At 37.1% G+C, this 72,089-nt stretch overlaps 4 protein-coding genes across 6 annotated transcripts in view; all 4 read left to right on the plus strand.

The window, feature by feature from the left end:
* The first annotated feature begins 24,820 nt into the window (after positions 1-24,820).
* Positions 24,821-26,848, plus strand: LOC117635053. Of its 3 annotated transcripts, none has more exons than XR_004586850.1 (3): positions 24,821-25,507; positions 25,670-25,788; positions 26,113-26,848. XR_004586850.1 is itself a non-coding variant. In XM_034369380.1 (3 exons), exons 1-3 carry the CDS (start codon positions 25,140-25,142, stop codon positions 26,287-26,289), a joined length of 612 nt encoding a protein of 203 aa, XP_034225271.1. In that variant the 5' UTR covers positions 24,821-25,139; the 3' UTR covers positions 26,290-26,848. The 3 variants fall into 3 exon arrangements, 2 of the variants coding, with proteins under 2 accessions (XP_034225271.1, XP_034225272.1); XM_034369380.1 differs by having other exon boundaries at positions 25,670-25,736; XM_034369381.1 differs by having other exon boundaries at positions 25,670-25,736; positions 26,511-26,848.
* Positions 26,849-29,765: 2,917 nt separating this feature from the next.
* Positions 29,766-37,122, plus strand: LOC117634565. The gene is made up of 10 exons (XM_034368722.1): positions 29,766-29,993; positions 30,663-30,873; positions 31,080-31,237; positions 31,330-31,475; positions 32,663-32,725; positions 32,828-32,920; positions 34,421-34,582; positions 35,297-35,376; positions 35,785-35,945; positions 36,487-37,122. The coding sequence occupies exons 1-10, from the start codon at positions 29,897-29,899 to the stop codon at positions 36,783-36,785; spliced, it is 1,470 nt and encodes a 489-aa protein (XP_034224613.1). The 5' UTR covers positions 29,766-29,896; the 3' UTR covers positions 36,786-37,122.
* Positions 37,123-37,269: 147 nt separating this feature from the next.
* On the plus strand, positions 37,270-39,700 carry LOC117634566 (disease resistance protein RPV1-like). Its single transcript, XM_034368723.1, has 2 exons — positions 37,270-37,954; positions 38,813-39,700. Exons 1-2 carry the CDS (start codon positions 37,500-37,502, stop codon positions 39,594-39,596), a joined length of 1,239 nt encoding a protein of 412 aa, XP_034224614.1. The 5' UTR covers positions 37,270-37,499; the 3' UTR covers positions 39,597-39,700.
* Positions 39,701-67,468: 27,768 nt separating this feature from the next.
* The window catches only part of LOC117634213 (BTB/POZ and MATH domain-containing protein 4), a 10,948-nt gene continuing 6,327 nt past the window's right edge, over positions 67,469-72,089 (plus strand). The window contains exon 1 of the mRNA XM_034368187.1: positions 67,469-68,106. Within this exon, the coding sequence (XP_034224078.1) occupies positions 67,718-68,106 (389 nt within the window). The 5' untranslated portion in view covers positions 67,469-67,717. The remainder of the gene's footprint in view (positions 68,107-72,089) is intronic.

Genomic DNA, 72,089 nt, shown 5'->3' on the forward strand with positions numbered 1-72,089 from the left:
CAAGAATATCCTTTGCAGTAGTTGCCAACACAAGGTACTTAGGACCATTGAGCTTCCACCACAACAAGGTGTCAAAAAAGACCTCTTTGGATGTTAATTCCAAAGGATCATGCAAGTAGGTATCCACTTCATGTGCAACCACAGCCTCTTCACTCTCTTCCACCACCTTTATCCAATCATCCATTATATCATCAACATCTTGTGAATTTGCATTCACTGTCTGTGGAGTAGAATTCACATTTCCACTTCTCATGTGAATTCCACTATCCAATCTAGGTGCATACTCTAAACATCAACACCTACTTTATCTCTGTGGGTTTTTTTTTTTTTTTTTAACACTTCTGCATCATCAAACTTCTCCTTCTTAAACAGATGTGTCACATGCTTAAGCTTGAATCTAGGGTCCAAAACAATAGCAACAACCAACAGCACATTCATATCTTCAAATTTGACAAAGTACTTATTGTATTTTTCTCTCATTTTGCTTGCCATATCAACCAACACTTTTTCTGCTTCTGAACCAGTGGCCATCTCAGGTGACACAAACAATTTATCAATCTATTTTTCTATTGCTAAAATAGAATGAAAAGCTTTGTTGACAGTGGGGTGCAAAGATGCACTTACCTTCAGTGTGACCTCATAAAAGAACCCTTAAGAACTTCACAAAAACAGTAGCATTCTCCCAATCATCTTCACTTGGAGGTCCAACCCTAATATGCTTAGTACTGCTCACAACCACACCATCCTTATCAACTTCATGTTCTGGTTCCTTGAAGTAAGCCAAGAAAGGGTTGTCTTCATCCTCCCTCATTCTTACAAAAGCCTTTTTATATTTTTAGGTTGCATCCAACATTATAAATGTCGAATTCTATCTTGTGGGGACATCCATGTAAACCATACCTTTGATGGACAATCCCTCTGCTTTCACACAAGTTTTAAAAAACTCCAACATTTGAGGAGAAGACCTAACATACCTAATTGCATTTATAATGGCCAAAATAGGCTTAGAAAGTCTTTTCAAACCACTAACTACAATTAGGTTTGTGATGTGAGCAAGACATCTCACATGTAGGTACTTCCCTTAGAAAAAAGGTTCTGCTTTCGCCTTTCTAATCAACTTTGACATAACCCAATTTATAGCAACTTTATTAGCAGATGCATTATCCACAGTTATAGCCAAAACCTTTTCTATCCCCCACTCAAGTAAACAATTTTCAATAAGCTTCCCTATTGTTGGCCCTTGGTGATTTGAAATCACACAAACGTTTAAAACCCTCTTGTGCATTTTCCACTCACAATCAATGAAATGGGTCATTAACACTATATAGTTGCAGTTTTGGACACTTGTTCAAGTATCAGTAGTGAGGCAAACCATAGTTTCCCTAAAATCTTTCTTCAACTTCAACTTATGCTCATCATACATTTTCAGAAATTGTCTTACAATTGTTCTCCTGCTAGGAATATAAAATAAAGGGCAAGCAACACTGCAAAATTTCCTAAAGCCCTTCTTCTCTACAAAACTGAATGGAAGCTCATCTATAATAATAATCTCAGCACAAGCTTCCAAAACATCAGTCTGCACAAACCCCTTAGCTACAAGCTTGTTACCTTGACTCTTATCACCACTAATCATCTTCTGATTTTTGTCAACATTTGTAGGGTAATATTTGCAATACTTTCTAATATGGTTAAGCATTCCACTTGTCTCATTTTTCCCACTATCCACAGCATAATCTCCTAAAGGACCTTTAGGACAATAGACATATTTTGCTCTCTTATGAACAACTTCAACTTCTATAATCTTCCCTATTGCATCTTTATTTTTTCCTTTTTCTTGTCCTCATATGTAATAAAATGATCCCAAACCCAACTACTTTTCACACCTCTAGGTTTGGTTTCTGAGTTGATTTCACTTACTGAGTCATCATCATCATCTTCAATTTGAGGTGGCACTAGCACTATTGCTCCTTATGCAGATTGGGTTGGATATGGTGCAGATTGTGTTGGTGGTGGTGTCATCTCAGGTAATGGTGAGGTTCCTGTTGAAGAAGCAATATATCTAAACTGCATGCACAGAACAAGAGTAGCATATGGATATTATTAATAGATGCCTAGTCACAAGCTTAGCAAAAGCAGTAATAATAGTAAAAACAAGTTTCGGGCCCTCTTAGCATTCCAAATTCCCAATTGGGGCTTCAGGCTAGGTTGGAGCTGCAAATTCAAGAATAAAATACTTGCAAAGCTGCTTCAAATAGCAGTTTCAGATTCATATAAACACAAAACTAGAATAATTTCTCAATTTTGAAAACACAAAACCAAAACAAGCAGTTTGATGCAAAACTAAACAAACTATAAACCTCTAGATTGATTGCTCTAATTCTCAGAATATACAGAATGAATTACAATAGCAAGACAGCTTTTATATGCTATTAAAAATAAAACTAAACATACTATAAATTGGCAACATTAGCATTCAAACAAATAACTATTAACTAAATCAGATGAGGAACATGGAATGACCTGAAATGCCACAATATTACAACCCATTTAATAGAAGTTTTGCTAGGAAACATCCAAGGAAGAAGATGATACTAGTATACTACAAAGAATTAACAGCAAAATATTACAACCCATTAAAAGCAAAATAATACTAGTATACTACAAAGAATTAACATGAGAGTTGATTTCTCAATGCTCACCGAGATATTAACTACAAAATAGATCGGTTCTCGTACAAACCAAAATATGAAGCTGATGCTTATTGTACTCCTATTTCTAACCCCACTTATCCTTCATTGAGCCAACCAATGTACCAGCACTTATGTCAGTAAACCTCATTCCATACTTGTGCTTAAGTTAGACAGCATATTAAGTATACTCATCCATGCTTCACATTTCCAACATGCAAATGCTTTAATACGCTACTACCATTTAGAGTAACAAATTATCAACAGTAACACAAAACACCATCCACTAACCTTAAAGAGATAATGATATAGCCTAAAAGATCCTTTTATAAATGGCAGTTGTAGTATTCGCATGAACAATACAAGCAATTTTTTGCAAAAAAACAATTTCTCAATTTTTGTTATTAACTTATTATTGTTTCGGATGAATAACCTAAAGGCAAATTATTGCAAACAAACAATTTCTCAATTTGATACAGTCACACAAGAACAATACAAGCAAATCAATGATGTGGGGACCAAAATCAAAACAATTTCTCAAATTTGAAAACAAATGATTGCAAACCAAATGAATACCTGAGAATCTAAGATCAGACTGAAATTGGTAGCAGAGGGAAATGGGTTTGAAGAAGATCCGATTCTGGAGCCGCCTCCCAAAGCTTCACTCTACCACCAACAATAAGATCTTCAAAAACCCTATATTTTTCTACACAAAAACTCAGAGAGACTTTGGGTTGAGGCTTTCCTTTTTCACTGGTTTGGAGAAGAACATAGAGAGAGAGAGAGAGAGAGAGAGAGAGAGAGAGGAGGAGGAGGAGGAGAAGAATCGATTGATGGTGGAGGATTTGGGAATTACGGCTTCAAATCATGATTGAGAAAGGAGAAGAGAAGAATAGTCAAAGAAAGGGAAAGGAAAGGACGCAAAGAAACAAAGAGGAGTCGAAGAAATGTTTGTGGAGAATATGGGTGGAATTGAAATTAAATTAGGATTAATAAAACCAATGTACTGTTCAATATAGTATGACACCAAATGGGATCACAAATGTGGAACCAATGTTATGCCAAACGGTAATGGGATGACACAGTATCATCCCATTCACACTTCAACACCAAACGGGACGGCACAAGATTGGCACGGTTTGGCATAGTTTCGAGATAGTTTCGGTATTCCTGTTTTGATGCCCACCCTTAGGCGTCATTATAATCAGCCGGATGGAAACTTATTGGAGCAGGTCATCACATGGGTTTTCTAGCCTCAAACAACGAAGTCGAATGTGAGGCGCAGCTAGCTGGCTTGCGGGCGGAAAAGGAGTTGTCGATCAAGAGGCTAGCCATCTACTCAGATTCCCAACTGATAACCAATCAAGTGTCAGGGGAGTACATGGCGAAACACCCAATCGTGATCCAATACCTAGACAAAGTCCAAGAGCTTTTGAATGTATTCTTTACCTTCATCATCCAACAAGTTCCCTGTGCAAATAACACACAAGCAGATGCGTTGGCAAGCCTAGGATCAAGGCTGGACACCCAATTCTAACATTCAATTCTAGTTGAGCATATTGATCAACCACACATCGAAGAAGAAGAGCAGCCGAACATGATGCACATCGATGTTGGCAAGACCTTACCATCGACTTCTTGGTAATAAAAAAACTTCAAAGGGAGAAGTTTGAGGCCATAAAAATCAAGCAGAAAGCTGCAAATACAACATGAAAGACAACAAGCTTGTTCGAATGTCATATTTCGATCCTCATCTCACCTGCATCAAGTACCTGCAAATTCTCGAAGTGCTCTGTAAAATCCACGAAGGTGAATGTGGAAATCATGCTGGGGGTAGGTCACTCGTTTAGAAGGCTCTCAACATAGGCTACTTCTGGTCTACCATGCACACGACTCTACGGAGTATGTCAAAAGATGTGATCGGTAACAATTCTACAAGATGGAAACATATGCTACCACCAAAACATCTTAAGGGAGATGTAAGCCACAACTAAAACGTCCTAAGGGAGACGTAGGAAACTGCCAAAACTTCCTAAGGGAGATGTCGGCTAACTGCCAAAATGTCCTAAACGTCTCCCAAAACGTCCTAAGAAAGATGTGGTTAGTTGCCAAAACATCCTAAGGGAGACGTAGGCCAACTACCAAAACGTCCTAAGGGAAACGTAGACCAACATCTAAAACATCATAAGGGAGAAGAAAGACAATATCCAAAGCATCTTAAGGGAGATACAGAGAAGCACCCTTTAAGTAAGCTGTGGATAAATATTCTTGCATCCTAAGGGAGATGCCCAACTAAGAGGCCAACAGGTCCACTCAAGAGACAACTCACGCAGTTGCCAAACCAAGAGTGCCAACATGCGACGAAAAACGGTCAACATACCTAAAAAGAACAAGAATCAATAGATCTAAAAGCTCAGGTATATTAGTGAGCAGCCGACAGGCCAAAGTTCAGCAGATCAGATGAAGTGGTCAACCGAGACCAATACTTAAAGCCACAAAGCTACAAAGAAGAAAAGTCTTCATCTACATTGAAACTTCATCAGCTGCAACCACCTGCTCATCAACCTCAGCTACCTGCTCATCAGCTATAGCGATCTTCTCATCAGCCTCGTCTACCTGCTCATTGGCCGCAGCCTGCTTATCAGCTGCAACCACCTACTTGTTAGCTTTGGCTATTTTCTCCACAACATCATCCTTAGTTTCATCAGCTGCGCCCTCCTTTGTTTTATCCTCCTCAACTGCAGGCCTATCAGCCATCGTCTCACCAACCACCCACTTCTCGGGCGTCTCTATATCCGAGATGGTATCCTGCTCACCTTAAGCGGAAGATCGAGCTCATCATCCAAGCTGAGACCATCATGTTTCCATCTCTCAACATCACCGGCTAGAGGCAAACTACCTTCCTGTTTTCATGGCTTGACAAACTTTGGCCATGTACGGCTTAAGATCAAGCCCTTTACTGATCTCGTCAACTGCAAGTAAAAGACAAAAGTCGGTTGGTCACAGGAACTCACATATAACAAAAAAAATTGGATATGTGAGTAAAGCAGATCAACAGTTCGATACATATCATAGCAAGACATTGCACTAGCCAGCCAACATAGCTCAAGGCATGGCCCAAATCACATGGCAAGCCGCTGCCCAAGTGGCACAAGGCAACAGGTCACAATCTTAACAGGCCCAAGGCTGCAAGAGCAGCCCAAGTTCATAGCAGCTCAATAGAGAAGGAAAAAAAAAAAGGGCAGTAACCAGCAAGTGACGACCACAGTCAACAGCAACCGCTGGTCCTCACTGCGAAGAAAAAATTGAAGAAAAATAAAAACCCAAGTGTAACTTACCTTGGTGTGCACTGCAACTCCTCTCCTCAACAAGTAGTACGATCCTCTAAGATCTCTCTCACAAGTTAGAAAGTAGAGAAAAGCAAGTTCGTGATATGAAGAAAAGCAAAGAGAAGTGTTGCATTTATAGCAGTTGGGTATACTTGACCAACAAGAAGTCACAAGCCTATTCCCACTAGGAATCCAACTCATAATTGGAAGCCCAAACATAGTTGCAAAGCCTGAAGAGTATTTCACATCTCCTCCAACAAATGCGCCATGTAGAAGCTAGGAGGCATTTGTGGGAGCATATATTTCAGCAATCAATGAGCAGGTGACACATGGAAAAGGGAAATTCCTTAGGTCAATTAGTATTTAATTAGGAAAATTATAATTGATTTAAGATGAGAATATATCCCTAAATTAAGGATGAGATTTCCATTGAATCTCCTTGATTAATTCCAATCTCTTATTTTTTGGTAAGAATTATCCTAATTAAATAAGGATTATTCTTCAAACCCTAGTATATAAGGAGCCTATAAATACATGGCTACATAAGGCATTCAAGATAATTCTAAATTCCTCTGTAATTCCAAAAACCCTAAAGAAATCACTCTTTTCTATCTTTCTTTCTCCACCCCTTTTATCTCTCTCTCCTCACATAGAAAAGTGTCACCACACAGGGTCGAGGCCACTTGGCTTTCCTTGTGAGAGAAAACTCCACGCTTTAGCTATTGTCGTATCTTTATCAAGATCAAAACGAACTAACTTAGGCATTGGAGTGTCTTTAGCCAACACCCCCAGTTGTGGTATATTTACTCCAATTTATTTTGTAGGGATCGAAGAAGAGAGAGAAGGAAGATCGAAGATCGAGGAATCAACCTGTGAATATTCTCTATGCAAAATTTTTGTTCAAATAGATAAACAGTCACTACTCTTTGGAACAGATAAATACTATCCAACAGAAATTAGCTATTACAGTCTGACGAACCAAACAAGCCTTTCTGCCCTAAAAAAGAACATAAAAAGGAAATAATAACTACTCAAACTACGAACGAGCATTCGCTTGCAGATGAGTGGTCTCATGTTTGAATCTCCATCTTGGTAGCGTGCGTGAGGTCTCATGTCAAAAGTTTGAACCCCTATGACATCTTGGTAGTGTGTAAGTGTGTGAGAAAACCAAGTCTCCTCCTCAATATTACGGGTGGGTATACGAACTGCAAACAAGAGAACTGAATATAATCGAACTGAAAAAAATCGTTTGACCAAAAAAGCAAACAACGACTCAAGAATCGGACTAAACTAATTTTTTCTGGTCTGGTTCACGATTTTAGAATATGAAAATGGTTGATTCACTGAACCAAATCAGCCACAATATGGTTAAATGGCACTAAAATTCAAAGACTGGAGCCATAGGGAGTCAAAACCTTGACTTGCAACCTCAGAATTCCGTACCAAACCATTACACCAATAAGGGCTTACAAATCTAGAACAATAAAAAAATATTAAAATGTTAGGTAATATTGAGTTAACCCTAGCCGCACCAAACCACTTTTGCACAATTGCAATAAGCAAAGAGCATCCACAATGGTAGTGTGTAAAGGTGGATGTATGCTAAATATACACTTGTTACCACTGGACGTTGCTGTAGTGGGAGGCTGTAAAGGCTTGTAAATTTACATTGGCCACCAGATGTGTATAAAAAAATGCTAAGTTACATCCATTTTTACACCCATTTAGCGGACCTCACAAGCAAGAAATGAGGAGAAAGGAGAGAGAAGAGTAGCTGAAAAGGTGATTCCACTCTCCATATACACGCAAGTAGAAGGATACTCTCCAGAAAAAGGAAAGTGGCGGGCCACATGGAAGACAAAGTGCAAATAGGCTGAGTAGAGTCTCCAACGGTCAACAAATGAATGGCCCAAATTATTTCTTTTTGAAAATCAATGACCCATATTTAATTGCATTTGATTAACACCAAAAAAAAAAAAATTTCAAATATACATCTTCTCCATTGGAACAAAAATCACATTTACATCCCTTAGAGATGTAAAGGGGATGTAAAAGTGGCTTTACACCCCCAAATTTACACATCACCATTGTGGATGCTCTAAGAGCTCATTTGGGAGTGATTCTGAATAGGTCAATAATCACTTCTCCATATAATCACTGTAAGTGGTAATAAGTGATTTTATGGGAACGCACATAGGATGTGCTTCTCCCCAAAAGTGATTCTGGTCTATCTAGAATCCCTTAAAATCATTAAAAGTGATTATATAAAGAAGCACATGGTAGATGCTTCTCCCCAAAAGTGATTCTCGTCTATCTAGAATCACTCCCAAATGAGCCATAACCATGTGACCCACATGCCAATTAAAAATAAAAAATAAAAACAACAATTAATGCATTATGTTGTTAATGTATTGCAATAGGCTAACCATGGGACCCACATCTCTATTGAATTGCATTATAACTTTCATTGACTATAATTTTGAAAAAAAAAATCAAAATATACAAGTTCGGCATAAAAATAAATAAATATTTTTTCAAATATATTCAAAATTTTCTATTTTTAAAGCTCTCTTTGGAGAATATTTAAATGTTACAATTTTTAGTGTTATTAAATTTATCTATTTTATTTTATTTGAATATTGAAAGAAACATGTAAGTAGATATAACTACTGATATTAAGCTATTGAATTGTATTATTGCAAATAAAAATGGAATCCAATTAAAAATTATCTCCTCTCACAAGCCAAAAAAACCCTAGCCCATATCTTCCTCTTCTCTCTTCCGTCTCAACCTTTCTCTCTCTTTCTGTATCCCTTTTTTTTTTCTTCTCCTCTTTCCTTCCCTTTCCTTTCTCATGGGTCTTGGTTTTGTTTTATGTTTTATTGTTTCTAGTTGCAGGTTTTTTTGGTTTGGGTGTTTTTTGCTTGGCTGTAATAAGAGTTATCGATGGTGCTATATATCTTGGCGGAGGCCGCATCGTCGACGTTGGTAAAGATAGTAATGGTTGCTATGTGGTTCGTATGTGATGTGGAAGCAGACACTGCGAAACATCATTGTCGCCATGATTTAGTTGCCACTTTTGGTCCACATATACAAGGTTTTGGCTCCAGTTCAGTGTTTGGAGTTATAATAATGAAAGTTACCGGCTTGTGTGAGTTGGGGTTTAGCCTGTGTGACACTAAGGGTTTAGCTAGTATGGCATTACGGATTTCTTTGATTGTAGGAGAGGATGTGGAGCAGTGTTCCTGTTTCTTGTTTTAAGTCTATTACTCATTAGGAATTTGTTGCACTTTTTATTTTAATTCTCAGGAACTCTTTAGGAGTTTGCTGTGTTTAGGTTTCGACTGCAATACAGATATGCAGTTTCTGCATTTGCACGGTGGAGATGTATTGTTAGTTTGAGTACGAGTCCTCCGAGATGCTGAATCAGGGGGTTGAGTATTTGTTGATTTAGGCATAATTCTATCAAATGAACATGTTGTTGGGTTTGGTCACTAGGTATAGTGTACCCATTTTGGCTCTTTTGTGGCTTTGTACTATGATATGTTTCATCAATAATTACTATCGTATTTTCTCAACAACAACAACAAAAAAAAAAAAAAAAAGCATTCAATAGATGCAAAAATACTCCTTTAAGTAGGAACAACCATTGTAAATTCCCTTAGAAGTGTGGACTGAATATAGCTAGTTTCTTATAGACTCTATAACGGTCAATATAAATCTAATAGGAATTTAGTGAAAAGCCCAAAAGAAGCAGCCAGCTCTAAAAAACACTCAAAATCTTTTTAAAGTAAAGAAAAATCCCATTATCTTTAGCATAAAAAACATGCAAGTCCTATAGCTCTTTCCTCCACTGAAAACCACCATCAGCGTGTGAAGAGACCAGGCCTGCATGTGAAGATTTTGTCTTCAAGCGACCATACCATGTGAAAATTTTATCACTTTGTCTCTATCCAACAATGCTAGAAATAATGTTTTTGTTTCTTTGTACATATTTTTGAGTGCATTTTGTCTTAAAATGCATGAGAATCATTTGTTGCCATCAGTTGGCATGTGAAGTATATATGAAAGTTCAAATAGATAGAGAGATGGTATCAGATAGAGAGGCTCCTCTTCTCATCCTTAGTCATCCTTAGTAGAGTCGGTGCATAGGTGTATATAGTTTTGTAATGCTGAAGAGGGAAGTACAATACCAGAGAAGAAAAAATCTCAGTACTTTCTCCTTCAGTTTTCAATCAATAAACTCCTTTTATACATATACTTTATCTTATTATACTCTCTTACTTTGACCATTATTAATATCACATACCATCGTTAATACTCAGTCATAACAGTTCCAGCAACAAAAGCAATTAAGTAAGTCTTTTTATCTTTTATTTTTGGTTTTCTTAGTGGGGTTCTTGTCCAAAACTAGGAAACACTTTTTATAATTATGTTATTATCTTGCTAAACTGATTATTTAGGGTTTAGGCACTTGATCATGTTTGATATTTGCCATAACAATAACTGGATGTCTGTCAGGGAACCTCTGAGTTCTGTTCCATAGCCCTTTAAGTTGGCGTCTTTGCAGTTCTGTGTTCTAGTTCCATGTTGTAGGCATGGTGTCTAGTTGTTATTTTGGCCTTTAGAAACCTTGATTGAGACCCCGCAAAAAATATGGTATTAGAGCTTAATTTTAGCTCCTTAATAATATAATTATAACAGTAAAGTACCTTGAGGAGAGAAGTCAATCAACACAACTGATAAAAACCAACGTTTAATAACCTGTTAAAATTTTGTTAATTACCAGAATCATCAGTTAAGAACAGTGAACTGTTTGCATGTTTAGCCCTTAGTGGATCTTGTGTTAACTAGCAATTGTACGAGCCAATTAGTAGTATAGCAAGACAAGAACGAGGTCGTACCCACGAGGACTAAGAAGTTTAGATTAATTATGTACTTAGATCACCCAATTTTCTAAATAAGAAGTTAAGTCTAAAACAGATTTTAGAGTGAGATTGAGTTTGGAAAAACAAAATGAAGCAAAATGAAACTGGAATTTGAAGGGAGAGTGCTTATGATTGCGAAAACAAATCAACAAAATGAAATTGCAAATGAAAGCAAGTAAACAAGTGTAACAAAGAGTGGTCTTAAGGGTTGGAAAATAGATTTGGAGACTAGGGCATTCGATTCACCAAAACAATCCAATTCTAGGTTATAAGGATTCAGGTAACAAATCTAATTCAGATTCAAAGATTGATTCTAGCTAAAGTATGATTAAGCCATGGTGTCTGGTCCTAACCTTGTATTCCTAATTCCCTAATTAGATCCTTGATATTGAAGTCAAATTAAGCATTGGAAATCCATTAAGCATAGAAGAATGTTTTAAACAACCAAGTATGTATCTATTTCTTGTTGTCGAATGTCCATACATACTCTTCCTATTCATAGTTCAATTCGAATTAAGACATATGGTGTCTACTCTTAATTTCAACTAAGATATACGAGTCTGAATGGTAGCTAGCATTTCGATTAGCATATAGGCAAGTAAGCATAATGAATAAGAACATGAATCATGAATTAAACTTGAAACTTGAAATTTATAAACCTAGAATATTCATATTAGGTTATATCGAAGTCCTAGTTATGGATTTAGCTACTCATAATAAGAAAGAAACTTAAACAGAAATGAGAAAATATAATGAATACAATAAGAGTAGAAAAACCATTTTCTGAGGTACTTGTGGTGTCCAATGCTTCTCCAAGAGCTTGCCCACGTCTAATGCTTCTCCAAGAGCTTTCCCATGTCTAAAAGGATGTATGAAGGTTAAGAAGATGATTTGGGATGAGTTTGGGTGAGTGGTGATGGCTGAGAAAGAGGGAATTTGTAGGGAAATGGAAGGAAGGCTTTCTGGAACAGTTTTGGTGATTTGGGGTTATTTAGAGTGTTGGGTTGATTGTTGGAGTGTTTGGGGTTGTGGGAGTGTTTGAGAGTGATTTCTGAATGTGTTTAGGGAATGATGGGAAGATGGAGGATGGATGGAGTGATTTGTAGGAGTGTGAATCCCAGGATGTGATTTTTTCCTTTGGTATAGAATGCATGTAGTATTTATATGGAGAATGAAAGAGGAAATCTGATTTTAATATGCCTTCTACCTACAACACTCACTTCACCAATTAAAATAAATTTTTTTTTTCTTATTTGGTTGTTGCACTTCACCAACAAATCTCACCAGAAACCATAGCTCATGCATAGCTCATCATGATCAAGCAACAATCATCTCATCCTTATATCAGCATAATTAGCAATTCATGGGCTTCCCTTAAGCAACTGATGACTTTGAGCCTTCCATCTTGAAGTTCATATGTCATTTTTCCAACCACATTTCTAACTTAGTTTGCACGTTTTTGCACCATTTTGCACATTTTCCTATTCAAAACCATTATTCCTACCTAAAACTCAAGGAACTGAATGATAAATACAAAAGAGATTAAAAGCACAAGTTTAACTAAAAAACATAACGAAATCATATGCTAGAAGGGTACAAAAATAATATACAATTATGAACTGATCAGTGGACACCTATTAGAAATTTTTTTTTTATTTTTAAAAAAGGATATACTCAGATAAATTATATGATAAAGTACCTTAATCTAGAAATCAGTGAACAACAAAAGAGAAAATTAGCTTTAGATAATAATACATTAGTTTGTTATTTTCCACACACAAAAAAAAACAGACATCTATTACACAACAGTAACAGTCCCTTAGAAAGTAGTATTGTTGACCTTTTAATTAGTCAAGTAGAAAGTGTAGAATTTGAGTATAATAAATATAATAGAATAATTCAACAGTTATTAGAATATTTTCAGAAAAATTCCTTAAAAACAATTAGAAGATAAGAATAAAAATATTGAAAGATTTCCTAGTAAGAAAGAAATCAAAGACCTCATAGATCTTATAGATAGCAAGCCAAAACAAATAGAACTCCAATCATTAGAAATTATTGAGCAATTAAAAATAGAAGTGCAAAAAATTCAATTAGTATTAAAGAATTAACTGAACAAGTAGAGAAGTTACATAATAAAATCGATAGACTTTTAGTTTAATGACATATTTTAAAATTAATAATAAATATATCAAAGTATTAGAAAAAGTTGGTAAACTAGATGACGAATCAGTATGCCTTACAGAATTTACAACATATGTAGTAAGTAGTAATATTCCCACAAGATAAAATAATTTACTTATCTAATTAATTTTAAATTTAGCTGAAAAGTAGACCAATTAGAAGAACAACTAGTAGAAATCAATCAAGTAGTGCACAATACTACTTCTACATTACCCAAAGAATTAATTGATAAATTAGAAAATTTAACCTTAGGCAATTATCCTCATAAAAGAAAAAGTAGAATAAATCCATTTGATAATAGTAAATGGAACTCTTTAGAAAAAAAAGAAAATAAATAGTTAGAACAGAAGATATATACCCTAGTGAACAAGAAGCACAAGAATTTCTTAGAAAAGATTTTGAAAATTCTCAAAAAATAAACATAGTACTGTAAGTAACATTAGTCAACATGAAGTAAGATGTATAGATAAAGAAGTAATTTTTAATTTACTTAGTAACATAGCAATAGAACATCTTAAAAAGTCACACTATCAACAAATTCAGATAGGAACAATTATGATAGGAATAACTATAGCATTAGTAGGAACTAAAGCATTAGTATACATATATGATGATAGATGGGATAATCATCAGCAAACAGCTATAGCTACAACAGAAGTAGATCTTAGCACCAACCTAGCAGTAAATATATTACAATTAATATAAGAACAAAAAATTATAATATTAAAGGTGAATACAAAAATTTAAGTATTAGTCTTATGTATGTAGGAAAAGTTTCAAACAACTATAATTATAAATTTAATATAGAATTTCAAAATTTAGTACAAACTTTTGGTGGTAAACATGTTAATATGATACAGGCAAAACCAGTAAATAATAGCTTTTTAGAAGGAACATAATGGATATTACCTAATTTACAAGTATCAAAAAATAGACAACCTGATAAAGCACAAATTTTTGAAAATCGTATAGGTGAAGCAATAGTAAGATTTATTAATTATAAACAAATAAATGATATAGAAGACTTAGAAATAGAAGTACAAGAAATGCATGTGGCATTTGATAATTTAAAAATAAATATAATTGAGCATAATTTTGAAAATATAGTTGATAAACTCATAGATGACATCGACAGTTTAAATGAAGAAGAATATATAGAAAATTATAAGACTTATGATTTAAGAATACATAGATTGTCAGATAAAGAAATGAAGTATTTAATTTTAAATATAGGATTAAAACATATTTTAGGAGAAAAAGAATATCAAAATATGTTAACTGAAGTAGAATGCATGCCAGTAGAAGCTCAGTATAGTTCAATTGGACCATCTGTAGTCAATGCAAGTAAAACAGACCAGCAAAATCTTAAGCGAACTAATGAACCATATAGAGAAAATAATGAAGAAACCTATAGAAAAGCCTTTTAACAAGAAAAAATAGAATTCCTTATAAACGAACTGAACAAATTAATTTAGCATGAAATATATTAAACTTAAATCATGTAGACCCACAAGATTGGGAAAAAATCAATAGAAAGATGGGGAAAATGATGTGCACATGCAGCATTAATGTTAGATTTTTAGCAATAGTAAAGATATGTTAAATTACTTTGAACATACTTTAGATGGAATGATGTTTGATTACTTTGAGGCATGGAAAACTAAAAATCCAAGAGAATATCAAGCAGCAAAAGAAATGTTTAATATAGATGTTTTTGTTAAATTAATTAAATATGAATTTTTAGATCATAATAAATTACATGGTAGAAATGAAGAAGAACAATTTAGAGCCAAAAGAAATTTAGAACAATTACAAATTTCTGATTTCCAATGTATTAATGAAAATACTTTAGACCTTTTCGGGTATTTAGGTAGAATTGGCAGAATTGATGATCTTAATTTATTAGAAGCTTATATGACAAAAATTAAAGGACCAATAGGAGAAAGAATTTGGAATGAATGACAAAAACACTCTAGGGAACTATATATATATATATATATATATATATGATATATTACAATCAGAATGTAGTCAAATAAAAACAAAAAGACAAATTAGAAAACAGTTTTACATGAGATGTAAAAATATAGATTTACCTAAACAATATGAATGTCATAGAAAATTGAGGCAAAAAAAGCTGTATAAAAAGAGTTATAGAAACATATAGACTTTATAAACAACAATATAAATTTTTTAGAATTCAACCTTCAAAAACTTTTAGAAGAAGAAACTACATTCCTAAACAATTTAAGAAAACAACAAATAAACCATGGATTAGAAAATATAAAGTGACAGGACCCGACCCAATTTCCGCTTTGGAATTCGAGCCAAGTCCTGTGCGTGTCCGACACCTGGCGAATGTCGGGCACAAATGACCTTTTTACCCTTCTCGTTTCCAAAGCTTTTTAAAGTTTCCCTTAGACTTCTGCCGAAAATTCGGCAAAGTCTCCCCCGTATTTTGACCAAACCCAAAGTCTTCCACCTGTAAAACCAGTTCAAATACCAAACCAACTGCCAGAACATCTCAAATAACAGGTCTCAACTTCAATTTTTCAGTTTCAACTAGATATCAAAGCATTTTCTAAAGTTTACAGGGTTTTCAAGGATTTTTCCACAAAACTCTACCTTACTTGGTGGCACGGAAGCTAGGAATGGCCCGGTGGTGGATCCTGCGCACTTCTACGGCCTGGGGGCGAAAAACAGGTTGAAAATGTGAGTGGACAAAAATAATGTTTTTGGAAACAATTTATAACCATAATGATAACCCCCATTTAAAAAAAATAAGTAATGATATAAAATCGATGGTTTACTTATATTTCAATGTAAGTCATTTAAATAAGTATGTAAAAACATACTGATGAATATACTCGTATAACTAAACAGATATATAATGATATAAATGCACGAATATCAAAGAAACTGGTATAAATTAACTGGAAAATCATAACTGGATAAAAAGAAAGCTCAAAATCTTTTGAAACTACCACCTATTTGTACCCCTGTCATATCCGTCAATTCCCTGGCAAGTCTCGGGCGTCACGCAGTCTACCCGAGCCGCAAACTGGCAAAATCAGGGGACTATGATAAGCCTGATCCGCCGGCAGGTCTCGATGACACCAAGTCGACTCGAGCCGCTCTGGCAGGATAGAGGGGACCGTAGTCAGCCTGATCCGCAATCCTGGCAGGTCTCTGGGACACAGAGTTAGCCGAGCCGCAATCCTGGCAGGTCTCGGGACACCAAGTCTGCCGAGCCGCAATCCTAGCACTCACGGTCCGAGCGTCCTCGAAACTCGTGAGGCAAAGTCAAGTGCACTGACATAACTGAAATCAAACTGGATGTTCGTAGACATCGGTCCGACTGTGGGAAATCACCAAAAATAAATGGGTACACGGTGGTTTTAAAATAAACTATTTTGAGAAAAATCTAATAACTCACTGCATCTCAGTAAATCTAAAACTTAACTGCCATTTCCTCTGATAAAGTTCACAAACTCTGCTTTTTATATTACTGGAGCTTCAGTAACTAAGCATCACGTAAATCAAAGTACGTAATAGTACGAATCATGCTCGAAAGAATAGTTCATAAAACTTATTCAGATAAACTCATTTATAAAAGCTTATTTATATAAAATCAATATAAAATAATTTAAGTAAACTTATTTATATAAATCATTCATATAACTCATTTATATAAAATCATTCATGAAAGAAAGTCCACTCACTGGTGGTCCGAGCTAGCTAGACCCTTCGTAGATCCCTCCTGTAGGTCGACCGGACCTCTGGTGCCTGATTAACCATGAATATTAAATTAATAAACTGCTGAATAAAAAGAATTAAATTAAACACCTTGCCTCCGGCTCCTAGAAATACGTGCACTGGTTTCAAGTTACTCCTATGCCCACATTAGCCTTTTAGACACTTGGATCAGTTTTGGAAAACCCGACGCTTAACTAAGCGATAAGCTGCCAGATCGGCCGATCCGGGACCCCGTGGGTCCACGATCTCCGATGGCCAATCTGGGCTTCTCTGAATGTTCCTCATAGAGAAGGAACCATGTTCCGCGAGTTTGGTCCGAAACGGACGGTCGAATTAGCCAAAATCGCGTTATCGCTTAAAATCCAAACCCTAGCCCCAGGGTTCGCTATTCCGGAGTATCCGGGACTCCGATTCGCAATCCGTCGAATCCTACACGATCCTGAAATCATGTAGACCGACATATCCAAAATTCAATGCGATCCAACGATTTGACGACACTGCACCCAGGGATCGCGCGATATGGAAAATCCGTTCGGGGCTCAAACGGACTCCGAATCGAGATCCGCGAAATCCTACGCGCTCGTGACGACACGAGGATCTCAAAACTTCCCAGAGTTACTCCACCACCCTTGCCCACGCGCCGCCTCATGCGCGGGCAGATTTGGGTGTCCTAAGCGATTTCGGGTGGTCGAAAAATCTCGAAACCAAGACTCCAAACTCCTATCCTAGGTAAAACACCCCATTTGGAGTCACTTTTGTTCTTGGACATACCCCAAAAAGTGACCAGAAACAGCAGATCACGGAGGCCGAAGTTTCGGCCAAATTTCAAGTCGAAAATCGAATGTGTTAGAGCCAAAATCGATCGAAACCCATACATCCATCAGCTAGAACACAAAAAATAGCTGAGAAACCATACCTTACTCGATCGATTTGGTGGAGAATTGAAGGAGAAAAACGAGCTCAAAGTTCAAACTGGAAATCCGGCAAAAATGGCGGATTCCGGCAAGCTCCGGCCACGGCAAGGGCGGCGGCTCGTCAAGAAATGACGGCGGTTGAGTGGTGGTTCGTTTGGTACCAACGGCGGAGATCGGCTCCAAGTGTGGCGGCCGTGGCGACGTCAAAAGCGAGCAGAGGTCGGGCTGCTGGGCGAAATCAGGAGAAGAGAGAGAGAGGAGAGAGAAATGAGGAGAGAGAAGAAGGAAAGGGTTAAAAATCTGACTTTTTGGCCAAATTACCATTTTGCCCTTGGCGGTATTTTGATCGTATTTTCTTCGTTACAACTCCGATTCGAGTCTACTTCGTGTCTACAGACTCGTTTCACCGTGCTCTACGCAACGGCACAAGCGGAATCGCCAAATTCTTTCTCGATCAAAAAGTCAATTTTTCCCCTATTAAAATATGTGAGGGCAAAATTGTCTTTTTGTTAGAAGATATTATTTCTACTTTTTAGATATTTTATTTCTTTTTAGATATTTTGTTTTGGGTTATTACATAAAGTACCCAACAAAAGTACATGTAAATGTTATCTTTGTGATGAAGTATGACATAATAGATCTAAGTATCCCAAATTAGGAAAGCAACTTAGAGAAAAAATACAATTAATTGAGCAATTTCAATTAAAAGATAATGAAGATTTAGAATCAATTTATAGCCTCGATGATAATTTAAGTGATAATAAAAGTATTTATAGTGTTAATGCTTTTGTTTGGGCCAGAATATTGCACGCCAGCCCATTTTTTGTCAAAAGGCCCATGAATAAAATGTTTTAGGCTTTTTATCTATATGAATTAGAAATCAAACCAAGAAGCTAAATTAAGCCCAGACCTTTTTAGCATATTGTGAATATAGTCCTAGTCTAAAAATATAAAAAAACAATTATTGGCCATTTTAAGAAAACTCTCACTCTACCCAAGGAAAAGGAAAGTCAGCAGATCTTTCTAAAAGTAGGTTTCTCTTAAGAAATCTCAAGTGACTTTCTTACCTAGGAAAAAGTCAAAATTTTCAACTATCACAGAGGAGGTGATAGGGAGTCCATGAAGGCATGTCTTACAAGGGGACTTCTCCATTTTCTGCAACCAGGGAAAGAAGATCAAATCCCCTTTTCATATACAGCGAAGTTTTGCACCAAAGTAGGTTGCCTTTCCAAGAGATAAGCGGGCTACGTTTTCAAGGGATAAGTAGGAAGCAAGGGGTTGCTCACCAGAAAAAAGCAACTTGACTATCATCACAGACTGTGTTTTTTTTTATTTTTTACAAAGAACAAACAGGGAACAAAAGAGAGTTGATTTTCTTTTAGAAAAGTAAGGAAAAGACCTCCATGAAAGCTGATTGTTGATAGTTCTTCTTTGCCAAAATGACTAAACTTCCCTCTTTTATGGCTTTGAGAAAGGAAGATCTTTTGAAAGATCTGCCACCCATTATTAACGATTAAAAACCCCACTCCAGCATTTCCTATAAATATGAGAGGAGGTGAACAGATCAAAGGACAACCAAAAAATCAATAAAGACAAAAACTCTTTGAGTCATACTAACAAAATCAAAAAGATCAATTGATCTCAAGAAACCTTCAGACACTGAAGCAACGAAAAGCTCTTTGACCTACAAGAAACAAATCAACTAGAATTCAAATCTCTGGTTTCAGTTCAGTTCAGAGAAATGGTTTTACGAAGCAAGATTTCTCTCGTTACAAATTTGGTTAAGCACAAAGCAAAGTCAAGTAGAGTCCGGGTTTTTATAAATATGAAAACTTCTACAAATTTACAGAAAGCCTTGGTCAAGCATAACAGGTACCATAGTGAAGCTCCAGCTCAGTGACCACCAATCTAGCCATTTATGTCATATTCAGACTAAAGAGGCCTCAATTCTGCCCATTCAACAAGCCTTCTATGGCTCGAAATAGATTGAAGCTCTGTCAAACTCAAACATTTGTATCGATTTCCAGCTGAAACTTATCAGTTGAAGGTGTTGACGATCCAATCCAGCATAGAGATATCTAGTCCAGCTCAGTTCAGAGGCAGCTATCTAGATAGAAATCGAAGTCCAATGTCATGTTATCTTTTTTGGAGTTGACATTTCTCTTTTGAGTCCTGTAATAGGCAGTTCTACTTAAACAGTTTGTCTTCTTTTTATCTATTTTGGCCAGAACTATCAGTTTTGTACTGTGAAAAATTGCGAAATCCTCACCAGTCTGAGGTAAGAAAAAAACTTACTTGAGAGATATGCCTCACCCAAATTCACAATTGTTTGTTTAGAATTAGTAACTTGGGGCGCAAGTTATCTATTTTTTTGAAATCTATTAAGGTTTTAAACTGCTAGCAGTGGCACGCTCACGCACAAAAGAAAGTTGACTTATTGATCACCAATGGTTGTCAAGTCAATGGGGAACTTTACCCTACCATCATAGGACTAAATCAAAATGGGTGAACAACTTTAGACTCATAATTAGAATCATACTATTCTATTAATTCCAATAGTAAATTAGATGAATATATGTGTATGTTTGAAGAAAAAAAAAAGAGCATGAAGGATTTAAATATGTTAATTTAGGATGGCCTCAAGAATGTAACCAATGTAAGAAAGTAGTGGTAGAAAAATATTACACTAACACAATAGTTTATTGTAAACCTTGTTATAACAATAGACCAATAAAAATAAACACAGTTAGAATAATAGATAACTATAATCAAAAGAATAATTTCCTTAGTATAGAGAAACAATAGACAAGTTCATTAATAACAATTAATTGTGAGTTAGAATTGTCAAAAGAAAATAAAATTCAATTAACAACTATGATAGATATAGGTAGCACAAAAAATGTAATAAAAGAAGAGTTAGTGCCAGAACAATTTAGGCAAAAACTAGCTAGACTAGTAAGAATAATACAATTTGATACAAGACCTGTATATTTAATGTAATAACCCAAACCTAAATTAATATTTAATTAGTAATTTATTAAGAAGAAAAGACAATTTTGCCCTTGGAATAATTTATTAAAGAAAAGTTGACTTTTTGACCGAGAAGGAATTTGACACTTTCCCACACACCGTCGCGTAGAGCACGACGAAATGAGTCTGTAGACACGAATCGGAGCTTTAACGAAGGAAATACGGTTAAAATACTTCGAGGGGCAAAACGGTAATTTGAAAAATAAGATTTTACAAAACCTCATTCTCTCTCTTCTCCCTCAGTCTCTCTCTCTCCCCCTCCCCGCGCGCTTCCTGCTTCTCTGTGACAAACCCTCATTCGATCGGATTTTGAGCCACCGTCGCCACCACGGACCACCACCGGCCACGAGGCCAGACCCATTCGAACCGCTGCCACCTCCTCTTCCTTTCCCGACAAACCTCAGTCACTGGAACCGCCGGTGCTGGCCGAAAATTACAGAAATCCGAGCGGTTTTGACAAAAACTTCACGGCAGTCGATCTCCGTCGTCCGGCCACCAAATCGGACGGTCCAGGTATGGATTTTGAACCTCTCGAGCTGTTCTAGCTGCCTGTTGGGTAGGATTCAATCGGTTCTCAGCGTAGGTAATTGATTTTCGAATTGGAAATTCGGCCAGTTTTGGGATCTCGATTTCGGCCACTTCCGGTCTGTTTTTGGGGTAAGTCCAAGAACAAAAGTGGCTCCAAATAGGGTGTTATACCTAGGATAGGAGTTTGGAGCCGTGGTTTTGAGATTTTCCGACGATAAGTACTCGCTTTGGACACCCAGCGCTACCGGCGCGTGGGCGAGGGTAGTGAAGTGGCACTGTGTCTCGATGAGATCCTTAAGTTGTCACGAGCGCGTAGAAATTCGCGGATCTCAATTTGGATACCATTTGAGCCTCGAACGAATTTTACATTGTGCGATTTCCTGGTTCAATATGGTCGAGCCGTTGGATCGTAATATTTTTCAGATATGTTACTCTAGACAATATCAGAATCATTTAGGATTCGACGGATCGTGAATCGGAGTCCCGGATACTCTGAAATCAAGAACCTAGGGCTAGGGTTTAGAAATCGTGCTATTGTACAATCGTGATCAGTCCGACCGTCCGATCGAGACCAAACCCTCGGGACATGTGTCCTAGATATATTGGAACTTCTAAAGGCTTCCGGATCATATTGTGAGGTCATGGACCCGCGGGGTCCCGGGTTGAATTTTTGGGACTTTAGCGCTTTTTGAGTCCCAAGATACCACCAAACTATTTCAAAGCTTTTATGGGCATATGAACAACTTTAATTTGACGCATGTACTTCTAGGAGTCGGGGGTCAGGGTTTTTAAATTAATACTATATTGTATTAATAGAATATTATGGTCATTGAATCAGGCACCCAGGCACCAGTTGACCCGCAGGAGGGACCTTCAAGAGGTCCAACGAGCACGGACTACTAGTGAGTGGACTCTTTGTTTTTACAAATAAATTTAAGCAGTTTAGTTACAGTATTTGATCTTGAATAAATGTTATTCAAAGATTAGTGTTATAAGCTGTTCTATGCTTTTGAATATTTTATATTTTCCTAAACCACCTTGTACCCAGATTAAATGTTGCTTTCAGATTAAATGTTGCCTTCGGATTGTATTGGTTGCCTTCGGTTTAGTCAGCATGCTTGACAGTTGCCCTACGAGTTCTTTGGTACTCGAACTCGTGTGGAGCGAGTAATGCGGATCAGGTGGACTACGGTCCCCTGAATCCTGCGAGTTGCGGCTCGGACTGACCTTGTGTCACTGAGACCTGCGAGTACGTATCACCCATGGTGATGCAAGGAATTGACGGATATTAGGAATTGATGGAAATAAGGGGTATACTTAGGTGGTAGTTTAAAACTGTTTTCAATGCCTTAAGAAATTAATGTTGACCATGACTATGCTTGGCTTATATACATGTATAATTATATGAGTGCATTGATTTCAGAAATAAAGAGAATAATTTAATTTGTATAACTGTTTTACAGTGGGGTTAGTATGTTCATATGCTATTTTCTAAACTTTGTTTTTGGGTCCACTCACCCTTTTTAATGTTTTGCGCCCCCAGACAGTAGGCGTGCACAAGGATCCACCACCAGGCCGTTTTCCACCTTCCACGCCTTCCTTTTGATGTAGGACTTTTTGTTTTATAAAAGGATTGACTCCTTTGTAAATTCTTAGTAGTCGCTCTGATGTTTTGCCCTAGACCTAGAATTGAACTATTAGAATGTATATATACGTATGCTGGCAGTTGATTGTATATATATACTTGTTTGGCAGGTGTAAATATTTTGGTATTGATCCAGTTACAAGGGAACTCTGCCGATTTTTTGGTAGAAGTCAACCTTGTTTTTTTTTTTTTTTCGTGCTTTGTATAGAAGGGCAATTAGGTCATTCGTGCCCGACATCCGCCAGGTGTCGGACACGCACAGAGTTTGACTCGGATTCCAAAGCGGAATTTGGGTCGGGTCCTGTCATTTAATACATTGTATAATAATATACCAATTAGGATAGAAAGACGACAGTTTAATTTACCCTTAACTTTTATATCCTCAATAGGATCATATCCCTTTATCTTAGAATTAAATTTTTTTTAAAAAAAGTTTACAAGGAGGATTTTTTATATACACCTCCAGATATTACAATTTTAAAGAAAAGTATAACCACAACTGATCAAATTAATATATTAGAGTCTTACAATAGTATTAACATAGAAGAACAAAATTTAAATATTATAATATTGAAGCATTATAGAAGAAATAAATGAACAAAAAAGAGATGAACAAAATAATCTAGAATATGATGATATAATATTTGACCATAAGTATCCAATTGTAGGAGAAATAGAGCCTTTAGAAATTATGCAAAAAGATAGACCAAAGACTTTAGAAGAATTATTACAATTAGCTTAACAAACTAGAATTATAGAAGAAGATCCTCAATTACATTGGAATAAGAATAAGATATTAGCAAAATTAGACATTATCAATCCAGATTTAACAATTAAAACAGCAAATATACCCTGTAACTTGTTAGACAAACAATAATTTGAACACCAATAAAAGAGCTTTCAAAATTTAAAAGTAATTAGACCTTCAAAATCTAGGCACAGATCAGCAGCCTTTGTAGTTAGAAAACACGCAGAGCTTAAAAGAGGTAAAGCTAGAATAATGTATAATTATAGGAGATTAAATGATAATACTTATGAAGATAGTTATAAATTACCAAATAAAGATGAATTTATGAATAAAATTCAAGAAAGTAAATATTTTAGTAAATTTGATTGTAAATCAGGATTTTGGCAAATTAGATTAGAAGAAGAATCATTTCAATGGACATCATTTACTTGTCCAGAATGACATTTTGAATGGCTTGTCATGCCATTTGGATTAAAGAATGCACCATTGATCTTTCAAAGAAAGATGGATCAAAGATATAGAATTTTTAGGTATGTATATTAAGTCAGCAACTATACAATTACAAGAACACAGCTAAAAAAGTGTTAGAATTTTCAGATAAATTATAAGAAAAAAAATAATTACAAGCATTTTTAGAATTATTGAATCATGCTAGAAGTTTTGTTCCTGATTTAGGAAGAAAGATTGCAACATTGCATGGTAAAACTAGTAAAACATGCAAAAAATATTTAATAGTCACTACAAGAAAAATACTCTACCACAACATGTTATTAACAACATGCATAAATTATGCGTTGTGGAATTAAACTTTTCACAACGTGCGGAGTATGTGTGTTGTGTTATATCTCTTTCAACAACGCCCATTTAGTGCATGTTGTTGAAATGGAATTTCGAGGATGTTTTAACAACACATTCTGACGTGTTGTTATATTTGGAGTTCAACAATGCACAGCGCATGTTGTCAAAACTATATCACTTTAATGAAGTAAAATGTTCGTGAATATATATATATATATATATATCCGAATTTCCCTCACTCTCCCTCCCTCTTTTTAAATTTCGGGTGCCGCTCTTTCTGTTTCTTTTTTCTCACTAATTTTCTAATTTCGCCCCTCTTCTCAAACCCTCTACATCCTCTGTCTTGTGCCCTCCCAATCTCTGAGCCCAAACCCTCACTTGCTCTCTCTCATCTAGAATCCCTCTTCCTCTTCATTCTCAAACTTCACACCTGAACCCTCTCTCTCTCTCTCTCTCAATCCCTTTTTATATTCTCAAGATTTTAGACTAAACTTTATCCAAAATTGGGGAAGAATCTGAATCATCCATCTCTTCGTTCTCAACATCTTACAGCCTCCATTTCATGTGAATTTCCTTCCTTTCTCCTTAATTTATGTCTGTCATACTGAGAAATAATAAAACCCCAAAATCCCAAAACCCAAACTGCTGCCTTCCTTCCATATTGGTCTCAGTTCTATGGAAAAGTAAAAGGTATGCTTTGATTGTTGTTCTTGGTATTTTGATGGGTCAGAGGGTTGGGAATGGTTTTGGGTTTGGTTATGTTGGCGGTAATAATTTGGTGGTGGACCTAAACCCGATTCCGTACGCAATCGGGCCTCCAGATCCGAGATTTGAAGTTGGGGCTGTGTATGAGACCTCGAAAGAGGTCTCTTCAATGCCAAAGGTTCAACCTTTGTCTTCTGTGGTGGCCAAGTGGTGCGGAGAAGTGCAGCTTCTTTGGGCTACCGCAATGAGGATCAGGTAGAACACGTAAAAAGTTTAATCTTACATATAAAAAAAGCAAAAATCTGAGTCCGATATGAATATATATTTGCTTTTGTATTGGTAGTTCGAATATATATATGTATATATATATTGTTCTGCTGAATTGATCATGTAATTTGATTAGTATTGGGTTTATAGGGTGTGGAGGTTTGGGCAGTGCACAGAAAGGGGAGCTCAGCTGGTGGTGGTATTTTCATGGAATATGGTATTATCATATTGATTTGACACTCAAGCTTTCATTTTAGAAGCAAAACAAGGTGTCTATTTGGGCCTTTTTGCTGTGCTAATCTATAATGCATGTGGGAAAAAGAACCCAAGATACAGCTTTTTGGTTGTCCTTTTTTTGTTAGTTAAACTGACATACATATCATCTCCAAATTAATTAAGTCCCATACAAGCTTAGAATCCATGTTTAAAACTAGCTCTGTCTGTCTCGAAAGTTTGTTTCACTTGTTGTTTGCTTTAATTCATCCAAGTTGCCCTTATTAATTTCTCATGGGATATATGTTTCTTTTATTAATTCCTTTCATTACTTTTAGATTTTCATTTAAGTCTTGAGTTCATGTTCTTTTGTTGTAAAGAAATTGTGCACACCTGCTCTCTGGATGAAACAGAGCTTCACAATTGCTTACAAGAACGGGAGTCTATTGGTCTTCTGGACAGAGGGCCTATCTGTCAACATACTCATGTACCCCTTTTTATTTCGTGCTCTAGTTACTTGTATAAATGTCACAAAGAAGAGAAATATTCAATACTAAATAGGGGAAGTAATCTTTCTCTGGATTGGTGAAATAAATATATGTGTTTGTGTGTATAATATTGGTGAATTTTGTCTACTTGATTTTATTAATGTATCAGAACTGATGCATGTAGATAGTTGCATGAGTAGTTTATTCATTACAATGATGTTTGTGGGTTCCTAAAGCATTTCCATAGACTTGTATTGTCAATGTATTTTTTTTCTGCCACTCAATTTCAGTTGAGAGTGTTCCATCTGGAGAGGCCAGGCTTAGGATTGAAGGAAATTGCACAAGAATACAATATGAACTGGGATTCTTCTAACACTGAAGTTGGCAGTAGCATATTGAATTTGGAATTCTTCTAACAATCAGGCACTTCACATCCAATTCATTGGCTCATCAGCTTTAGCCCAACTTATCAAGTTTCTAGATCATGTTCGACAAGGGTTTTGAAATATAATTATAGACATAGTACAGTTTCCCTCTACTTCCATGTGGATAAGTGTAACTCTGACAATGAATCTATCAATCTTTGTAATATGTGTGGAGTTATTTTTTGAATGAAAGTTCTTTATTATGTGTTATCTATTATTAGGAAAGAAGAAAATAGTTTTACTTATCATGAAGCTTCAATTTACAGATGAACTATATAGTTATAAGGTGAATTTGAAAATAATAATAAAACATTGATATTTAGTATGACAACATGCAAAGGCTGTTGTTAAAAATGTAACAACAACGTGCATACGAACGTTGTCAATGATGTGTTCAACAACGTGCAAAACACGTTGTTGTACACTTCTTTCACAATATGCGCGCGTTGCATTTAATGGTGTTAACAACGAGCATTGATATCAATGATGACATGCAAAGCGTGTTGTCGAAAGCTCTGGACCTTTTAATGACATCAGCTTCAATAATGTGCGTCGCGTGTTGTTAATACCCTTCAACAACGCACAATACACGTTGTTAAGTGACTTTTTTCTTGTAGTGAGTGAAGATATTAAATTAGTTCAAAATATCAAACAAGATATAACTCAACTTAAACTTTTAGCATTACCATTAGATAATAATTACAAAATAGTTGAGACAGATGCTTCATTAATAGGATGGGTATGAATTTTATATTAGAAGAAACATAAAGCAGAACCTAAATCTGAAGAAAAGGTTTGTAGATATGCATTTGGTAAATTTAATGATATGCATGCTAGACTTCCAGCCACTGACTTAGAAATTTTACTATTAGAACAAATTGTCATAATATTGTTTCTCATTATAATAAAATTACTACTAATAAACAAGCAACCCGAAGATGAGTCAATTTTGCTTATTCTATTACAGGAAATGGATTTAGACCAATATTTGAGCATATTAAAGGTATGGATAATATTTTAACAGACGTCTTATCCCGTATTATTCATTAACATGTATGCAATATTTTGGAGCATAATACTCTGGCAACAAAAATAATGGTACACCATCACAGGGTGGTAATCCATGAAGCATAATTAGTCAAGCAAGATTAGTAGTAAATACTTATTCTTATAATGGAATTCCAGTACAAGATGTTAGAAATCTTGCTTTAAAATATCGTACTTAAGCATCATTAGCAGATAAACAAAAAGTTCTTTTAGACAACTTTTGGAACATTAGAATTAATAATGAAAGTATGAGAAGAGGACATGAAAAACTTATTAAAGCCCTTGAACAAGAGTTTTTGGTATATAATTATGATTATAAAATAGCAAAACAACAACTTTCTTTTTCGCAGGAAAAGCATGAAGAGCAAAAGAAAGAGTATGATACAATAGTAAGAAATTTTAGAATCATTAATTTAAGATGTCAAAATTTAAGTATGATTTCACGAGAAAAAGAGGCTAATGAGCCCAACTTACTTGAGCATAATATAGAATTTTCCCTTGAACTAAAAACTAAAAACTCATATTTTCTTCAAGCCCTAGCTCGAGAAAGGTATAGACTTTTACGAGAAGATATTAAGAGTCAAATGATTAGATTAGAATATGAGCAAAATATATCTCTTCAGTTATACATTCAAGCTTTTCTTTTTAATTTTAAAAATAAACCACATCCTGGTATAAAAATCATTATTAAAAGCTATTCTCATTATACTATTTATTTAGCTAGTATCAACATGGTTGAATATAGAGAACTGCATTTAGAGCATAACAAAAAAAATATCACAATTACTCCAACATTTTTAGCAGGGTATGGTTATTTAGGTCAACTTTATATTGAAAATAGTAATCATTTAGATTCATTTTCCTCAAAATTAAAAGAAGTTATAAGTTTTTATATCCCTCTCTGGAAGAGCGTAAATTAGTTTTCACCAGCATACCCCCAGAGTGGTTTAAGGATAGTATTTACCCAGCCATAACACAACATAGTATTATTATTTCTCATAATGAACTGTTTAATCCTACAGAATCAGTAAAGACAGAGATCTTTACCAAGTAAGACACTCAAAAATACAGAGAAGCAATAATAGCGGGGCAACAATTGTTCAATGATGATCGTCTAAACCTCCTTCACCAGTCCAACTTTATCAAGATTTATTCAGAGACTACATCCAAGAGACTATATGAGACATATGAATTCAAGATAAGCACAACAGGAGCAAAACTTTTTTATTAAATCTGTAACCAAATAGTAGAACAAATTGAAGCAGAAGAAAATGACAACTTATAGTGGAATAACTTAGGAGAAGAAGAGCTACACAATATAAATAACATGTTGGAAGCATAAACTCCATGTGAAGCAAGAAGTATCATCATCTCACGTGAAGAAATCATCTTAGCAAAAAGATGTAGCATCAGTCCAAAGCAAGAAAATCAAACTTCTTTGTTCCATAAGGCTAGCAAGAAGCAAAGACTCTAGGCAATTTAAAAATAAATAATTGCATTATTGTCCAAACATTAGAAGTTTGGGTCTCTTTATAAATAGTTCTCTCATTTTGGGTTTAATTATAAGTTCCCCTAAATCTAAATCTAAATACTCCCAAACTTATATATATATATATATACACATATACTCATGTTTTTTTTTTAAAGGAAACTTTTAGGCCATGTTCGGTAATGTTTTAAGGGGTTGTTTTCATTTTCAGAGAACAAAAATGAGGCAAAAACACGTTTAGTGGTCCAAAAACAGAAAATACTAAGAATGTTTTCATAAAATGAAAACAAGTTCATGTGTACTTGTAGAAAACAAAAAAAGTTGTTTTCATAAAAATAACTTACATATTATTATTTCAAATTGTACTATCAGACACGTTTTCATTGTTTTTGTTTTCTGAAGATATTTTTTAATTAATTTACCAGATGTATTTTCATTTTCTGAAAATGCAAATTCGTTTTCTTATTTTTATTATTTGAAAATATTCTAAGAAAACTTTCTCTGAAAACGTTATCCAACGAGTATATACTCCAAATATGATACACGTAAACATGCCCTAAAATCCTCCTTTCTAAGTAGCACACAAGTTGAGACGGCATTGCTCAAAAATTAGCCTACAGCCCGTAAGGCGCATATTACAAAAAGAAGAAAAGAGAAGGGGACTTGGAGCGAAAGTTCTTTCGGAGAGCGGAGAGTAGCGCGAGCTTGCGATGCAATGGGCTCTCCTTCCACCGCCACTCTTGTCCTTCTCTTCACTTTCTGTCTCTCTCTTTTAACCCTCTCACTCGCCACTGACGACGGCGCTATCCAAGGTATCTGTCGTCCCTCTGTATTCGGTTTTCTTAGTGTAGATGGTTGGTCGCTTGATTGGTTTCTGAGAAAATACAGGAAAGTCAATGACTTTTTTATGTGGGTTTGTTCTTTTAATGTCTTTCCATTTAAGAAAGTGAAAGCTTCTACTTGACTTGTTCTGCATATGTTTGGTATAGTTTGCAGCTTGTTCATTTGCTATGGAAATGATTAGTGCCACTACGACGTTTTTCTTTCTATCTTTGGCTTTCATGTTAACCAGAGGGAGAGTTAGGTTACCGTTATGCTGCTTTGGTTTTCTCTATTGCGTGAGTGAAGTGTCAAATTGTTGGCTGATTTAGGGTTTCAAACATGTCGATTTTGGCCTAAAAATAGAGTGGTACTTATTGTTTAGCACTATTTCGTTCTAGATTTGGTCTTTTAACATAAATATTGTACCATACCACTCAAGTTTCGATTAGTGTCAGATCAATAACATACACTAATCTGTGCACTTTATTTAGCTATGATTTTGAATTTGAATTTTTTGTACCTATACAGTGTGTTTAATATGTTTTTATGGATATTAAACTTCGAAGATTTTGATTGATGCCTTTGTGTCTTTTCTCTTTTATACTTTCCCGTGTTTGTTTCTATATTTCAAAATAACTTTCAGCAATTTTAAATCACAGGTGTTGATCTTGAAAACCCAGTACTAGATGTCAGCCCAGCACCGCTTTCTACTCCTGGTTCTAAAGATGTTTTATTGTGTGAACGAGTACGAGTTTCTGGTATATCCAGGCTAAAACTTGGGAGTTATGCAAGTTCACTTCGAATTACTTTGTCTCCATCTCTCGGAATCCCAGAGAAATTGTATAGCAAAATTGAGGTCTGCTTTCACAGGTGAGTAAAATGTCACGTCTTTTTACTGTTAAGTGCATGCTTGCTTAACCCTCCCTTCTCCTGTTGCTGTCACTTACTCATTTTCTCTAGCATATATTTATATTTATACACACACACACACACACACACACACACACACACACACACACAACTTATTTTTCTTTTTTCTGTGGATTGCTTTGTCTGACTCATTAGTTTGTTTGCAGGAATAATTCTCTTGTACCATGTCAGTGTGAAAAGGATAATTGGAAAAATCTTCAGAAAGAGTTGTGGAGCACTGTTATGTCCCCTTATGATGAAAAATATATTGATGTCAAGTTCAATGATGAAATACCTGGTTCGGTCACCATTACTGTTGAAGAAGGTCTGCCAAAAGTAAAATAATTTATAGCTGACTACAATTTCTTATTCTACGATTTGCAAGCTTTGATAATTATTTCAATTTTGTCTTTGCAGATTCTCAGAAATGGCGCCTTGTGTGCCTAGCACTGGGATTCTTTTTACTATTGCTGGCACCGATTGTCAGCAGTTGGGTTCCTTTTTATTATAGCAGTTCAATGGCTATAGGAGTTTTTCTGGTCATTATAATCCTTCTTTTCCAGGTACTTATTTGTGTTTCCCAGATGTATATCTATGCCCAATTGAATGATTTTTTTTTTCTTTTCTTTCTTTCAATTCTTCATTTAATTTATGTTTGGCTTTGACTTTTTCTTTTACTGCGTGAGAAGCATATGGATGGAAACACAAACCTGGAGTCTCTGACCATATCCAGTATATAAAAAATACTGCTCAAGTAAATAATTAAAGGGTGCATCTGTCCAATGCTTTTATGATTATAATCTCCAGTGTGCACTCTGCTTAACTTATAAACTTGGAGATTGTGGCTACAGTTTTTTTATTTATCCCAAAACTGAATTTAATATTTTTTAGGCAAAAGTTTATTTTTGGTCCTTATAGGTTGCTGGCTTTACCACTTTGGTCCTTGTTGTTTCAATTTTGTCAATTTTATCCTTATAGTTTCCATTTGGAGCAATTTAAGGACAAATTTCAAATTTTTGTCAAATTACTCCAAATTACGTTAAGCTTTGACCACGTGAGGGGCACGTGGATGGGCATTTTAGTTCACTTGAGCCATCTAGTAGTGAAATACAAGCGAGAGCTCTTCCCACTCACTTTAAGTGCGATTTTGGGATTTAGGGTGTCGAAAAAAAATTTGCATCTCTGTATGAAAATTTTGGTGAATTGGGAGGAATTTGACTCGAGTGGACCAAAATACCCCTTTATGAGGGGCACGTGGTCAAAACTTAACGGAGTTGGGAGGAATTTAGACAAAACTTGAAATATGTTCTTGAATTGCTTTGAATTGAAAACTACAAGGATAAAATTGAAAAAATTGAAAACTACATAGATAAATTGAAAAAATTGAAACTACGGGGTCTAAAGTGGTAAAAGCGGCCAACTATAGGGACAAAGATGGCTTTTTGCCTATTTCTTAAATACCTTATTTTCTATGCACTTTGCTCGGGTAAATACTTGAAAGGGGACATCTGTGCATTTCACTTTGCTCAACTTCTGCCCTTAGGTTATGGTTTCCTCTTAAACTAGGTCTGCAGCAGAAAATCAAGAGTAGTTTTTATTTTTTTTTGGCTTTCTGTTACATGTGTATCTGTTAGTGCACGCAATAATGAATTTGTAGGAATTAGGTGATGTTTTTGGCTTTCATCTGCAGTTTTTAGCTTGCAAATTTGTAGGCGATGTTTTTCATAACCCTTTTTCTTTTATCTTTTAGGGAATGAAGTTGTTGCCAACTGGAAGAAAAAATGTCTTCTATCTTACTATCTATGGATCACTGGTAAGGCTTGGTATCTCGAATCTTCACTTGCTTCAGAGTAACTCATTAACTTCGTATAATATATAGTGCAAGTAAATCTCAGAATTTATATGCCTTTCACAGCTTGGAGCAGGATCTTTTCTTTTTCATCAATTTTCTGTGCTGGTAAATTCAATTCTTCTAAATTTTGGGCTAAGTGAAGAGATGCACAACCCAGTAAGTATTTGTTCCCTTAATCTTATCCTAATTGTATTGAACCGTTTATATTTTGGATGCTTGTGATTCCAATTCTAATATTAGGTATATTATCCATATTTTCAAAATGTCATGAAAATATGGACCAGCGGATTTTTTTTGCATTATTGGGATAAATTCTGATGAGCATGACAATATATCTGCAGTTTGGCATTATATTAAGAGATATCAAGGAAACAGTCTTTTGTGCCTTTTTCATACATTCATACTCTCTCTCTCTCTCTCTCTCTCTCTCTCTCTCTCTCACACACACACACACACACACACCCGCCCCTCAAGTGTATATACTGAAATCCTTGATTATTGATAAAAGGAAAAAATGCAACCTTGTAATCCTTAATTATGAAGGCACTCCATGTGGACCAAATTGCTTATATTAATCTCGTAATTATAACATGCTGAATTTAGACATGAGGAAGAAAAAAAAGGTTCCGCATAAACATTTCATGATTTGCCTATTTTCATATTAATTATTTTTTAATGGGATTTTACTTTGTGGACTACCTTATTTCCCGTTTCATAACATTTTTGTCTCTATTTCTTCTTATTTAAAAGAGAGGGCGGAGAGATACATAAAAAAATGAGAGTGGTTGTTGAGAGATGATGAATGAAAATACATTGGTAAAAGAACATCAGAATAAAAATTTGGTTAAGTTGAATGGTGCATGTAGAGCCCTAAACTTATGAGTAGTGTTTGTTGTTCTCATTTACTTATGTGATGTAAGTTAGAACTAAATTCAGTCTTATGCCTTCACCAAGAGGAAATTCAAATCTTATTTGTAATATGAATGAGCTCACTTTTGAGTTCCTGTAAAAAAAAAAAAAAAAAAAAGGAACCTATAATTTGAATATTTCTGAAATGTATTTTAGCTATTTGTAGGTTCATCCAGATTTAAATAGTGGCACTGATAAGTGACAGCAGTGAGGATAAAGGGCATACTGTCGTTATGGATTTTTCTTTATTATAACATTGCCTAATAGTTTTTACAAAAAATTAAAAAGTATTTGATAAAATTATTTCAAAGGGCTGGTTTCCTGTGCAACTGGTTACCTTTAGTTGCTGGGATCACAATTATGCAAAAACCACTTAACATTAGTATGTCATCTGTAGAGTATAATTGCAATTTTGGATCCAATAAGTCGTGCTTCACTAGTTTACCTGAACTTCTATTGTTTTTTGTTTTGTTTGAGGTGGTGTTTAGTATTAGTGGCAAGAAACCCTGCATTGGTAAACACTGTAAGGTTGTCTTGTGCATGCATGTATGCAAATTAACAACTAGCAAGAGAGATAATCAAACTAATTTTGTAATCCTTATAATATAAGGCCTTTTCATTTACTTGTGTGAAGATAAATGGTGGGAAGACAAAGTTTAGACTAATTATCTGCTTCTGACATTTTTCCTTGGTTTACATCATGATATTACTGTCTTGCCTAATTACCTAGTCATGTTTTGCTGGCAGGTCTCAGTATTTTTACTAGTGGGAATTATCCTCGCGGGAGCTGCATTAGGGTACTGGATTGTGAGGAGGTTTGTCGTCTCAAAAGATGGAACAGTAGATGTTGGTATAGCCCAATTTGTTAAGTGGGCGATGCGCATAATTGGAACCACCTCCATCTTGCAGGTGTTTTCTCACTTTCCTTTTGGCTGTATATTCAATATTCAAGTACAAACATTTCCCTGCTTAATCAAACTTAATGTGGGATAGCAATTTGTACCCTGTTGTTACATGGAACCTTAGAAGAGAAGTACCATTTGAAGACACAGCATGGTAAACAATCTTATAATCAAACATCCAAATCACTGCATGTGTAACAAATGAATCTTACCTAGCTAAAATTATTTTTGAATGAACGTTCAGTGCAAACAAAGTCAGCAATTTTTTATCTGAAATGTGAAAATGGAGACTAATTAGAATTATTGGATTATAAGGCCATGTCTTTATGTCCTAAGATTTAGTTAGTAAATGAATGTACACTGAATACTCAATAGACAGATACAACATCTCACTTTGTATAGCCAAGTTTAGTAAACATGGATTTGTGTTTCCTTTACTATTACTTGTTGTCCCTTTGAGGGTCAATTTTCAACCAGAGAAACACAATTTACCTCTTCATTGCCTGGTACTATTAGGACAATGTCACTTGAAACTTTTTTCATCTACATTTTTCTTGTTGACCCACTGGCACTTATGATTGAATTGGTTGATTCTGGAGTAGTCTGCTGTTAAATTTAGTTTTATAAATTATAGTAATTGCCAACATTTCATGTCATTGCTCTTTGCTGTTCTCATTTGTTCTTAATATGTGTGCTTTTTCCATTTTTCATTATTTCTCAGAGCACTCTCGATACTCCTTTAGCAGTTGGGGCTTTGGTTTCTTGCTGGATTATCTGCAAGCTCATCAGTTCTCTGAAATGGCAAGATTTACATTCTTTCCCTACATACTTTCTTGGTATTCAAGAAGTGAATGCATCGTAGTATTGAAGAAATCTTAGTAGGGATGGTTTTATTTCATTACTGTACTATCTCATCATTCAATTAATTGCAATTGTCAATAACAGTATATTTTTCTTGAAACGAGTTTAACGATTCTGACTTGATTTTGTATCTCGAAGGTAAAAATTAGTGGTCTAAGAAAGTGCAGTTAGATGAATGGATGCGGTCGTGACCATTGATAAGGAGAATCTTTGAATATTCATGAGAATATGGTCATTATGTTCTTAGCATTTGATGACATAACATTTTGTATCCCAGAACTATTTGCTGCTGGTCTTTTTTGTTGTACCGTTTTTCACATTAAAATATATTACTATGATTATATGCAGGCATCAGTTGGGTGCTGGGAGCGGGAGTCCTTGGCTGCAGCAGGGTAGACAGGTCAAGGGCAGACACGGTCGTCCAGAATTTCTTAGCAGGTCTAGCCCACAAAAGAAGAACTGGAAGAGTCCATCGACTCTATCTGCTTGGTCTGACTCTCCTGTCAAAGGTATTTTTTGTTTTATTTTATCTTGTTATGTTTCTGCATGTTTTGATTGATTCTTGTTCCAGCTGCTACATGGATTTCCTTCTTATATACTTTAACAAAGAGTTTGGGTTATGTTCTGGTTATTTAGAAGAAAAAAAAAACTAAGTCTTAAAATGCAGAATATCCATTTCCTTTTCAGCTTTAACTATCATGCAAAAGGAATCCCAAAATATGTATGTTTTTATACACGCTGAAGTGTATCATGACCAATATGTTATTTTTTCATTGCGGAAACTCTCTACCCCCCTATGATTTTTAAAGTGAGAAATATTCTTCAAGATTTTCCTCACTTCTGTTTTGGTTTTTATGTCCCTCAAATTACTTTCTTTTTACTTGTGCCTTTGGTGTGAAGGAAAGTAAGATCCCCTTGCAAAACTTAGTTCCTTTACTTTTTTTTGTTGTTGTTTCATTGATCACTTTATCAAAGTATTACATGTTGGGCATGGTTCTGGGACGGCTATTTGACACATTCAGTTATGCTATTTGTGTCTGTTTCTTGCAGGTGTCATGTCACCATCCTTTAGGGCACGTAATCAACAGGAGTACTATTCAACCTTCCACAAGATGCAAAGCCGAAAGAAGTTCACAAAGAAAGAGTGGGATGATTTCACACAGCAATCTACCCGCCAAGCTATAGCAGAATGGGCATCATCTCCTGAAGTCACTGATTGGATCATCGAGCATGCTGACCGTATACAACTCCTTCCAAGCGAGAGTTCAGACGAAACCGTGGGAAGTGCATCAGATTCTACCGATGAGAATGTTGTGGGCACGGATCGAGTAGGTTTTCTCAAGTGGTAGTGCCGTCTGCAGTTGGCTTAGGTTGTATTTTGTGTAACTTCTAAGGTAGATGACACTAATTTGGACTGCCTCCTTGAAGTAACAGTAGTGGCTGTATAGAACGGGTAGGAATGACGTAGTTAATTTTATGCACCAGTCAGCATTCTGGGAATTTTGGTAAAACTAGTTAACCATGTCATAGGAGCAGCTTTTGTCATACTGCTTGTTTAGGCGTCCGAAGTAAATTTCTGCTACTAGCTAGCTGAAGGCAAGACACCATAGAAGGTGCTGTAAGTTCTGAGTTCTGACTGTGGTCGTGTACTGAATGTGAATGTGGAAAGGATTTCATGTTTCTGTATATCTTCTCAAAAGGATTTCATGTTCCACTACTTCTTACCCATCTTCCGTTTATTTATTTTTTGCTCTTTTATCATGGGAGACATGGATTTATAACTATTTAAAAAGTCGACGGGCTAACCTAATGAAAAATGATATTGACTTGGAAGTCTTCCCCTGACACTTTGGCAATGTTTGTGAAAACCCTCTTCTCCTTCCCCTTCCTAACTTCGGCAGAAAGTTATTGAAAAAGGGCCTTACGCAGGGTTACGCTTTGTTCTGTTTCCTCGAGAATTCCTTGTAGTTTCCAACCGACGCAAACAATATATATATATATATATAAGCCCAATTATCGTTCATCATCTTCCTCAAGCAATTAAGCAGCCTTCATTCAAAGACATGGGAGAAGCTCAAACTGGATGGATGTTCGATGTGTTCGTAAGTTTCAGAACTGAGGACACTGGCAAAAACTTCACTGATCATCTATACACTGCTCTGGATCAAAAGGGAATTGTCACCTTCAGACACGACGCACTTGAGAGAGGAAAACCCATTTCCACAGAAATTCTGAAAACGATCAGAGAATCGAGGTTTTCGATCGTTGTCTTCTCAAGAAGCTATGCTTGTTCAAATCGGTGCTTGGATGAGCTTGTGGGGATCCTTGAGTGCATGAAATCAAAGGGTCAGACCGTTTTCCCAGTTTTCTATGACGTGGATCCATCTGATGTGCGCAAACAGAAGGGTTGTTTTGAGAAAGCTCTTTGTGAACATGTGCAATTCATGGACAAGGTGGAGAGCTGGAGGGCTGCACTGAAAGAGGCAGCTAATCTCTCTGGATGGGATTTGAAGAACAAGTAAGTTGTCAGTTGCAACTATTAATTTAATTTTTATTTTATTTGTCTTTTAGTATAGCAACTTATCAAACTTTATACATCTGGAACAGAGATTTCTTTTGAATTGTCGATATGAGTCCTTCAAGGATCAAATCAAATTTTCCTGTGTCATATGCAGACATAACTTCTTCCTGTGTTATTAGACTGAATATCTGAAACAGCATTTGGTGGTTTGAAGTTAGTTGTGTTCATGTGATGTCATGTAATTAGAAGAGCCAAAATGTCATATTTTAAGAGAGAAAAGAGGCAAAATTGTTATTAAGAAAAGACAGTATCTTGTGAAGCTCTGGCGAAAGCGGTATACATGGTTTTCAGAAGGCTGTTATGAACATACTATTCCCAACGGATACCATGGCTACGTTGAATCAATCAATGGGATGGTTTCAGATGGCTTTTGAGAAATTGATTCAAACAGAGTTTTTGGGTTTTGGACTCAAATTCTGTTTTCAGTTTAAAATTAGACTTCCATCTTTTTGACATCATCAATATGCCCATTCTTGTTGTGTCTCTTGTTATTAAAACCATATGAATTGACAAGACCAGAAGGTCTTGGGTAGAAACTGAGGCCATTATTGCCTCCCAAGTGCAATTTGAATCCAGCTTTGTTTGCTTTATATACTTTCCTTGAAAAATTACCACTCTGCTCTCTACAAATCAAAGGGCATACATTATATTTGAAATTGCAGCTCCCTTCTTCCCTTCAAATTTTCTGTCTCAGTGAACAGAACTAAAGAATACTGCATATTGCATACTGTTTCTTTGACAAGTTATGGCACATTTGTTACTCCTCACACGAACTCCTTGTTCTCCTTTTTTCAGGTTCGAGTCAAAAGTTATCCAAGAGATTGCTGAAAGGATATTCAATCAATTGAGCCAAGAGGTTTCAAGTGCGCTCACGGATTTAGTTGGAATAGATTCCCTCGTCAAGGAAATGAATATGTACTTAGATACGGGGGTGGATGATGTTCGCATTACAGGAATCTGTGGGGAGAAAGGAATAGGCAAGACAACTATTGCTCAAGCTGTTTTTGACAGTCTGTCTGTCCGATTTGATGGTAGCAGCTTTCTTGCCAACATAAAAGAAGTTTCTGAAAAACAAGGCCTAGTTCCATTACAGGAACAACTTATTTCAGAAATCCTCATGGCAAGGAATATGAAGATAAGGAATGTTCATAGAGGCGTCAATACAATCAGAAACAGCCTATGCCGTAAAAAGATTCTTCTTGTTCTCGATGGCGTGGATCGATTAGAACAACTAGAAAACTTAGCTGGAAACCGTAATTGGTTTGGTGCGGGAAGTAGAATCATAATAACAACCGGGGACGAAAACTTGTTGATCAGATATGGAGTGGACAGAAAATACAGAGCAGCGGAGTTGAATCATGATGACGCTCTTCGGCTCTTTTGCTGGAAAGCCTTTAAGCAAGGCCGTCCCCCAGAGGATTATGCAGGACTATGCAACCTCGTTTTAGATCATGCTAAGGGCGTCCCTTCAGCACTTGAAGCTTTGGGGTCGTTCTTGTTTGGTAGGAGTTTACCCGAATGGCAAGGTGCCGTGGATAGACTAGCTCAAGTTCCTTGCACGTGGGATTACTTAAAATGAATTTTACCTTTTTGTTTCTTAGTATTGGATGAACAAAGTTTGTATAACTCAAATAGTAGTCAGTAGTGGCAGGCGATGGCAATAATCACAGGATTCTGAACCCCTCCCCCTTCCAAGATCTAACTGGAAGTAGATTTATACAAACTTTGAGTAATCTAACTGGCATTCGTTCCACAAGTAGATTTATACAAACTTTTGAGTAATCAAACTGGCGGCATTCGTTCCACAAGTAGATTTATACAAACTCAAATAGCGGCACAAGTCCAAGTGTGGAACGAATGCTGCCAGTTAGATTATTTCTGTCAAAAATCCTGCAAAGACAAAGGTACTGCCAAGGCAATAATCACAGGATTCTGAACCCCTCCCCCTTCCAAGATCAGTAGCCACTTAACCACCACGCTAGTCATCATTTGGTGATCAGTACTTATGGAATCTCGTATTTATAACTATTGCGAGCTGTTTCTCAAAATAGAAATTAACATAATTACTTATTGTTTTATATTGTTGACCAGTTACTTAATTACATAATATAATTTATTTCTTTCCTATTTAATCCATCTAATGTTATTGATTATTTTATTATTCATTATAAGTACTTACAATACTAAATTCCCCTTCAAATTGTTGCTTAATTACTTAAATATCTGTAATCATTTCTTTATTTCCTATTTAATTATTCTTTGTAAAAATTTATTTATGTTCTTAGTTAATTTTCAATCTTCATTACTATTTTTTAAGCATGGTAAAGTGCCTAATTTTCATGACAAATCAAGTTGGTTTACATCTTTAATTATTCTTTAATTTTTATAAATAATAAATATAAGAACGTGTATCATGTTCAGTGAAATAAGGTTACTCATGTATCTTACCATGCAATTTATATAGCATAAAATATTGTACTGAAAAATGATAAATATATTACAAGGAGGAGTTTAATTCTCTTTCATTAATTACTCCAGATTTTGTAAGTCATGAAGTTTGTCAGCTCACAATATAATCAACTTAAATCACTCAACCCAATTAGGCAATGCATATCCTTCCAATTTTTTGTGTCAAAATAATAGATGATTGGCTAAATAAACTTCTTCTAATGTTTCATTAAAATTTTCCATGTATTTATAACAATTTCCATGGGATTTATCCAATTTTTATCAATATCGATATTTCCATCTATATTTCTGTGTTTTTGAACCATCGATATTTCTGAAACTCTCGATATTTAAGAGCATGGGAGAGACTATTGGACATTCATTTTTGACACACATCAACTCATACATTTCTTATTGGGTTATCTACTGTAGACGTCCCTGAACTTGGCCCCCAGTTGCAATTGGGTCAGTGAACTTTTTTTGGGACAATTAAATCCGTTAACTCGATAAATAGTTCCAATTGGGTCCTACTGTCCAAGTCCGTCAATTTGTCCATCAAAATGAGGGGTAAAAGAGTCCTGTTGAGCTGCAAAGGTAATTGTTTTAAGGGTTTTCAACTGTAGACGTCCTTGAACTTCGCTCCCAATTGCAATTGGGTCCGTGAACTTCTTTTTGGGGCAATTACATCCTTTAACTCGACAAGTAGTTTCAATTGAGTCCTGCCGTAACAGAGTAAAAAACCTAAAAACTTAGAAACCACAAAAGACAGGTTTGAGGCAAAAGTCGAAGACCGACGGCTCGCGAAGAACTTCTCAATCTTCTCCACGCCGACTGCGGTGGTTTCGAAGGTGTTGTTGGATTTGGCCACGTCAACTAATGATGTGGCGTAGCTGGCTGTTGCAGTGGTGTTCATTTTGGCTCCAAAGGCGCCACCGTAACAGAGGAGAGCTTGAGGGGATGAGGTTGCGAGTGGGTTCTAGGTTCTGTGGGTTAGGAGATTGAGGGTGGGTTGCAAGTTGGGTTGGGATCTGGGTTTTGAGGGGGTGGGCTAAGGAGGAGGGGGAATGAGCTGCGGGAGAGAGGGAGAGACAGAGAGGGAGAGCTGAGAAAGAGAGGGACGAATTCTGTTACGGTAGGACTCAATTGGAATTACTTGTCGAGTTAAAAGATGTAATTGCCTCAAAAAGAAGAAGTTCACGGACCCAATTGCAACTGGGAGCAAAGTTCAGGGATGTCTACAGTTAAAAACCCTTACAACAATTACCTATACAGCTCAAAAGGACGCTTTTACCCTTCATTTTGACATACAAATCAGACTTGGACGGTATGACCTAATCGGAACTATTTATCGAGTCAATGGATGTAATTGCCTCAAAAAAAGTTCACGAACCCAATTGAAACTGGGGGCCAAGTTCAAGGACGTCTATAGTAGATAACCCTTTCTTATTCTACCCTGTCATGTAGGTAAACCAAATTGCACGTGTTTTCGCCATATCCTCCAGCTTTACCTTGTAGGAAATAGATGGTCTAATAAAACTTACAAATGTATCCGAACAATATGTGAGCTAAATAGTTGAGGTGAAATTCTGCCTGAGAGCAAATTATTTGAAAAATTACTCTATTTAAAGTAAATAAGGGAATCAGATGGGCATAAAGCAAAGGTAGAAGAAAAAGAAATTGAATCAGCTTAGGATTAACTAGAGTTGACATAAATGCAGAGTTCCACTGAAACTATTGTTCTTCAAAGTTGTGCCTGCCGAAATCGGTGAAGCCTCCTACCAAACGGCAAACTTTTCACCCAAAGGCAATGAAGCCCAACTTGCTTTGAACTTGGACTTGGTTGAGGAGCACTGAATGCACGCAAACCTGAAGAATGAACCATACAAACAACTCGTTTCCCAATATTATGATTCAAGAGTGAAGCCTCGCTCTTTCCAGATCGACGACTGGGTCATGCGCAAGATATCGATTGCGACAAAAAAACCCAACAGAAGGAAATCTCGGCCTTCTTGGGAAGGTCCATATCAAATAGTAGGCATACGCCGATCTGGGACATACCTATTGCAGGGCACGAATGGTGAAGACCCTAGGTCACCCATGAATGTCGAACATCTCAAAACACTATTACAAATAGAAGTACCTTAGCTAACGGCAAGTTAAGTTTTCTATGTTTGCTTAAAATGTGTAGTGTATCATCGGTACCAAAGTCATCCATGTAGTCCAACCATTTAACATATGATTTATTGAATAACCAAATGCAAATACCTTCGGTATTTATACTGGTAATAGCCTCAACTACCGTTAGGCATGTTACTTCGTTTATAATTCGTTATTAACCCTCGGTAATAACCAAATGCAAATACCTTCGGTATTTATACTAATAAAAGCCTCAACTACCGTTAGGCATGTTACTTCATTTATAATTCGTTATTAATTCTCGGTAATAACCAAATGCAAATACCTTTGATATAAATAATAAAGCCTTAACTACCGTTAGGCATGTTACTTTGTTTATAATTCATTATTAACCCTCGGTAATAACCAAATGCAAATATCTTCTGTATTTATACTAGAAAAAGCCTCAACTACCGTCAGGCATGTTACTTCATTTATAATTCTTTATTAACCTTCGGTAATAACCAAATACAAATACCTTCGGTATTTACACTAGTAAGGCCTCAACTACTATTAGGCATATTACTTTGTTTACAATCGGTCATTAACCCTTGGTAATAACCAATTATTGGCCGTTCGGTTATGCCATTCAAACATTCACGAAATAAATAAATAAATGGTTATAAAACATATAACAACTAAGTAACAAAATTTATAAAGAGAAGCCTTTCAGCAGAGATGTTAAAAATAAGTTGCCTAATGGCAACATAGTTTACAAAAAAAATTTAATGCTCAGATTACAGATCAGACAACGGCATTAACAGGGTCGTCAGTAGCATATGAGGAAACAACTTTGATAGATGGCTTAGGCAGAGTGTCTTCACCCTCGTACTCTTCCACCATCTCCTCTGTGATCCCCTTAGGCAAAGGAGGAAAATCAGCAACGAAGTTGAGGTTCAGCTTTTTCCCAGGAATGAAGCACTTGAAACGGTAGATCAGATCCACCATTTCTAAGCCCATCTCTGTGTCAAGAAGGACTGTGAAGTTTTCTGAGGATCAGTACTGGCTGATCGCTTCCTTCACTACGGCCTCGACTTCTGCACCCCTAGACCATTCATTATCCTCTAGCACCACCTAGACAGCCTGCTTCGCTGCCTCAGCCTCCGTAGCTGCCTGCACTGCCGCTTCCAAATTCACCCTCATCTCAGCAAGTTTATCATCGGTCTTCTTCACTTGCCGTTAGGCGACCTCCTTATTTTTGACAAGATTGGCGTGATCCTAGAGTGCCTTCCCAACCTCAGACACTTTGAAGGCGCTATCCTAGTACATCTTCTTAGCTCCCTTGGCAGCCATTATGGCCCGCTTCATATAGAGCCACATGTCCATAAATGCCTACCAAAATAACATATATATAATAAATAAAAATAAATGTATATATATACACATCCAAAGAATAGCAAAACGGCTAGAAGAGACTTACCGAGGCTTGGAGATGGAAGGCACGGCCAGCCTCCTCCCAAATGGACCACTTCAGCAGCTCCTCAATCTCAGCCAAGTCCATTTGCAAACCAACGATCATATGGTTAACAAACTTAACTGATTTCGGAGGGCATGCAATGTTGACTAGATTGGCAGGCTGATCGTCGTTGTCCTCAACAGCGAAGATGGCCTTCAAGTGGTCTGACACCAGAGGTTTCTTCGGTAGCTGAGCCGTATCTATATTAATAATGGTAGGCCGCTTATCGGTGACCTGCTAATAGGCTTCCCGAGTGATAGCCACCTCCTCGGCCTTCCGATTTTCGCCGTCCAAATATATGAGGCTTTCGCCTAGAGTCTGGTTCTCCATCTCAGACTCCGACGGCTCCACCGCCTTTTTTTTCTTGGCCGAGCCACTGCACTTCTGCTGGTGCTCCACCTGTCGAGCCTTGTTACCCACTATAAGCTGTCTGTTAGACAACTCTGACATGACCCTGGCCTTCGTCATTGCAAAAGAAAACACGATTTGGTAAAGCAGCCTATACAAAACAAGTTAACTATCAAACGGTAATGACGGAAACTTACTCTCTTCTTCACCAACGAGCTTGGCCTTCACCAAGTTGGGAGTAAGGAGAAGATCTGGATAAACCCGAACTGCAGCCAGCACTTTCGTCCTCATTCTCTTGACCTTTTGGATGTTCTTCTTGGTGGGGGTATGAAACCGAACGGGCTTGTCAGGGGGTGATTCCCAATCACCGGACATAAGCACTCGCCGATGCTTGGAGGCATTTGGCTTGAACCTAGCCTCCACGTCCCGTGAACTTGGACCGGGTTGCACTATAGAGGTAGGGGAATTGTTCATAAAACGGCTTCCCTTCTTCGGCAAGGCCGAATGCCATAATAGTTCCCAAAAGCACAACCCAAAAGTTGGGATTATATTACCCGGGAAAGTATCGAAGGCGGGCTAGAATCCTCTGCACATAGGGTTGCAAAGGCGACCGAAGCCCAAGCTTGAGGGTGTTCGTGATGAAAGCCACTTGACCGTTCTTAGGGTTGCTCAAAGACTCGGTAAGCCTAGGAATTCGACACGGTACTTGGCTAGCTCTACCTTGGTATTCTTATTCGGGTCCAAATAATCAACCCCGAATAAAAGCTCCTTAGGCGGCCTCATTGGCACTCTAGGGTTCCCTTGTTGCACCAGGGTGACTACAAGTCTCGAGGAAGATTCAGCAGCAGCTTCCCCACGACCTGATATGGAGGTCTCCGAATGATAACTCACATGCTGATCTAGCACTCGCGTATCCCTTATTAGGAATTTGCAGTACTAGCTTGTGCTGGCACAATCAATACTGCACGGAATCGTACCCAAAGGCATCACCCCCTTTGTTGGGCTTACATTACCCCCGTGATGGAAGGCACAGCCTTGGCCCTGTCAAGGCCGAGTGCTTACTATCGGTTTCTTGCCAGTTGTCCGATGATTCTCCGTCGAACGCGTTAGGTTCACTCTCAAATAGTGACTCGCTATCGAACATCTGCGAATAGAAATAAAAGGGAAACTAAATGCCATGCAAAGACCAAACTAAGGAGTCCTATGGCTATCACTACCCACGGCAACTAGACTACCAAACGTTCATCATGATCACATACGTGCTTATAGTGTAGTTCAGGCCAAAAAAATGTGAATTTAATCGAACAAAGTAAGTAAAAGAGCAGCATACATTTTTTTCGTGGCGGATTGAGTCACCAAAAATTGCTCTGTCGTATGCTCAATCACCAGAAATTACTTTATCACTAAGGAGGGCTCGAATTTGTAAATGGCTCTCAAAACACAAGTGATCCTAAAATCCAAACCACCTCCTTTTATACTTAAGGCCCAATTGGTTGCCTCGATAACCCCAACCGAGGCCATCATTACTTCATTCATCACTTGTGCTACCGACACACCACATACGGAAGACTAGGCGTCATGTTATCATCACGATTTCGCTTCTCAAAGCGCATGACGCATGCAGAAGACTAAGGGTCATGCTACCCACATATGTAACACCCCGACCCAACAAATTGTTACTAATTAATTATGTAATTGTGTAATTACATTTCTGCCCTTGGAGGAGGGGTACTTTAGTCACTTTTTGGTCAGAAAGAAATTTGGGGAATTGAGTAGCACTATTGCGTAGAGCTCATGAACACGAGTTTGTAGACACATGGCAGGCTCAATTCGAAGTTAAAATGAAGAAGTTATGATCTACGGAAGTGTAATGGCACAACAGTAAATATCGTGAAGTTCCAATTTAAGTAGGAAATCAAATTAATTTTTTTCCTGGAACTTTCTCTCTCAGCGCAACTTTATCTCTGTATGCACATGGCAGCAAATTTTTGACTGCAATTTCGTCATTCTCCGGTGTCTGATTTGAACGAAATTGGTTGCAAAATTTTTGTATCGATGTCCTCTATCTAACCCACCCATTTTTCCAGCTTAAAAACCCAAGGAAATTAAACTGGAACTACTGGAAGGTCGGGTGATTTTCGAAGTTTCCGATGCCGTTTTTGTTCAATATACCCATTTTACCCGATAGTTTCGGCTTTGATTCGGCTAGTCTCTTACTAGTTTTTGGCTGTGGTCCAAGAACAAAACTTGTTTCCTATGTTAGTTTGAATGGGTTGGTATAGGTTTTTCCTGTTTTAGTTGAGATTTTCCGTTGCTGAAATTTTCTCAAGACACCCAATCGGTGGTGGTGGCACGTGGCGACGCATGTGCCTTTTGTCGGTGATTTGTTTTCAGACCTGGAATGATCCCCATGTCGTCCTGAGCACACCAATATGCACGGATTTGAATTTGATTACCGTTTGACTATCAAAAGAATATCGCGCCTATTATGTGATATTTGGGTTCGATAGGTTTGGATCGTTTGATCGGTTCCAATTTCAAGTATGTTATTCCATGTACCTATAGGATCATGTAGAAACTTTTGAATCGGAAATCAGAGGTCGTGGTCCCCATGGGCCTGATTGACCAATATCGAAAGTTTCACCATTCGGTTGACCATGAGTCTTCCGAGACTGTCTCATTTTTCGGGAAGTGCTAGAATGACTCTATAAATCTTCTGAAGGCTTGGGCACACTTTGAGACCTGAGAACTAGAGTTTTGAGTTAAAGTTCGTTGTTGGGTACGTTTAATAATTAAGTCCGTTTAATTTCTCGAATAGGTACCACACTTCATGTACTCCAAAGGAAGAGCCCTCTAAGAGTTGAGCAGCATTGGACTTGTTGTGAGTGGACTTTGTTTTCAAATGAATATTATTTTTATATTGGCAAGTGTACACACAACTGTGTTTTGGACGGGTTTGAAATGTGATTTGATTGGAAATTGGTTTATTTGGGGTTAATGAGATTATGGGATTTCCAAGGATTATTATTTATTTATTATTATTATTATTAAAGTATATGAATTTGGGTTTCGGACTATGGTGATGTTGGATTTGGGATTTTGGTTATGTTTATTAAATTTGATATATTTTGGGATATGGGATTTATGTGTTTACACACCATTTGTTGTACCTTCCCTTGGTTCGTTATGGAAAGGATAATGGAATTATGGAAAAGAATTATAGTTGGTCTTTGGGACCCATCAATGCACACATATTCTTTTTGGGAGGTGTGTCGGGATGTTAGTCTACGCGTATGACTGGATTCAACTGCATGTGCGATGTAGGTCCCAGCATGCTTGCTGGGGAGCAATAGTCCCCCGGTTGGACTACTCATCCCTAGCCACATGTATGATGCAGGATCCTGACATGTGGTTGAGAACAAACAATCCCCAAGTTAGATCATTTTCCCTAGTACATATCTTGTTGTGGTGAATGTGTGTACGTGTCTATATGTATATATATATATATATATAATATATTATATATATATGTGGATTTATTTTCATGTTGAGGTCTCTTGGGCATGTGCATTGAGAGTACTCTACACAGGTATGAACATTTGAAATGAATTTTGGAAATTACTCGGCTTATTGTATTTTTGCAATGGTTGCGGGAAAAAGGATTTTGAGTTTTGATGATTATATTTCATATTAATGGGTTTACTTTGGTAGTGTTGAATTTACGGTTTTACATTAAGGATTAAATTAACAAGTTTACATTATTATTGACAGGACCCGACCCAATTTTCACTTTGGAATTCGAGCCAAGTCCTGTGCGTGTCCGACACCTGGCGAATGTCGGGCACAAAGGACCTTTTTACCCTTCTTACATCAACTTCTCTTTAAATTTTCCTTAGACTTCTGCCGAAAATTCGGCAGAGTCTCCCCTGTATTTTGACCAATCCCAAAATTTTTCACCTGTCAAACAGTCTCAAATATTTCGCCCAACAGCCAGAATGTTTCCAGTAATCAATTCAATTCTAATCTCCAAATTTTCAACTGGATATCAGAGCATATTCTCAAGTTCTCAAGGTTTAAAGGATTTTCTACGATTCTACCTTCCTTGTGGTGCGGAAGCTCTGACTAGCCCGGTGGTGGATCCCGCGTACCTCTATGGCCTGGGGGCGAAAAACAGTTTGAAAATGTGAGTGGACAAAAATAATGTTCTTCAAAATAATTATCATAAACTTAATATCCCCCATTGTAAAAAGAAATTTAGCTAAATAAAATTGAATACGTACTTTCTACGCCAAGCATATTCAACTCAAGGCATTCTATATCAGTCATACTCAAGCTCGAAAGTTTCATACAAAACCACTGAAATCAAAGCTTCCATAAAAATGTTGAAATCAAACGTGTATAAAAACTCTATACTCAAGCTTTGAATAACTGAGCAAAGATAAAGGCATCTATGCTTGAAAAACCAGAAAAGCTGATTTAAAAATAACTGAAAAATCATAATTAAGTAAACGAAACTCAAAACCTTTTGAAAATACTACCAGTTCGTACCCCTGTCATTTCCGTCAATTCCCTGGCAGGTCTCGGGCGTCACACAGGCTACCCGAGCCGCAAACTGGCGAAATCAGGGGACTATGATCAGCCTGTCCCGCCGGCAGATTCCTCGGTGACACCAAGTCAACTCGAGTCGCTCTGGCAGGATACAGGGGACCGTAGTCAGCCTGATCCGCAATCCTGGCAGGTCTCGGGGACACAGAGTCAGCCGAGCCGCAATCCTGGCAGGTCTCGGGACACCAAGTCTGCCGAGCCGCAAATCCTGGCACTCACGGTCCGAGCGTCCCCGAAACTCGTGAGGCAAAGTCAAGTGCACTGACATAATCTGAAATCGGACTGGATGTCTGTAGACATCGGTCCAACTCTGGGTAATCACCAAAGAAAATGGGTACGAGGTGGTTTTAAAATACATTCCTTTAAAAAGAACTATCTGAAGAATAACTGTAAAACTCAAGTCGTGCTGCGGTCTCAACTGATTCGAAATTCAAACTTTGTTTCTATAACTGGTAAATAAGCAGCACCGACTTATAGAACTGTTACTGTACTGATCATGTTCAAAATCGTAATAAAACTTACTCAAAGACTAAATAAAGAAACTTATTCAAATAAATTCATTCTGAAAACTTATTTATATAAAATCAATATAAACTCATTTATATAACTTATTTATATATAAACACATCAAAACATTTATGAAATCTGATTTAGGAAAGAAGGTCCACTCACAGATGGTCCGAGCTACTTCGACCTCTCGAAGGTCTCTTTTGCACTTCTGCCGAGCTCCTGGTGCCTGACTATCCCGAAAGATTAAATTAATAAACTGCTGAATAAAACGAAATTCAACTAAACACCCTGCCCCCGGCTCCTAGAAATACAAACACTTATTCCAGTTATTCCTATCCCCGCCTCAGCTTTTTAAATAGTTAGGCCGGCCTCAAGAGACCCAGAACCTCGATAAGCGATGAGTTGCTCGATCGGCCGATCCGGGACCCCGTGGGTCCACGGTCTCCGATGGCCAATCTGAGCTTCCCGGAAAGTTTCTCATAGGGCGGGAACCAAGTTCTGCGAAATTGGTCCGAATCGGACGGTCGGATTGGCCAAAATCGCGTTATCGCTTAAAACCCTAACCCTAGCCCCAGGGTTCGCGATTCCGGAGTATCCGGGACTCCGATTCGCGATCCGTCGAATCCTACGTGATCCTGAAATCACGTAGACCGACATATCCAAAATTCAGCGCGATCCAACGATCACACGACACTGCACCCACGGACCGCGCAATATGGAAAATCCGTTCGGGGCTCAAACGGACTCCGAATCGGGATCCGCGAAATCTCACGCGCTCGTGACGACACGAGGACCTCAAAACTGGCCAGAACCGTGCCACCACCCTAGCCCACGCGCCGTCACACGCGCGGGGCAGATCGGGTGTCCAAAGCGATTCGGGTGTGCCGAAAAATCGTGGAACCGAGACTCCAAACTCCTATCCTAGGTAAAACACCCCATTTGGAGTCACTTTTGTTCTTGGACAACCCCCAAAAAGTGACCGGAAACAGTAGTTTCGAAGGGCCGAAGTTTCGGCCAAACTTCAAGTCGAAAATTGAACCCATATACCCATTAACGCTAAAATAGATCAAAACCCATATACCCATCAGCTAGAGCACGAAAAATAGGTCAAAAACCATACCTTACTCGATCGATTTGGTGGAGAAACGAGGAAGAATTTGAAGCTGGAAGTTCGGGTAGCTTCGAACGAACCTCCGTCGGAAAACACGATTTTCCGGCCATCTCAGGGCGGCCCCGGGGTTGATGTCGGTTGGAAAAGGTAGGGGACTCGATGGCGGTTCCAACGCCATCGGTCCCGTGGCCATTGGAGCTCTGAGGCGGCGCCAGCACCCTCTGGAAGTCGGTGGCTCGTTTCGCGCAGAGTCTGGGTTTATATAGATACAACTTCGAAATATTTACGGTTATGCCACTGAGACTCTTTTGACCATAACTTTTTCGTTACAACTCCGATTCGGGCCCACTCCGTGTCTAAGGACTCCTTTCGCCGTGCTCTACGCAATGGAGCAAGCGGAATTCCCAAATTCTTTCTCGATCAAAAAGTCAAATTTTCCCCATTAAAAAAAAGCAAGGGCAATTTGGTCTTTTCGCTAAAAGATATTTTCTTTACTTTTTAGATATTTTCTTTCTTTTTAGATATTTTGTTTTGGGTTCTTACAATTATTTTTTAAATGGAGGGGTTATTTGAATATAAATGGTGCTTAACCCTTGTTTTCGTCCACTCACATTTTCTATTTTGCTTCCACCCAGGTTCTAGATAGCTGAGGTCGAGACCACGACATCGAGGCATCATCAATATATGCTCCGTAGGAGTGCTATTATCACTCTGTACATTTTATTTTTCCCCAAGTTGTAAACTTAATCTTTAGTTGCTCTGTTTGCTCGTTTGAGTTTGGGTAAAGGGCATAAAGCCCATTTGAATAGTATTAACTGTTGTGTGTGCCTTTACTTTGTGCATGCTAGAAGTTGGGTTTATTCTGGCACTTGTTTGCAGGTACTGTAAATTGGGAAATATTCCAGTTATAGGTGAGACTCTGCCGAAATTTCGGTGGAAGTCGAATAGTATATCAGTTTAAATTGGGGCTAATGGGCTTTTTAGTAAAGAGGGTCCGACATCTGCCGGCTGCTGGACAGGAAGCAGGGTTCGTCACGGAGCGGGTCCTGTCAACATAACCATTTGGAAGTTTTTTAACCACTACCGTTTGGCTCTAAATATCTACCACCCTAGAAAGCAGGCTCGATACGCAGTACTGTTCGGAGCATCATCACTACCGTACGTCACACATACTTTTATGGCCCATCTATAGCCAGGTATACGATGACGTACAAAACACCAGCATTACCGATAAAGTATTCGTATGTCCTACCCCGTAGGGTGCACCGGTCAGAATACCAAAGTTATCATAGTGCCCTACACCAAGTAACTTCTCTTAACAAGCTTTCAATTGGTTAGGATTCCAAAGATAAGACCAAGTCCTCAACTAAGAAGATTATCTCATATGGGAACTTGGGGGACTCTTGTTTGCACCATATCTGACCGGCCAATAAGAAGATCACACGTGGAAAATAGGGGCCCACGGAGAGAACCGACGAAAAAGTTGATTAAACTGCGCCCTGTAGATACCATCAATAGGAAGAGCGTTCGACACCCCTGATTGCCGAATGCAATGCAAGAGACCCATTTTATCTATAATTTCTCGTTGGAACACGTCAAAGCCAGCACAGATAATATCCACAGTTCCACATCGAAATTTCACTCAAGATGCACACCTCCCAAGATCTATAAAAGTGGGCACAAGTCCCAAAAAGGAGGTAACTGCGACATTCGACAAATCTTCCATTACTCTGTAAATTACTATTCACTCCGTACTTATTCTAAATTAAGCATTGGAGAGCGTTCGACCGGTACCACACCGATGCTAAAGGGCTTACCGGGCTTTTCTTTGTCTTACAGATAGATCAAGCTAACGAAGCTTAGAAAAGGCTGAAGGTGACAACATCACTAAGTTGGGCTCAGAAAGTGCAGAACCATTTTTGAGCGTCAACATTGGTAAAACTAGTTAACCATGTCATAGGCGCAGCTTTTGTCATACTTCTTGTTTAGGCGTCTAAAGTTAATTTATGCTACTAGCTAGCTGAAGGCAATACACCATAGAAGGTGCTGTAAGTTCTGAGTTCTTATTGTAGTTGTGTACTGAATGTGAATATGGAAAGGATTTCATGTTTCTGTATATCTTCTCAAAAGGATTTCATGTTCTCCTACTTCATACCTATCTTCTGTTTATTTATTTTTGACCCTTTTATCATGGAAGACATGGATTTAGAACTATTGAAAAAGCCAACGTGGTCTAACCTTGACTTAGAAGTCTCTCCCTGACACTTTGGCAATGTGTGTGAAAAACCTCTACCCCTTCCCCTTCCTAACTTTGGCAGAAGTCCCTAACTCATTGAGCTTAGCAGAATAGGAGGCAACAGCAGACGAGTTCTGGATATTCTCAACAGCAAAAACTACTTATTTTTATCAAATGAATTGTCGCTTCCCTTTGTTTTTCTAGGGAAAGACTTGAAAAAGTATCAAGATTGCTAGCTTGATGGATATGATCAACCATCTTGACATAAGTAGGCAGGCTTGATAGGAAGTTCATCTTCAGTAGATCAGACTCGCTAACATCCCTTACATGACTAGACTTGTCCACCTTGGGATCAGCCGCTGGAATTGCAGAGGAACCCTTTGCCTCTGTAAATGACTCTCTCGCCTTCTTAGCCACCGCCATCCCCACCTCTGAAGGAGTTAATGATGTTGAATCAACTCCATGCTTGACTGCTCATGACTCAACAGTTGGATCACGATGGTTGGGTTGATAAGCAGACCTCCCAGTTCAATCTCCATCCCTTGACTGGTGTACACGACTCGAACTTCAGAGATGAATACTAGCATCTCTTTGCCTCTCAGCAGCTGAACTAGTTCTCAAGCGGACCACTTCACGGAGCAGATCATGGTTTCTAAGCTTGTCAACAGGAGGCTTGAATGGAACGTACCGATTGTTTTGCATACTACCAACCTTCTTATTGTTTGAGCCAACGAGGTACTTAACCCTAGCAGATGAAAAGGAGCAGCTCATACTCGTGCCTTCACAACAGAAGGGAGCCTTGGTTTCTTCCTCAACGGAGACACATCATTCGCTTGCGAAGTCGCAGCTCTATTTCTTGAAGACTTGACATCAACCTTCTTCTTTTAGGGGGGTTCAGCATAACACTCCTCCTATTCAATAGGCAGATGATCAAAGTCTGGACAGTTTTGCATCCATGTCTTAACATCCTGGGCAGGGGGTAGACCACCAACTTCCTCTTGATACTTGCTCAGCAGCTACCGCAGCTCCAACCGTCTCCAGCTGCTAGTCACGACGGCAACCAGCTGGGTCCCACCCAGCTGGTTCTAAACGAGAAAAAGAAAAGAAGAAGGGAAAAAAAAGAATATACATGCTCGACTTACCTTGGGATGCAAGGCAACTCATTTCTTCGACAAGCAGTTCAAATTCTCTAAGATCCATCTTAAGCTAGAAAGTAGAGAAGTTAATTTTGTGATGTGAAGAAGAGCGAAGAGAAGCCTTGTATTTATACAGGTTTGGCATCCTAGGTCCAGAAGGAATCGCAAGCCCATTCCTACTAGGAACCCAACTCTAAGAAAAGTCAGAAGCCCACTCCAATTGGGAACCCAATCTGTAAAAGAAGTCCAACTCACGGAAGAAAGCCCAAACACAGGTGGAAAGCCTAAAAAATAATTTCATCTCCTATATGCCACACAAGGGCTATGTAGAAGCTGGAGGGCCTTTGTGGGAGCAAATATTTTCGTCTCCAATCACAAGACGCCATGTGGATAAGAAGGATATCCCTTAGGTTAACTAATTGAGCCATTTTGCCAATTAATTATACTAAAAGTATGGATAATATCTTAAATAGGGGAAATTATCTTTATTTAATAAGATAATACCACCAATTTAGATATTATCCTAATTAAGAGGTATTATCATCATCAAATTAGGAGATTTAATCCCAATCAAATCCCCAATGGACTCAATCCCTACAATTTGGTGAAAGAATAAACTCTTTCCTAATAAGAGTTTTATTCTCTACCCTAGCCTCCGAGCCTCCTATAAATACATGGCTTCATTCATCATTCAAGGTAACTCTAAACCTAGCTCCAAAACCCTGCAAAAGTACCTGAGATCTCCCTCCCCTCTCTCTCCTAGCCGATGGCAGCTCCATTGTCGCCTGCCATATTGCTCTCATCTCTATACTTTTGTCTCTCCACGCGGATCCGGCCACCTAGTTCTCACCTTAGAGAAATCTCCGTACCCTAACTTACTCCCTAGATTCAATCGATCTAACTTAGGCATCGGAGGGCCTTTGGCCAACAGCCCCTCGGGTGTGGTCTATTTATTCCCCCTTTTTTTTTATACAGGAATCGAGGAAGAGGGAGAAGGAGGATCAAAGGGCGAAGGATCTAAAAGCGAATATTCTCCTGAAAGATTATTTGCACAAAGAACAAACATTTTGTTTTGTTTTGTTTTGTTTTTACTAGTATTGGTGATATGTTAGTGTTTTAACATTATGAATGGATAATTTTTTACCAAAAAAAAATGATTGGATGATTATGATGTGGCATCCTCATCATATTAAAAGTCAAACATATCGAAGCACAAAAATTCAAAGCAGAGGATCTAAGCCCTTAAACCAATTACCAAGAAATTACAATTTTTATTATAAAAGAAACTCAAATTAAGTAGAAATATTTTATGGGAAGGAAAATACAATTTTTTTTTAAAGCAATTGAAAGGAAAATCATGTCAGAGAAGGAAAATAGAATGCGCTTCACGCGCTCTGCTCCTTCTATTCCTTTTTCATGCTTTTCTTGCTGCTTCTCTTTGTGACCGTTCTGTCTTCTCTGCCGGCGTGGGTGGCTCTGTCAAGGAGGGCCTAGTTGCTGGTGAGAAAAGAGCTCGTACTCAGGAGATGATGGATGTTGGTGCATTGGATTCAGATGATCCTCCTCCCCTTTTGCCTCCAATTTCGATGAGCTTCAAAGATAAGGTTTCTGGGGATTTTGGCTTGGTTAAGGATCATTTAGTGATTGGTGATGATGATTTTCTCATCAAGCAAGGGGAGTTCCTTCAGTCCAATTTTCTAAAAAAGTTAAGAGTTGTCTGTATCAGCCATGGCGCACTGCTGTAATTCTTAAGCTCATGGGTCGGCCTCTGTCTTATGCTTTCTTGAGGACTTTTCTTCTTCATAAGTGGGATCTCAAGGGTCCGATGAGCCTAATCGATTTGGAGAATAATTATTTCTTTGCTAAGTTCCTGTTAGTGGAAGATATGCGATATGTTCTCTCGGGTGGTCCTTGGCAAATTGCTGGGCAGTATGTGGTGACCCAACAATAGAAGACTAGATTTAATGCCAAAGAGGAAAAAATCACTCATATGACTGCTTGGGTCCGGATTAATGGCTTGAATGTAGAGTATTTTCGCTATGATGTTATTGAGAAGATTGAGAATCTTATTGGTACCACTGTAAAGGTAGATGCTCATACCATGAGTCAAGCTCAAGGTAAATTTGCTAGAGTCTGTGTTGAACTTAATTTAACTAAACCTCTAACCCCTTTCATTGAGGTGAGGTCATTCTTATGGGGTTGTGTATGAGGGAATTCAATTAGTCTGTTTTGAATGTGGGTGTTATGGTCATGGTCGAGACTCTTGCCCTGTTATATTGCAAGCCAAAAAATAGGAGTCAAATTTAGGTCATGCTGAGAATATGGAGGTTAATACTTCGGATAAGAGTGGTGATCTCAGTGTTATTAATCCTGTTACTAAAGATGCTGAGATTCCAACTAAGATGCATGGGTAATGGATGTTAATGAAACTATTAAGTTTTAATAAAATGAAGGTGGTGAGTGATTCTTCTGAGTTAGGTAAGTTGTACTTAAAAGGAATTTGGGTCTAAGGATGCTGATATCTTCTCTGGGTCCAGGTTCAATGTTCTTTTTTAGAAGGATAGTGGAAAGGATGATATGGAGGGGTTTACTCCTGTTAGCACAAGGGGGAATGTGAAGTTTGCCACTCCTTCTGGTTTTGGTTCATCTTCTAAGGCTAAATCTTATGGAAAGCAACCTTCTCATCCTCGTGAGTCTTCGCCTTGGGTTTTTAAAGAGCCTTTGAAAGACATCACTAATGCTTTAGTGTCCAAAGTGGGAGGTGTTGTGGTTAAGGGTGGCCCTAATTTGAGGAAGCCTTGGAGGAATGAAGTGGGGGTTAAACGTGTTAATGCTCAAGGGTTTGATACTATGGGGCTGCAAATCAGTGGTTCTGAGGTTCAAGATGACGTTTGTAGGGTTTTCTCATTCAATGTTGTTGGTTCTCCTTTTAATGATTCTTCTTTAGGCAAGGCTGGCCTAGTTAATGGTCATTAGCCACCTGATATTAGCCAGACAAAGCGGCTTCTCGTTCAATGATGTTGGTTCTCCTTTTAATGATTCTTCTTTAGGCAAGGCTGGCCTAGTTAATGGTCATGACCCACCTGATATTAGCCAAACAAAGCGACATGAAGCTGAGTCTTCTAGTGTCAGTATTGCCTCTGATGATATGGATCAACATGGAATTTCATTGGTTCTGGTGTGTCTGATGTTGGGTTGCCTACTGGTATGGATTGTGAGCATGATGTCTATGCTCTTGAGGCAGAGCTATTGTATATTTAGGATTTTCCCTGAGTTCTTCCCTTCTTCCTTATTTTATTATGATGATTGTGTCTTGGAATGTGAGGGGTGCTAGTAAGGATATATGTACTAGTACTATTAAGGATCTTAAGAAGATTTATGTCATTGATATTTTTGCTGTGCTTGAGCCTAGGATTAGTGGGCCTAGGGCTCTCAAAGTAGCTAAGACTTTGGGGTTTTCTCATTACCATATTATGGATGCTGTTAGGTTTTCGGGGGGGTGTATGGCTTTTGTGGAATGGGAGTTCTGTCACTCTTAATGTCATTGCCCACTCTAGCCAATACATTACTACTCTTGTTTTTTTAGGGACTCATTGGTGGTTGCTCACTATGGTTTATGCTAATCCTTGTCCTGGGATTTGAGAGTCTCTTTGGCGTTATTTTGATGGTCTTTCTCAAGCTTCTAGCCTTCCATGGCTTGTCCTTGGAGATTTTAATGACATTGTGTGTGCTAAGGAGAAATGTGGCGGTAATTTGGATAATGGTGGACAGAGTTTCATTGATTGGATTGATCGTAATCATCTTGTTGACTTAGGCTTCTCTGGAGCCAATTTCACTTGGTGTAACAAATGGAATTCTGAGGGTATTATTTGGAAAAGGATCAATTGAGGTTTATGTAACATTGAGTGGCGGCTTTTGTTTCCTGAAGCTCATTTATCTCATCTTCATAGGGTTAATTCGGATCATTGCCCTCTTTTGGTGAAGTTATTATCTAATCATGCCCCAGCCAGAGCTTCTTTGCCTTTTAGGTTCCAAGCTATGTGGTTAAGCCATCCTGATTTCTCTAAGTTCATTTATGATGTTTGGAGTTCTAGTGAGGGCCATGCTGCTCATAAATCTATTAGTCTTATTCCTTGTCTCCATCATTGGAATAAGCATGTTTTTTGCTGTTTTTTTCAAAAGAAAAAGAGACTTTTAGCTAGGCTTGCTGGTATTCAATGAAAGATGTGTTTGTAGGTCAATCGTTATCTCGGTAATCTTGAGGTTGAGTTGACTAAAGAGTATAATCTCATTCTTGATCAGGAAGAGATTTTGACTAAAGAGATGTTTTCATTCTTGAGGTTGAGTTGACCAAAGAGTATAATCTCATTCTTACTCATTCTTCAAATATGATATAATAGATGGGTTGAAAATTGTGGCCAACAAAAGAACAAATATTGGTCGTAGGTTCTCCTACCTCGAGAAAGAGGCCTTCTCGGTGTTAATCACAACAAAACAAATTTGACAAATAAGCTAAGAAGCTCTCGCCGAGTTATGGCCTCGACTATATCCCAAGCTACCTATATATTTATCCTTTTGACATCACCTTCTAAACTTTTTCAAAGCGTTTGTGGCCGAGGAAAGAACAAATCTCGATCGTAAGTTCTCTTACCTCGGGATGAGGCTTTCTCGATGTTAATCACAGCAAAAACAAATTCGGCGAATAAGTTAAGAGGGATTCTCCCCGAGTTATGGTGATCAAGATGGTGCTCCAAGAATCTCGCTAGAGAATAAGATCTTGTGTGATATACTGGATGAATGGTATAAATAAGGTAGATATGATGGTGCTCCAAACAACAAAAGGCATGATTAATATAGTGAATGAATGAAGGACACATAAAAATCCACACATGGGCCAGTTTGGGATTGCTGTGCTGTGAAAATAATCGTGGTCAGATTTTCTGTAAGAGAAATCAGCTGTGAGAGAAAGCAGTTTGGCGTTTGGTAAACTTTTTGTTAAAAGTGTTGTTGGTGTTGATTCCCACATAATTAGAAAAAGATTGCCACGTAATCATTAAATCTAGAGCCTCTTCGAAATTGATTCCTGCATAATCAAAAAATGAGAGCACCTCATTAGTTGCTTTCCCTTATAGCTTTCTCTCACATCAATTTTTAACAATAAGTGATTTTCTCATAGTTTACCAAACGGGCTGGGCTTTCCTAATTTTGTTAAAAATCAATTATCACCCCAAATAAGCAATGCTAAACGAGCACTTAGACACACTTTATCAAATTTAATGGTCTTTTTTAATACCCTCTTAACCATGATTAATATGCCTGGAAAATAACCCATTCTCTCTCATCTCTCCTTACACATTTTAACGAGAAACTTAATTCATGCTCCTTAATTTATTATAAAACCTTTAAACAAAATATAAAGAGAAAAATAATTCTGAGCATTTCCATTTGATGTGACGAAAAGCAACCATCGATTTTTTCATACGGCTTCAGTCCACTACAAGACTTTATTATCATGACTCTATACCATAATCCCATTTCTTACTTCATTCCTTCTTCAGATTTTCTTAGATCTTAAAAAGACTAAGGGCATGATTAAGTATCAGTAATGGAGAAAGTAAGAAATCAGAGAATTTAGGAATCGAAGAACTGCTGAATCGGTATGGAAAGAATAATTCTCATTAAGCTATTTACAAAACATATGGAATTAGCAAAGGAACGGGGTTGATTCCTATTGTTATTGTTTACTAATTTTCATGAATCAGAATCTAAATTAATTTGATTACTAAAATGCCCTGCACATATTCACCACAACACATATATAATTCTCAAATTGGCTAAGAAGACCAAACTAATCCTGCAGCAAACCAGTAAGGCGGTGCAAACATGAGTAATCAATATGCTGAACAAGATGAACAGCAAGAGCCCAGTTCAATGATAATGTTAATAACACCTGTGTTCAAAGCCAATTTCAAACGAAAAAAATAAACTCCAATAAATACATATCTTTCACTTATGTAACTAGTAAACAATCAAATAATAATAACCTGCATAATCTTCATACATTAAATACATGGAACTTCTTGAAAATGAGTTTTTATTTTTTTTAGGGTTGGAGCGTCTTGGAACTTCTTGGCCTGAGTTTTAATTTTTTTAGGGCTTGGGGTGTTTTAGAATTATGGTAAATTGGTAATGGTATTTTTGGAAGTTACTAAGAGAAAACAGGAATGAGAATCGTATCGGCTACTCTACCCTAGTTAATCTGATACCTAGTTCTGAAGGTATGTGATTACGGATTTTGAGGTGGGGCTTACGGATTTTGAGGTGGGGCCCACTTTTTTTTCCATTCCTGATTGCAAGTAAACGCATGGGAAGTTAGGAATAGAAATCATTCCCTTTCCTCCCATATCCATTATTGATACGTAAACATGCCCTAAATTGAATATGTAATTCGAATTTCTTTGGGCCGTCTCATGAAATTTTTCACATAATCTTTCAAATATAAGGAATCTTTATTTTTTTCTTTTTTGGTTACATGAAGGAAATGTAAGGAATCTTTTAAATTTATATAAAAGTTGTTTGTAGGTGCAACTTAATGAGAAGACAACGTCTCAAACTGAATCGAAAAAGTTATCCTCATCTTTAAAAGCAAGATAATAAACAAGAAAAAGTTAGTAAAACTTTATGCAAATTTGTGTATTTAGAGTAGTAAATTGAGAGGAGGCTTTCTCAAATGATTTACACTTAGCAAGCATACAAGTGGAACTGAAATGAAATATGAAAACAAGAATAATGAAAAAGAACGAAAGACATAATATAATAGGGGCAACAAGCATGTTGTAACGTCAAGAATGTGGAGCCCAAAATATGTAGGAGCTCACCCCCCCCCCCCCCCCCCCAACAAAAAAACCTTAAATATGTTGTAACGTCAAGAATGTGGAGCCCAAAATGGTAGGAGCTCACTACCTAATTGATTGAAGAGTGATGATGATGCTTGCCAACACCTACGTGAAGCCAAAGAGAAATGAGTAAGCAGCCACAAAATTCGGCCTACAAATAAGGCTTCCCCCTTTCCTTTGGTGAAGACTCCAACTGAGAGAAGAAAGAGAGTCAGGCAGAGAGGAAGGAAAGAAGAGAAAGAAAGAGAGTGAATAAGCGGAGAGAAAAATGAGAGCAGAGAGAAATTCTCCAAGAGCGAAAAATCAGTGAGCTACATATATTGTAAACGCTAAAGTTGTAGTCCTATTATTTTACATAGTGGAAAAGTTACTGCTGCTGCTCTCCGAGGACGTAGGCATAGCCGAACCTCGTTAAATGCTGTGTCTCATCTACTTCATGTGCAGCTTAATATTCGTACATATTCCAGTTATTGTATAACACGTTATCAACATGAGAAGCTCTCAGGTATAATTTTTGTGCTACACTATTATTTATACTACTAATCATTGTGTTGATGTAAGGAAGAAAAGTAGAGAAGGAGATGTGGTCTGCTAGAGAGATATACGAGCAAATCCACCAAAACATGATAAGCTCACTGTTTTTTTCATCTTCTTCTTTTATTAATACTTTACATTAGTCAATGCTACCTTATATACATGCTGACTATACAAACAGTTTGAGTGCTAATGGCAGAAGTGAAAGCAACAAAGTTGAAGACATGCACATATACAATGATTCATTGTCGGCCATGATTCATTTTGATATATGGTTGCTTTATATATTATATTAAAGCATCATTAACTTTTTGGTTTTGATATAACATATTATATATATATAAATGGCAATATACTTGAGTTATATATATAGACCTACACGGCATATGTATATACTCAAGTGATATTTATAGAATATTATTTGATATGGTAGTCTTAATCTAGTATATATAATCCACGATTGCCAGAAGCAATAATTGTCAATTTATTATAAATGGTTATCTTATATATATAATTATAATATTGATATGAAAAGATGATGGTAATATAATATACTCATTTGCTTTCCTATTACTAACCACTTATAAAAATGGATGATTTCACTTTCTATATTTTTAGTGGTGGTTTTATTTCCACAGTTATTTTATTTACAGTATGGTGTAGGTTCATTACCCATACAATTTATTTGTTGTATGGTGTAGGTTGATTACCCATCCAACAGTATTTATTTAAAAGTGTGGCACATGTTTATCGTCCACACAACTGCCTTTACTTTTATTTAAAAGTATGGAGCAGAATTAGTGCCCATACAAGCACATTTACTTTATTATTGTATTGTGTGGAATTATCTCCCATACAACAAGCAATTTATTTTATTGCACATTTACTTTTATTTAAGATATGGTGCGGGATTAACGTCCATACATCAAGCAATTTAATTTATGAATTTACTTTACTGCACATTTAATTTTATTTAAGGTATGGTGCGAGATTAACGTCCATACATCAAACAATTTATTTATCAGCAATTTATTTACAAGCAATTTATTTTATGGATTAATTGTGCGGTATGATGAGTTTTTACAGATACAGATCAGGACCAAAAGTTACTTGATCCTCATCATACAACTACATCAGGACTTGAAGATCCTTGATGATGATAATGATATGAGAGCTGACAGTCTCTTCGGTACTATACTTGTAAACAAGAGATCGGACTTGAAGATCCTTGATCCTTGACATGTAAATAAGGACTTAGAGTTCCTTGATGATGTAACAGTACCGTACCGTATTGCTTAAAAGTGTCGTACATATGAATAATAACTGTACTGGCAAATGTACTGTACACATCAATAGATACGTATTCATGACTTGATGAATAGTACCATATACATGAATAGTGACATGTGCATAAATATTAACCATTTTGGGTAAACCGTCACTATATACAAAAGGGAACATACAGTTCCTTAAACTCATAGATAAGCAATTAAATGAGATACCAGAAGTTCCTCAAAATATGGACAATTATGTAAGGGCTTGAAATCCCGAAATATGTACATAAAATTGTAAAGATGTCCACACCATGAGAATATGTGATTTTGACCCGAAGTTCAAAATCTAAGAGTATTGAATGCCCATACTATGAGAATATGAGATTTTGGCATAAAGTTCAAAATCTGACAATATTGAGAACTTGAAGTTCCTATAGTTAAATGGGCAACCCTTGAGGTATTATTGCAAATTGTGGTACACCACATATTTCTTTGGCATAAGAAATGATAAATTTAATAAAAGTTCGATTCTGTTACAATCGACACATCAAGGAAGAAATATATTTTGTGAATTCCAGTTGTTAAGAATACATCATGAAATGGATAATATCAGGATAAACCTCAATTGATGAATTGAGGCTTCCCACATATTTGGTTGTATTATATGATCTGGGCCGGAAGCCCATGGATCCCAATATATGAAAAGTCCTGAACTTGAAGTTTTGAGTATATAGTAGTTAATGCTCTTCACTACTTTATTACAATATTATCATGACTTTTTCTCAATTCATATTTCATGCCTATTTGAAAATGGCGAATAAATTCTGAGGTCGTGTTTAGCCCGAGCTATAAGTTCCGGGCTCACATATATTGAAATATGTAATTTGAGAGATTTGATGCGGTTACTTGAACCTATAAGGCACAAGGTTCCAAATCGTCATTTTGAAAAGACATAAAAACCACAGGTGCAAGTTTAAGAATTTGCTCAATTACTATAACAGGAAAGAAGGCATACAACAGATATATTTTTTCCACCTGCAATAAAGGTGCAAGCTTTGTAAAATCTAAAAGATTACATTATGTTATGGAAGCCTCTGAAGGAAGAGAATGACGCCTCTTAAGCTTAGCCATGGATCTCTCGTGGTCTCCCATAATCTTTTCATTGGAAACCTGCAGCATGTCTAGCCTTCTCAGCGTATCAATGGAGTACGAACTCACCAGTTTCAACAGGGCATTATTTTCTTCTTTAAGTTTCTCAACCTCCTATTGAGACTCATGAAGCATTCTCTGAAGAGACGAATTTTCAGTGGTCAGCTCTTGAACCTCGTTTGCTTTAGCACGCAAACGACCAACCATGTTAGAAACAGAAGCAGCACTCTGAATGCTAAAAGCCATTGAGTCATCAATAGCCTTTTCATCAGACCTTACTGACAACAACATTTCATCCATTGGAATAAGGAAATTCCTAGCTACTATGACAGGAGTCGCATCATTCATCATCACAGAATCACTATCCGTGAGATAACAATTTTGGGATACAAAGGATGGACGCCAAACTTTGGCGTCACGAGTTGTGTTGGGAGCAACATTTAAATCAAGATGGTTTGGGTGAGAAGAAGAGGAAGTCATTTTTAGGAAGGTTTCGAGGAAAGTTTTAAGAGAAGCTGAATTTTCAGAAAATGGAGAAGTTGAGTTGAAATGCAATCAGGTCTTGCAGAGACAATATCTATAGGTGAAAATATGGCGATGGTTTCTAGGATCCCAATATTATCTCAGATCCCCATATTCTTTTTTTCTTTTCCAGATTCCGAAACTTCACGCGGCCTACGTTAATGTTTGTCGGCACCTTCAGCGTTCTCAAGAATTATTTTTGTCAAAGCCGATCTTGCTTTGCGGATTTCACGGAGCTTCTTTTTCAAAAGCACCTCAAGAATCTAGCAAATTTCCTATGGTTAATTTGAAATTCACTGGTTCTACCTATTCCTCTTATTTGTGTATAAATGTGTTACTAACGAAATTTTCTTTGGAGAAGACATCCAGTTTTCTCCATACCTAGTGATGCGATGTCCACTTGTTTTTCCTATTAATGAGCACTCGATGTGCTTGAGAAGTGAGACTATCTCTGATCATCCATTTAGGAAGCGAGACTATCCATGATCACATTTCCGCTACATCAGGGAACTGTAAAGGTGACCACATGCTCAAATCTCCTAAGGTTCTTCTAAACTAGGAGAAATGAGAGTTTGTTGTCTGCTCTCATCAACTTCCTCACCTAATTGCTTACCTTATCTTGCAATCAATATCACAATTTTTTGCATTTTTTCTCTTTTTATAACTTTCTGTTCATAAGTGGTTTGATTTCTTTAGAACGAACATCCGAAGAAAGAATCCATGAAGTGATCCTAACTCTGAGGGTTATTTGTTTTTGACAGAGAGAAGAATTTTGATTTTTGCTCTTATAGGATATAACTAAATCATCAAGCGTTACATTATATTTATTGGGCCGATACGAGCTTGAATGATACTTGAGAAAAGTTTCTCCTACCTAAGGATGTAAGCAATACTTGTGTTATTTTATGCTTATACAGTTATTTTGATATTTTGTAAAACATCTTGAAATGTAACCAAATGAGGAGATAAGGTCGTTCCAGAAGAACGTCATGCAAATGATCATTCCAGAAGAATGACTTGTATCATTCCGATATGTATCCATGAATTATTAATGCAAATTTTACAGATTGCAAGTTGGATACATTGATAATACACTGCACAGATTAAAGTCCCATAAGAACAGAACATGGGTATAGCAGTGATTAATATGATGCACGCTTGTTGTATAGCAAATGATATGGATTGAATTCCCGAAGGGACAATCCTTTAACATGTCAAAATTGATACGGTGCACGCCTAATGCGTAGCAAACATGTTTGTATTAATCTGTGGCATGCTTGCAGCATGACAGATATATGGGTTCTAAATGTTCCAACTCCCAAAATGGAGATTATCCACGCCCTACTGTAAAATAATGCTTCATTGGAGGTTATGATCCACATTCTCACATAATTCATCTTATAAGAGATGTCTATCTGGAAAGCAACAATAAAAGCCCCCTAAAGTGGCTTGGGTACTCAAAAGCAAAGAAATGCTTATAATTAATGCATGTGCATGCACATGAGAATGATGGGATCATGAATTGATGAATGACAATTTTTGATTTTGGAGTAGCTACTCAAATCATCAATGAGCTGTGTTGATTGGAACCACGTTCTATTATTAAATGTCGATAATATCATTGGCCAAATATGGAAAGAGACAATTCCATTACAGACGAGAATGAACATGAACGAATAAACCCATAGTACGAACCCAAAAAGATGTTAATACTGAAAGTTATACTTGGGTGTTCGAAATAAAACGGAATATACCCAATTTGTATGACACAATGTTTCTTGCAGAAACAAGAAATGTTGGGTTTCTCCATATTTACAGATTCAATTGTGCCCCCTTACTGCACATTTACAGAGATCAACATGTTATCTTTAAGGGGTTGTTAAAGCACGGAGCATATCGCCATAAGCGATTCCCTAAAGATGTATAAATAGCTGGGTTAAAGCTATATAATATGTCATAAAGTATAATCCCTTAAATAAAATCCTGAAGGATTGAAATTACATAAAGCAAGTCCCTGAAGGACATGTGCCTGAAGCACAAAACCTGTACTCAATTCTAAATACGCATAAATTGCCTCAGTGAGTACATTGATTATAATGTGTTTGCAACACATTAAAACTCCTGAAGAGTTCTAGAAATATTTGTCTCGGCCTGAAGATTGAGCATTATGCCAACAAGATTCTTGCTTATACTAAGAAGGTATTGAAGTATTTTTATGAGGATTATCCGTTGGGCACTTAGTGCCAGTTTGGCATTGTTGTCCTGTGAAAATAATCGCTGTCAAATTTGCTGTGAGCTAAATCAGCTGTGAGAGAAAGTAGTTTGACATTTGGTAAAATTTTTGTTAAAAGTGTTGTTGATATTGATTTTACTCATAATCAGAAAAATGACATTTTGAAGATTCAAGAAATAATTATGCATAATGGAAAATGAAAGAACCTCATTATTGCCTTTATAACTAAGAAAGTATTGAAGCATTTTTTATGGATTATCCGTTGGACATTTTAAAGGATTTTTCAAAAGTATATTGGACTTAAAGGACATCGTATATTATCGATTTTTCGAGATAGAGTTCAACTCCATCACCACCACTTTGGGATGATGTGAGGCATATTTGATGCTATCTCCGCATAACACCATATACAGGCATATTCTTTTCAAGTAAACTTACAAATAGCCCGAGTTTTATTGGATACGCGGACTCTAGAAATTTGTATGATTTACATAGAGATAGCTCACTGGAAATATATTTACTTACTCAACTACATGAATTGTTGATGACTACATCCCTTACTCAGTCAGAAAGACTTTCGCTCCAAAAGATAATCATGAAGATATCGGGGGGAGCTCAATATTCGCACGTATTCCAGTTAAATGTTGTGTCTTATTTACTTTATGTGCAGCTTAATATTCGCACATATTCCAGTTATTATATAACAAAATATATATTCTAAGAAATGTTCTAAATATATATTCGACAAAAAAAAAAAAAAAGTAGATGACAGGCCCCAGATGGCAAAAATTTAGATTCCCGGGGCATTCAAGACAATACATTTCATTTTCAGGTCCCTGGGCAATTGGCGAATTCATATCCCTTTCTCTCACCTGAAACTTCGCTCATCGAGAAAACAGACCTGCAAATGAAAAGAAAATCATTTACCAGCAAACAACAAAAACCATCAAATTTCTTCTCTGCAAAAGTCGATCGAACAAATTGATGTCTTCCATCTCCAAACTGACCTAACTTACCTTCAAATTGCAAACCCTATTCTTCTTAGTCTTCTTCTTCCCTAACCCCAAATGTTCTCACACAGACACAAGAGCCATCTGGTCTCTCCCTCCAGCTCGCGCTTCGTCACGGAGACCGTCAACGGCTCCCATAACTTCGTCATCAAAGGCTATTCGTTGGCCAAAGGAATTGGCGTCGGCAAACACATTGCCAGTGAGACTTTCACCGTTGGAGGCTTCCAATGGGCCATCTATTTCTACCCAGATGGGAAGAACCCGGAGGATAACTCCGCCTATGTCTCCGTCTTCATTGCTCTAGCTAGCGAAGGCACCGACGTGCGAGCTCTCTTCGAGCTCACTCTGGTTGATCAGGGTACTCATGGCAAGCACAAGGTCCATAGCCATTTCGATCGCTCTCTGGAAAGCGGGCCCTACACGCTCAAGTATAGAGGTAGCATGTGGTGAGTATCAAATGTATTTTTTTTGGGTAGTTTTTTATGGTTTAGTTTTGAATTTTTTGCTTTTCCTTTTGTTCATAATTCGATTGGTTCTGGGTTTTATTTGGAATTTTTTGGAGATCGAATATTTTCTTACTTGGAATTTTTAAATATGAAGCTTGTTTCTGATAGTAGTGATTGTTGGATGTTATTACTTACAAGAAATAGAGGAATTTAAGCATTTTGTTACATAAATGTAGCAATTGCTAATTTAAACTCAGCTCAGCTCTAGAACCTCATCCTATCTTTGCAAGTCCAACTTTCATCGATTTGGAGATCTCCATAAGAGAAAAATTCTGAAGCTTTTGCAAACTGTACCAGGGGGTGGAACACCTGATTCGGAATGATAGAACCATACCATATATTGTTTTATTTTCTTTAGCGGTCTTGTTCATCCCCTATACTATAAGATCCAAAGACTGGACCCTCTATTTTCCTTCATGTCAAAACCTCCAAAGGAACAGCATGACTAGTAGGCTCATTATTACACTGGTTTATCCAGCCCACACCTTTGAGACTTTTTATTTATTCTACTGGACCACTTCCTGAAAGTATCAACTGTTGAGAAGGAGAATTCAAAGACTTCCAAACTTTGCATCTTGAAGTAGGTTAGGACTTAGAAGTAATGTGCTCACATACACTTCGAAATAATTGAATTGGTATTGCAACTTACAAATCATATGAATTTAGTCTTCGAACCCCGTGTTCGCTATAGTATATGCAGGGTGAGATGGATTTGGTGACAATGAGCTGAAAAGGTGAATTTGTGATTGTATTTTTTAGTATGTAGTAGTTGGATGGGTGGAATGCGTGTCTAGGTAAAATAATGCATGTGGAGCACACTTCATATCTGACGTTTTGAGTTTTTTTGTTTTTTTGTTTTTTTGTTTTTTTTGTTTTGTTTCTGTTTTCTCTGTGTGTGTGTGTATGGACCAGAACAAGTTTTTTTGTATCTTTTAATGATGCTGTTCATACTTATTTGGTAGGTAGAAGTTGAAGAAGATATATTAAAAATTGAAATCAGTAGAAGGATTGTGAATGATTTAAGACTTGGGCAAAATGTGCTGCACTTCGGCCTTTAAATAATACAAGTGTCCATAACCTCCACTTAAATAGCTTCACAAAATAATCTTGTTGAAAACAAATCCAACACAACCAATTCCTAATTAATACAACCAACTGCCAGCTCACCACATATGGGTACAATCACCTAGTGCTACACAGTACATCTCCTCTGACACATTGGAGTGAGGCTTCAATTTCTTTTCCTCTTTAGGTAACAAAGGGGGCAGGGTACTTAATTGGTTCTTATTTAATGATTTATAAGAGTAGGGGGGGGAGGTTGGTAAAAGAGTTTTGAATAGGCGGTGGCGGGCATGGTGCTTTAAGTGATATAAGTGAAATGTAAAATAGTTGAGCAATTTTTTCATAAATTGAAGGAATAGGAGGATTGATTGACTGTTTCTCAATTTTCTTCGCTGCCATTGTTCCGTTGCAAATGAAAGAGTCAAAAAGGGTTTAGGGAGTGAGAGAGGGGCTTGATCTTCTAAACAAGGAAATTGGAGAGGAGATAAGTTGTGTAATCAATCGAGAACCTAATATCAAAATACAAAATTTTAATGTAATTAACAAATCTGGTGTATGCAATGGGGAAGATTGAGGGTAGCTGGCTTGTATTATTCAATTAAGGTGAAGTCACACGTCAGGCCTTGATAGTTTTTAGGCTAATGAGGTTCACCTATCTTACATGCTTCACTAAAGGAAGAAGGTAATGAATATGGAATGACTGAAAGGGAAATTCTATTTCATCCAATATTCTTATTGTCATTAGAAATACAAATAAATTTTCACTAATTTTTCATTTATTGGATTCAGGATTTTACATTTAATTTAAAGGTTTCCTAGCTACTATGGTATTTAAAATAAAGAATCAAAACGTCACTACCAGCAGTTCATAATCATATTGATAAAAATATTAGTGGAAGTGTCTATTTTGATTGACATATTGGTAAAATTTAGGGTAGCAATGGAAATTAATTTGACAACATGAAGGTTTTGTATAAACTTTTAGAGGGAAGATATTTTGCTTGAAACTTAAGGCAATGCTAAACAAATCAATAATGCATAAATTAAACTAGTAAATTTCATATAATACTACATCCATGATAATATATTATATATATATATATATACAGAGTTTCTCCTATGTAGATGTCCGGACGTTATTACCGTGCGGACGCCATGTATTTTCTACTACCCCTCCTTGCTTTCCTCCCTGTTTACAATGGTGTCTGCATGGTAATAACGTCTGCATGGTAATAACGTCTAGACACATATATGTTCTCCAAACTTGAATCAATGTGCAAAAACTTATTAGTTTCATTATGCATTCTATTGTGTACAATTGCTATTTTTTATTTACGCCACACAAACCTTGACAATTTATTTGCAAATTAAGTCAAGATTAGAGTACACGGCTAGCATTCCTACTACCAAATTTGCTTATTAAGGGTGGCTCTTTTGAAAGGCTATCACTAAGCCATAGCTAGAATAGTATCCAGAACAGAAACTATTGAGAATATCTTAAAAGTTCACACAATGTGCTTAAATCCATCGATATCTCAGTGACATATATCAAGATGTGGGTGATCTCAGTCCACCACTTATTGATATCAGTGGCATCAAAACATGGAATTTCGATGGAAGCTCCTTATATCGATGAATATTTTACACATTGATTGTAACGATTAATTTTGTTTATACCAATTAATTTTGTACAAGTTTAATTTCGTTTAATAAGTATCTATAATTCTATACGATAATCATAAGGTAGAACTTCAAGTTTGGTGAAATTTTAAAAATAATCCTTTGTTTAAGAAAACCATTGAAGGAAAATCACATTAAAGAGGATAAAATAGTACAGAATCAAAAATTTAAAATATTTCTGTTTTAGAAAAAAACGGCTGAAGTATCTCACCCTTTATTATCTCTCACATCTCACCCTCTCTCTTTGTATTATAACTTTCACACACTACAACAACTTCCATTATATTGCACATACATTACATGCTTGCTGCCTTTAGTATGGATATTATACTTATGTCATATTTGATAAGTCCACCAATTAGCTAACTTAGGAAATTATGTTATGTTTGAAGTCCACAACACGGATTGTTTTCACTTTACATGCCATATATTTGTTGTAGATAGATTAGTTATTAAGTTTACATATTTAATTGGTGATTTTCTTAAAAAAATGAAAAGATGAAATTTTATTTCATAAGAGATTCTGTACAGTAAAGTAGACAAGTATTCCACAAGGAATAGAAGAGGAAAGAACATTAATTCGACAAATTACATCCAAGAAACCAAAAATAATGAAGACACTACAACTTTGCAATCTAGAATGATATCAGATAGAGAAGTATTCTGAAAAACAGGCGAAACGGATGACCAAATCGCTGCCCAATACTTGACCTTCTCCCACACCTCCATTTCCATCTCCTTAACATCTTCAAAGATCCCACTGATTCCTTTCTGACTAGATAACCTAAATGATAGCCATCACCATGCACCCCCCCATATAATTTAGCCTTTTTTTCCACCACCCAATATTTTAAACTTCTCACCCAACAAAGAGAAACAGTCTTTTGGCACAACGCAACAAATATTAATCTCATTAAATAAAAAGAACCATATCCTCCAGCGGAAAGGGCAAGCTAAGAAACCATGATCCACACTCTCCCCCGAATTCTTGCATAAAATACACCAATGTGGTAATGAAGATGATGCTGGCCTACGTCTTTGGAGTAATCACAGGTGTTAACCTTCCCTTGTACCACCAACTAAGCCAAAACCTTAACCTTGGGAGGAACCTTAGATTTCCAAATCAGACTTTAAGGGAGAAAAGGTGGACTACCAGGTATGTTTTTCAATCGATTTAAGTA

This window comes from Prunus dulcis, chromosome 7, assembly GCF_902201215.1.
Source record: "Prunus dulcis chromosome 7, ALMONDv2, whole genome shotgun sequence".
Taxonomy (NCBI): Eukaryota; Viridiplantae; Streptophyta; class Magnoliopsida; order Rosales; family Rosaceae; genus Prunus; species Prunus dulcis.

What these genes read in the sequence shown, in the direction of transcription:
- LOC117634565 (XM_034368722.1), top strand. Translation starts at nt 29,897, where the DNA reads ATGGGCTCTCCTTCCACCGCCACTCTTGTCCTTCTCTTCACTTTCTGT. An exon ending in ATTGAGGTCTGCTTTCACAG is followed by an intron (nt 30,874 to 31,079) that starts GTGAGTAAAATG and finishes GTTTGTTTGCAG; the next exon opens with GAATAATTCTCTTGTACCAT. An exon ending in GAACCACCTCCATCTTGCAG is followed by an intron (nt 34,583 to 35,296) that starts GTGTTTTCTCAC and finishes ATTATTTCTCAG; the next exon opens with AGCACTCTCGATACTCCTTT.
- LOC117634566 (XM_034368723.1), top strand. Translation starts at nt 37,500, where the DNA reads ATGGGAGAAGCTCAAACTGGATGGATGTTCGATGTGTTCGTAAGTTTC. An exon ending in GGATGGGATTTGAAGAACAA is followed by an intron (nt 37,955 to 38,812) that starts GTAAGTTGTCAG and finishes TCCTTTTTTCAG; the next exon opens with GTTCGAGTCAAAAGTTATCC.
- LOC117635053 (XM_034369380.1), top strand. Translation starts at nt 25,140, where the DNA reads ATGTCTGTCATACTGAGAAATAATAAAACCCCAAAATCCCAAAACCCA. An exon ending in GCTACCGCAATGAGGATCAG is followed by an intron (nt 25,508 to 25,669) that starts GTAGAACACGTA and finishes TTGGGTTTATAG; the next exon opens with GGTGTGGAGGTTTGGGCAGT. An exon ending in TGGTATTTTCATGGAATATG is followed by an intron (nt 25,737 to 26,112) that starts GTATTATCATAT and finishes TTTGTTGTAAAG; the next exon opens with AAATTGTGCACACCTGCTCT.